The 72,089-nt window shown below is 36.0% G+C and overlaps 6 protein-coding genes across 8 annotated transcripts; 2 read left to right on the top strand and 4 right to left on the bottom strand.

The window, feature by feature from the left end:
• Positions 1-16,019: 16,019 nt before the first annotated feature.
• LOC103957224 (putative oxidoreductase TDA3) lies at positions 16,020-18,670 on the bottom strand. Its single transcript, XM_009369354.3, has 3 exons — positions 17,773-18,670; positions 16,724-17,148; positions 16,020-16,340 (listed from the first exon to the last, which is right to left on the bottom strand). The coding sequence occupies exons 1-2, from the start codon at positions 18,653-18,655 to the stop codon at positions 16,766-16,768; spliced, it is 1,266 nt and encodes a 421-aa protein (XP_009367629.2). The 5' UTR covers positions 18,656-18,670; the 3' UTR covers positions 16,020-16,340; positions 16,724-16,765.
• Positions 18,671-39,102: 20,432 nt separating this feature from the next.
• LOC103957239 (transcription factor MYB44) lies at positions 39,103-40,591 on the top strand. The gene has a single exon (XM_009369374.3). It carries the CDS (start codon positions 39,215-39,217, stop codon positions 40,181-40,183), a length of 969 nt encoding a protein of 322 aa, XP_009367649.2. The 5' UTR covers positions 39,103-39,214; the 3' UTR covers positions 40,184-40,591.
• Positions 40,592-42,374: 1,783 nt separating this feature from the next.
• Positions 42,375-48,707, bottom strand: LOC103957248 (probable cadmium/zinc-transporting ATPase HMA1, chloroplastic). The gene is made up of 13 exons (XM_009369386.3): positions 48,176-48,707; positions 47,928-48,078; positions 47,669-47,853; positions 47,356-47,502; positions 46,790-46,985; positions 46,421-46,533; positions 46,042-46,283; positions 45,654-45,759; positions 44,571-44,735; positions 43,888-44,104; positions 43,098-43,285; positions 42,935-43,021; positions 42,375-42,778 (listed from the first exon to the last, which is right to left on the bottom strand). The coding sequence occupies exons 1-13, from the start codon at positions 48,689-48,691 to the stop codon at positions 42,599-42,601; spliced, it is 2,493 nt and encodes an 830-aa protein (XP_009367661.2). The 5' UTR covers positions 48,692-48,707; the 3' UTR covers positions 42,375-42,598.
• A 3,855-nt stretch (positions 48,708-52,562) lies between these two features.
• On the bottom strand, positions 52,563-58,621 carry LOC103957257 (protein MRG1-like). 3 transcript variants are annotated; one of them, XM_009369398.3, is made up of 11 exons: positions 58,453-58,621; positions 57,700-57,753; positions 57,558-57,571; positions 56,711-56,856; positions 56,005-56,040; positions 55,843-55,883; positions 55,277-55,378; positions 54,992-55,071; positions 54,437-54,606; positions 53,395-53,479; positions 52,563-52,973 (listed from the first exon to the last, which is right to left on the bottom strand). In XM_009369398.3, exons 1-11 carry the CDS (start codon positions 58,588-58,590, stop codon positions 52,883-52,885), a joined length of 957 nt encoding a protein of 318 aa, XP_009367673.1. In that variant the 5' UTR covers positions 58,591-58,621; the 3' UTR covers positions 52,563-52,882. The 3 variants fall into 3 exon arrangements, with proteins under 3 accessions (XP_009367673.1, XP_009367682.1, XP_009367690.1); XM_009369407.3 differs by having other exon boundaries at positions 55,277-55,375; XM_009369415.3 differs by having other exon boundaries at positions 56,711-56,899; positions 58,453-58,587.
• Positions 58,622-62,956: 4,335 nt separating this feature from the next.
• LOC103957277 (hyphally-regulated protein-like) lies at positions 62,957-63,801 on the bottom strand. The gene has a single exon (XM_009369424.2). It carries the CDS (start codon positions 63,781-63,783, stop codon positions 63,172-63,174), a length of 612 nt encoding a protein of 203 aa, XP_009367699.2. The 5' UTR covers positions 63,784-63,801; the 3' UTR covers positions 62,957-63,171.
• A 6,135-nt stretch (positions 63,802-69,936) lies between these two features.
• Positions 69,937-71,710, top strand: LOC103957284 (UDP-glycosyltransferase 84B2-like). The gene has a single exon (XM_009369432.3). It carries the CDS (start codon positions 70,075-70,077, stop codon positions 71,500-71,502), a length of 1,428 nt encoding a protein of 475 aa, XP_009367707.3. The 5' UTR covers positions 69,937-70,074; the 3' UTR covers positions 71,503-71,710.
• The last annotated feature ends 379 nt before the right edge of the window (positions 71,711-72,089 follow it).

Raw genomic sequence — 72,089 nt, 5'->3', positions numbered from 1 at the left:
ACACTTATCCTCCATATGAAGTCTCTCTTTGAACTACTGATCATTTGAGAATTTTTGGGTGCTTGTGTTATCTTTTGTTGCATGAAATGTAGGTGGGGTTTGGGAGTTGCCGAAGTTTTTCCCCTTTTAGATTGACTTTGCAAAACCATTTGTATTTATTTTAAGGGTTTTTGGATTATTATATTGCTGCTGCCAGTTTAACGCTCGAGTAAAATAAGCTAGAGACCTAAATCTCCCAAATGACAGGTGTCCAATGACACTAATCCTTAGGCAAAGGGTCGAGAAACTCAACGCCAAGATTCTTGAACAACTTGGAGGCGAGCCTTTTTTTGCATTATTACGGACACAAAAATAATGAGAAAAATCGGTGTCATGCCCCAATCCCGACATACGTCCAGAATTGACACGTGACGTCACCAAAAAATCCGTATCTATCGTACCCCGCCTCTGGGATATAGGCAAAGCACAACCCAATAATCGAATCGCATAGTAATTTTTCGTATGCTTTATGGCTGCATCTAACCTACCCGTTAGACTGCCTACGTACCCTAAACAGGGATCAAGCCATTCGTAGTTCGTCATGCACAATAATTGACATATATCACAGTCCGATTAAGTCCAAAGGCATAACATTTCTCAATCAATCAATAGAACTTGACAAGCATGAAATTACTAGACTCAGGGTTACATAACAAACCCACCTGAAAATCATGGTTTCCCCTTCATCAATATATAGGTCATTATGTCGCAACATGATATCGCAATTCACAACATATATCATTTCAAAGAACCAACGATGTACAATACCATTCTCTAGCCACATTTATCAACAAGTCTAATCATAACAATAACAATGATATCCAACATAACAATCCCACATGACGATTTACATTTCCACTTCATCCATCGCATGAATCATCACGTTTCCCACATAAAATCACATTTCATAACGTGTAACATATTTAAGAATTAACAAAGTACATATTATTCTCTAGAAATATTAATCAACTAAAATACTTATAATAACCACACTCATATCCAACGTCATTCCATAATCACATCAATCAATAATGCCAACCATCACATCATCAATAAGACATACAACACGTCAGAATGCAAGGCTAGAGTGACACAATTCGGCTGAAGACTACATCTTTGGAAAAGGGGATTTTGGACCACCTAACGGATCAAGGCACCAAAGGGAATTCCGGACCATCACTCAACGGAATCGCAGAGTAGAAAGGATTATGGACTATCACTCAATGGAATCCAAGCAGAACTTAGTTCCAGACCACTCAACCGAATTGAACGGAAGTCCAAGAAGCATAACAACGGCTCGAAGGAACAAGACATGATTCAAGTTACTCAATTCATGAAAACTCAACGAAACGAAGCAATATCGAGCACAAATCCACATCACAATGGGTTATCGGTCAATTACTAGACCTCACATCTCCCAAGCAATTCAATATGCATTTCAATCACATGTCACAACCATTTCCAATACACAAGTCAAATCACATTTCACTTCATCATACCAATCATTAAGCTTCCAACATTATATCTTAATACATAGCTTGTAACATATCAAGGAATCACGAAGCACAATATTAATATTTAATTACGTTAATCAATCAGTGAGATAACATATCATTTCATGAATTTAATTAAAGAACTCTACATAATTCCCTACTTGGGTTATGAATAATAACATGGTAATTCTAATTTATTTTCACAATATCTATTGTGGGTAATTCCCATCTACTCGAATTTAGGATTCTAAGATCACCTTACGGAATGAATAAGAGCAAGGATTCCGGATCACTCAACGAAATCCAACAACATTGGGTTCTGGACCACTCAACGGAACCAAAATATCAAGCGGTTTCTCATAATCTACCCAGACTTGTCATATGTAAAGTCAATGCCAATATTATGGAATTGGTGCACTGGCAAATCAGGCACTCAGATAAGCTGAGAGGCTCGGGTGAGGGACAATAAAATAAGCATGTGATACAATAATAAAACCAGCCATCAATCACAATATATAAACCTTAAATATAAATCTTTCATAAGAAATCAATACCAAACTTTTGAAAACTCTGAAGGAGTCACCTAGACATCCAAAAGTTCATTTGAAACAACCATAACATCTCACACCCATATTCGCATACACACAATGAAAGTTGAATTAGGGTGACACAGTTCATCCAAAGCCTACACCTTTGCAACTATCTCAAACTAAACTCAACGAACTAAGGTGGATACAATCCCGGACCATCACTCAATGGGATCGCGGAGTAAGAGGGATTCCGGACCATCACTCAACGAAACCCAAACTAAGATACGATTCTGGACCATCACTCAACGGAATCCAAACCAGGATACGATTCCAGACCATCACTTAACGGAATCACGGAGTACATTGCATAACCACCAATCAATGAAACAACACATGAATCAAGTTACTCAAGTTATAAAGGCTCAACGAAACAAGAAATGAAATAATGAAACGAGCATTGACACATGTTTTGAAGCAACAAACCCCATGAAAATGGGTTAACGGTCCACCACTAGCCCTCACATTTCATCAAATCAAGCCAATCATACAAAACAAACCATATTTCCAATATGCACGTCAAATCCCACTTCATATAACTACATCATCGGCTAAATATAAAAATTAACAATTTATAGGAAACATGATTATAAAACCATTTCATATTCACATATATTAAAGTCACTCACATTTCATCATATCATACCATCTATGTAAATCAACCACCTTTCGAATATGCACATCAAATCACATATCACGATCATCATCAGTACACAAGCCAAATCATGTTTAATAAACATAGGTCTATGACTAAATATATATATATATATATATATATATAATCACAATTCAATAGAATCACATTATAAAACCAAGTCAAATTCACATATGAAACCAATATAAGAAATCAAGGTAATAAAAATATCACATATGTTCAAGTCACTCTCTAACCAATGTAGGCCCATTAGACTTGACTTAGGTCTCCCATAGTACTAATTTTATTATTTAGAACGTATCGAGACATGTTGACCACCATTCAACTCTCGGTCAACGATAGGGTCCACCACTCTACGTAATTCGATCTTGAAGATCCGCACATCGGATTTATGATCCATAACTTCCCAAAGTCCACATTATGCATCTAGAATAACATACTAAAATTTTTTTATGATCCCACGGTCGGATTGTCGTCAATCACACAAACAAGTGGCGGTCCAAATTGATCACCACACCAAACAATTGAATCTTTGGAAACCGAGCTAGACATAGGTTCACAGGGTCACTAGAAGGTATTTAAAACCTAGACAACACTCGTGAACGATCCCACGCGCTGCCACATGCGGTGGTAGTTAAGATAGAGGGTTTAGAAACCCCGAATTTTCAACATTAACTAGATGAGCTCAAATTTACGTGGTAGCTAGAGCTCAACAAGGGAAACATGTTTCACAACTAGGCCGACGATAAATTCTAACCAGAAACTGTTCAAATTCACCGGGGAAAACCGGATTTCTAGGGTTCTAAACACCCAACTCTAAAATGAATACGAAAGCACAAACTAAGCATACCAACTTGAAGATTATGAAGAGTAGATGAAGTTTCATACCTCACTCGAAGGAAAGGGTTGCCGGAATTGCCGAAAAAATGATAAAATCGCCGGAAAACTCGTGGACTTTGTGACCTCGAACTGAAAAGATGGAAAAGAAATTGGGAAATCTAACATCACAAAGATGTAGGGTTCGTCAAGAGCTTTCCATGGACACTGAGATTACCCAAAACGGAGCTTGGATGAAGAAGATACAAATGGGTCAAGTTTGGTGGGTTTATGGGTCCAAGTCTCCCTAAAACGGGTTAGTGCAGCTCCCCCTTCCCATTTTCAGAAAACCTCCCCCTTTTCTGGAGGTTTCACTCCAATTATAGCATTTTGGTAAAATTACCAAAATGCCACCAACTTCAAACGACTCTAACTTCTTCGTTCGGACTCGAAAATAAGATCCGTTTACGCCTACACGCTCATGGAATCGAACTCTACCTAATCAATTCAAGAGTTGACTGAAAAGGTCGAGAAAATTAGAAATGACTAAAGTATCCCTCACTTCGTTTTTTGTAAATTTGGAGAAATAAAGAACTTATTCCAATCAAATCTTTGAAATACGCCAAAAATAAAATAAAATAATAATTTTAGGGACGGGATATCACAATTGGATTCAATTGTCAACTGTTCCTATTAAAATCAGACTACCCGAGCTAATGATAGAGGCAAGAACACTTTCCGGCAAAGTCCCATTAATTGATCATAACAATATCGTGGAAATGCTGCACGGACCCATATATATATAGGAACGAAAACAGAACCACCTTGATACTAAACCATATAGAGGCAACTAGAATTGTAACCTCCCGATCTATTATAGTCACCTTCACGGTGTACCTGACTGGCGAGTTTATCGTCTCCACGACTTCCATTTTAATGGGATGCTCTTCAAGCCTTCGAGTGTCGATCTTCACGAGATAGCCTAAGCGAAGATGTAAGACGAACTTAGAGGCTGTGCATTGCACTAAGAATCTTAAGTTTGATCTTTCTTACCTCACAATAAGGCCTTTTTTGGAGGGTTGGGTCAGTTTGACTTCCCGGCTCAAGTTAGGTGATTGGCCCATGTAGCTTAAATTAGGGAGGATTAGAGGTCTTTTCTAGCTTTCCTCAAGAGAGCGATGGGGTGGCCAGGCCTCTCATATTAAAAGGATTGTAGAGAGGGAATCCGACCACCTATTTCATTCAACGTTACATGGCAGGGGCCCACACTTTCGGCAATACGAATCATAATCGATATGGTGAGATGTGGAACACCTCTTTTAGACCAACCATAGAGTAAGCTTCTACCACGCCCAATAAGGGCAGCTTATTTCGGTTCTGGTTCCCCCCGTGCGTGTATCCATCCTTTGATCTCATATGTACATCATTTCTAGTACTACTCTACATTCTATCTTGCATTGAGTTGGATTGTAAGATATAAGGTAGGGATTATGGGTAACGATTCTCATACGTACAAACATAGAAATTCGACATATTAAGCTAAATTCTAAAATATAAAGTACAAAATTTACCTTGAGTAATGATGATCTCATATGTACTAATATGAAAACTCTATGTATTGAGTCATGTCCTGAAATATAATTTTACGCAATTTATTGTGAGTAACGATTCTCATACATACTAATATGAAATCACAATGCATCTAAAATATAAAGCACACAATTCATTTTGAGTAGATTCATTCATACGTACTAATATGAAAACTCGATGATCCGAACTCTGAAATATAATATACGAAATCCATTTTGAGTAACAATTCGTACATACTAATATGAAACCTTGACGTATTAAGCCGAACTGTGAAATATAATGTCAAAATTCATTGTGAGTAACGATTCTCATACTCACTAATATAAAACCTCAAAGTATTGAGTCGGGCTCTGAAATATAGGTACTAAATTCATCATGAACAATGATTCTAATATCTACTGACATACTTTCACAAAAATCATTAATTATTGGTTTTGAGAAGTTCCGGTGCAATTTTGACTGGTAGCCAAGTATATACGGTTGGAGGGTACCAAGGTGAATAGGTTTTACTTTCTCACAATTCAATATTATCGAGGGTACCATCCACATTTATTAACATGGTTACAATATATAGGTTATTCTTGGGAGATTTTGTTGTTTAACTTAGAGAATATCCAAGGTTCTAAAAAATGCTAAGTGCTAGTCGAGCAGCGAGTTAGGATCTAGAGCCTAGGTAGCTAGGTGGGGTCTAGGCGGATTTAATTAAATCTATTATATTTTGTGTAAATAAGTATCTGTTTATACTTAAAATATAAATGATTTCATTATAAACTACAAAATAGAATGATATATATATATATATATATATATATTAGATATTGGACCATAATGAAAACATGGAACAAGCATATAATGTGTGTTCCCTTAAGTATTCAACAAGTCTCTTAAAATTTATTGAAAATATAAAATGCAAAATGAAAGTTATTTATTTTCTGTCTAAGTAAGTCTCAACCTAGGCTGGTGTCTAGGCACGTCTGGACGGCCTAGGCAGGCGCCTCAGTAGGTCTAGGTGCCCTTTCTTAATTTTCAAACACCTAGGCATTAATTGGGGCGATGGCCCTAGTCGGGGATTTTTAGAACAGTGAGAATATCTCACCTTATAGCTACAACTTCCATCACATGATAAAATTTTCTTCCCAGTTGTATATAATATTTTTTTTCTGATGATGGTCAAGCATTGAGGCACTTTGAGGAGAGTGAATTGCAATAAAAGGGATATCCATCAGGCTGCATTTTACGTTCAATATGCAAAGTCAAGTTAAGAGAAACTTACACATAATATTGTATTATTAGATCAAAACACCACAATAACATTAAATCGATTCCATAAAATTCAGCTATTGGAGGCATAAACTTTAAAATGAACAATTGATGACAATATTGCAAAAGAAGTCTGCTATCAGCTCCAAGTTGTCCACATTTTGATGATGAACAGGCTCAGCCGGACCACCACATCTCATTTTGGGACTACTTTTCTGAAATATCAAACTAAGGCTGTGAACTTGGCATGGAATCATATATACTAAAACCCGTAGGGGTTGGTACTGTGGATGACCAGTGAGCTGACGTTTTTGCCCCTCGGTTTCTCCTCGCTCTCCCGCTTTGTTGCCTGCTTCGTACAGTGGAAAGACAGTTTTGCCCGTTCTTTCCACGCGTCCGTCATTGTTGATATCTCGGCTTCAAGTTCGAGAGTAGTCTAGCTGTGTTCTTCAGCGATTGTTTGTTCTTCTTAAATATTGTAGTCCCTGCATCGAAAAATATTGGGGGAAAGTTCCTGCTTTTCGTGTTTTAAGGAAACTTATTTTTGGTCTCTGATTTGATGAGGGTTTTGCATCTTTTAAAACTGGAGTTGTGGGTGTTTTGTCCAGCCTCATAAAATTGGTTCTATTTCTAGAGTTGCAATCGGGGAGCAAATATTTCACGGTTTTTGCATTCGTCTTTGTCTGGGATTCGCGAATCTTGGCCGGATCTGTTTCCTGTTTTCTTCTCCGTTTAAGCGTCGATTGTCTTTAGATCGTTGGGAAATAAATTTTATACAACTGAGGTGTGATTCATAACTACTATCTTTCAGTTTTTATTCTGTAGTTTTGTTAGTTTGGATGAAACTGTAATAATTTTGTTTTGGGTTAGTTGTGGTCTTCACGAGCAATGCTCCGTTTGGCGTCGTTTTGAACATCACAAGAGCCGCCTCCCTCCCCGCCGCTTCCAACATCTCCTCTCCTTCTGAGGCCGACTGTGGATGTTCGTCTTTCTTCTCTCCTCTCTTTTTATTTATTTATTTATTTTATAAATTTTTTTGGAAATTAAGATTGCCTGCTTACTTTCTTTTTTTACTATTTGTTGTTTTTTTTAGTATCTGCCACTTCTGCTGGTGCCCCTGATATGTTGTTATTATTATGTTAATGCTTTGTTGTTTTTTTAGTGCATGAGATCGATCTTTGTTTTATTATTATTTTTTTCAGCTGGTGTTTAATCTTTCTTGCTACATCAATTTGAAGAATTGGCTAAGGAAAAAAAAATTAGAATGAGTTGGAAACTGAGTAGAAAAATGTTAGAGAGAGAAACAGAGAATGTGATTTGATAATTGGTAATATGATCAATCCTTGGGGACATATATATTATATCAAGTTAGATTAGAATTTTTTGATTAAATTGATTAAAATTTTATCATATAAAATAAAACAATTGATACATATTGGAAATATGCATTAAAAAGTTTAAGTCTCACATTACATGGATAATAATGACTTTTTTAGATGTTTAAATGTTTTTTACTGAAGAGTGTTTTGAGTTTCTACTGCCGATAACCAAATGTTGTAACGTATACCTTAATATATATTCTATGTTGGTAAGCAAAGAGGTTTTTCGTCAGAAATATTAGTTGCTGTTTTCGAGTTGCTCCATTTCTTTCAAAGTTTATTTCCTTAAGGGAATTAAGGTGTATGAAACAACAAGTTATTATGGTTCTGATGCTTCTAAAATTCATGATTACAGGTTTCATTTGGCTATTTGTTTTGCACGTTTCATTTTTGCAAAGTAAAGGACATAGGCAACACCTTCCACGATTTTAGAACACTTGAAGGTGAGACCTAAGAAATAAAATAGCAGTATGAAAAATTATGATGGCATGTTAATTCCCTTTTTTGTGAACTGATTTTAAAGCATATTTACCCATTTATTTTTTCATATTTTGTTTACATTTGATTTATGATAGATTACGCACATAATTAACGTGTTTGCATAAATTTAATGCCTTAAGCTTACAGCTTAACAAATACCTATGAAATCTGCAGTATTATCTAATTGAATTGGTTAGTTTTGGTTTGCATTTTGTTAATTTATATATATGTAATAGTCGACTGTGTTGAAATTTTAGTGTATCACTTTCTGTCAACACTCTGCTTCTTTTTCTTATTATATTTTCTGTGTTTAAATAGCATGAACATACTAAAAACCTGTTAATTACAAACTATCCATTACAAGTTTGTACTGCCTATTTTCTTCTTTTACATCCAGTAGTTTTAAGACCCGGAACAACGCGCGGGCACTATTGCTAGTTATAACTATATTGGCACCAGGCAATACTTGGGTCTGCGTTTTGGTCCTCCACTGCACTAAGGAAGCTACTTCAATCGAGTATTAATCCAAAAGCTAATTAATCTTTACCACGCAGATGCATTAAGTAATCTCAGTCATCATCATCCAATCTTTTTTAGAATAATCTTGGCTCCTCAAATAATGAGGTGAAATTTCTTCTTAAAGTATTTCGTGGTTGTTTCTTAGAACTTCATGCATATAGATCAGAACAGTTTATAAGATAAATAAGATGTAAAGATCATTTCTGCCAAAAATAAATAAAATATGAGATGATTTAGTTTTTGAATTGTATAAAAGCAGATGGTTGGAATTAGTAAAAGCATTATAAACTCTCTATCTATTTGCTACAGATGATTGATTAAACGACATTGGGTCTAATTGATTTTTTACCGAAATTATTTTTAGATAGTGATTTTTAACATAAACGATTTTAATCATAAACACTAAATTCTATAAATCGACGACAATATATTTTGAAGAAAGTTCCTCCTCATCGTGGAGGAGCCAAGCATTATTCAATTTTTATTACCTGTTTTCTCCTTTCTAAAATTGTTAACTGCGAGGATAGCTTCATTTACTGACTATTTTGGCTTTTTATATATGGAAAAAATTAATCAACAAAGTAGAGTAGGTGATCCATATCATATTTCATTAAAGAGTAATGATATTCATACTATGTTTTTATACTACATTTGTATACCACCTTAGGTGGTATCTGATGTGGACAACCATATTATTTGAAAAATTTGCAAAACCCAAGGAAAGGAAAGAGAAAGACTCCTCGTATACCACAATCAACATTTAATTAACTAGTTTTTCTTAATTATTAGTTTATTAAATAATGAACTAAATTTAAAAATCTAATTAATTCAAATGATGTGGTTGTCCACATCAAATGTCACCTAAGACGGTATGAAAATGTGGTACAAAAACATGGTATGAATATCATATGAGCACTAATTACAATGCTTTGAGGAAAAAAAAAACACTTCTTTTAGAAGTATAGTAGACCATACTTCTGCTTTTCTATGTTTTTTTACTGTCATTGACAACATTTTAAAAATTAAAAAAAAAAACTTTTTTATTTTATTTTAACAAATTCATTTAGTACTGGTTTGGTACTAAGATGCTTTTATAAAAAGTGGGTATAAAAAAAAATAGAGTTCAAAAAAGTGTTTGGTAAACACTTAAAAACAGATTATTTTCATAGTTTTGGGTGAAAAAAAGCTGAAAACGTGAAGTAGCAAAAATGAGTTTATTCTCACAGCAGCAGAAACAGTTTTTTTTTTCAAAGCACAGTAATACCAAACCAACCCTTAATATTCTAGATTTTTTAAGGGGTCTTTTGATATGGGTCCAAAGTAATTAAAAATTGGATCTATTTCAAATGTCAAAAATCACTAAAAATTCGATCTATTTCAAATTTTCCCATTTTTTGTAACAAGCTTTTTTTTTTTTTTTTTTTTTTTTTTAACACCACAATCTGAAACCAGCCTTAAAGTACCTGCTTTCATATTAGGGTTATATATATGGTCCCATTTTCTTACATCTCTCTGTTGTATTAAAAAAAAAAAAAGGCTCCTTTTGCTCCTTGAACTTTAAGATCCATACCTCTTTGTACATACAATGAATAAAATGATTCGAAAAGCTCCAAAGTATTGATCTTTTTCTTTATGATAAAAAGCAAGAAACTTATACTACAGTAGAAAAAACTGTTGAAGATGGAGATATGGTCATGCATGTTTAGAAAGATACCAAACAAGTACCTTTTCAAAAGGACAATCTGCATCCAACCATGCTCATAATACACCGATAAAGGCAATAGATGCTAAACTTAGTATAATTGAGCGTTTTTCGGGAAAAAAAAATTACATGGAATCAAGTGATGAGAAAATTATTCTTACAAAGCTCAATACGTAACAATAATTGTCATCACTCGAGCACAGATAAGTATTTCTCATTCTCAAACCCTTCGATATTGATAATCAAGACAATATATAAATATTCTTAATTATCAATATCAAAGGTTGTTAAGAGCGTTAAGCAATCATAATGCCACAAAACTCTGCAAGACAAAGAAAGATAATCATAATTATAGAAGCGTCCATAAAAGGCTTTTTGGTGCTCAAGTCAATAAAGAGTCTTTGTATGGTATCAAAATATTTTTTTTTTTTTTCAAACGATTGATTTGTTAGATAAAATGTTAGATTAGAAAGTCGATGGGGTTCGAACTCATGCCGTGGTGCAAGTGCAACACTCATTACCATTACTATGGTAAAGGGCCACTTGCTTTCTATGGTATCAATTGAGTTCTATTGTTATTAGAGCTAGCCTTCATCAAGTGGATTAGAACCCATAAATCATTGGTGCATTTTCTCACCACTCTATTTATCATCACTAGATGAATTTAAATTTTAAGATTTGTGTCTATCCTTTACGTAGATCTCAACATTTAAACTCATCTAACGATGATAAATAGGATGATAAACATCACTATCACTTGAGGGTGATAGACAAAAATATTCCTTAAATCATCCTTAATTAAAGTCTAATCTTAAACTTCGACTTTGCACAATAGTACTGTAGAAAGAGGTGGATTTGAGATGCAGATCTCCCCAACACAATGTCTTCTCAGAAGCATGTGACTTGTTTTTACAGAGTTCTTGACAACTTTGATGTTGAGGATGAATAACACAACGCTACATGTAAGTCATATATTTTACAGACCTGGCTTCTCTGCCCTTCCAGTTCCCATACATTCTCATCTTCTTCTATTTGTGCGGTCACGGTTAAGTTACATCAACATTTTATATCAGTATTATTTTTTGTCTTATTATTTCTATAAAAAAAAATCAATATAAAATGTTGACATAATTTAACCGTGATCGCACAAAATAAGAGATAATGAAAATATATGAAGACTGAAAGGGCAGAGAAACCGAGTCCATATTTTACCAGCTAAGAATTTTAAATTGTTCTCAAACTTTGAGAAAAATAAAAGGTTAAATATTTTTTGACATCACCTTCCATAGAGAGACTACGATGCTTGTTCTATCACTTGCCACTGTTTCACCAAAAATGATCTGCAAATCATCAAAAGAGTTAAAAATTTACTTTACCACTTGGTTGAAAAGAAAAAAAAACAGTTAAACATGAGACGATGCATGTGGCAACTGATTGAGAGGGACAGACAGATAAATCGCAAGATTGGACAGCAAAACAGTCCAATGACAATAATTAATAGAGGGCTATTAAAGTATGGCGCTGCGATACTCTCAGATGCATGGTAGGGCAGCTAGCACTGGATTTGCCTTTGTCTTTGCCACGCGTAGCCTTTGTAAACCAGTTCTTAGAAATACTTATAAGCAAATTTGACCAAACACCACTTGAATTTTTTAATTGACTGAACAAATTATTAGAACATAAAAGAGTCGACCCAAAAAAAAATTACATAAAAGAAAATTGCCTTTATTTTCCCGAAACCAACATAAATTTTAAGATGATGCTATTTAAATACTTATTTTTATCTTTTACATACCGTTTTTAATTTTCGATTATCAGATTTAATAAATTGAACAAGATCAATAATAAAATTAATAATGTACGACTCAAATCGACAATTTCCTTGGCATTATAGTTATTATCATCAATTTTGTAATTCCTATGATTCAATTGGAGCTTATCGGTAGAAAATAATCAATTTAGATAGCCCTTTGTGGCGGGATAGAATGCCAAGGAAACAAGCCATCCACGAAGGCATGGCTTGAGATTCTAGAAAGGAAAATGAAAAAGGAAATTGCTGAGAAGAAGCAACCGACCTCGACCTTAGAAAGGGATCGACGGTGAGGTGCTCTTTTTATTCTTCGCACGAGAGAAAAAGAGGGACCGCGCTGCTAGGTTTTTTCAATTTGTACGTTGTAATGAAAAAAAAAAAAAAGGAAAAGGTGAAATGCTAATTGTTTCCTTTTGTACCTTGCTCTTATACATGCTTCTCCTTTTTCTTTTCCATTCTACAACATTGTTTGGTAATCATTCGATTTTGGGGTAATTCCTCAAAGATTATTTACAAAAAAATAACGAAATTAGAAGTTGCTTATAGCTATTTATTAAAAATATAAGAAAAGAAATTGAAGTGTCATCGTAAAATCAATTTGACAATATGAAAAAAAAAATCCAATTTCTTACAAGTACATGGAAAAATTCTCTTAATTCTCTAATCTAGGATTCACATCTCAATGTGCCTCCTTATGTATAGGACCATTTAAGCCCAATATGTGAACAAATATATAGAATGATGTGGCGGCACGTGAGTTAACCTATGTATATCATAAATGAAGCTGAGGTTCCATCATAAAACCAATTGACAATATAAAAAGTAATCTAACTCGATATATATAAATACAGAAATGATCTCTTAACGTGATATTCACTCTCTCAACATATAATAATTCTGTGAAAACATTGAGTTGGACTAAAAGACAAGCAGTTTCGATCATCAAACCAAATTACAAGATAAGACTAAGATGCAAGAATGTACCTGGCAATTTAATAACCAGCCCACTTGAATGTGAATCCAATCGAAATACTAAACTAAGCTGTAACAGCACGTGCATTGTCACTTATAAATTACGCATATATTTTACAATGAAGATTGAACATCAAAGCATCGGAGTGAGTGAGGCAGGAAATGAAGTGGTCAAGCTTCGATAAGTGAAGTAGTCGACCCCGTGAGCACAAAGTCACTACAACTCATCACACCTCGTCCTTAATTTAATTGATTGCTTTAATATTCTAAGAGCATTTTAAATATAGAGGCAAAATGTAGGCTCATTTTACATTTTATGTTGGTCGAAAAGCTTTCCAAATGATGGAATATCAAATCATTACAGTAAAACTCATATTTACATTTTTTTTAAATGTGAATATAAGATGTACATGTAACTTTTACATCTTACATTTACACATCTCCGTTAAAAATGATCTAATAGTAGCAGCGGAGGAGTTATTTAACTTGATAAATCAGCTTTGTGCCATTTGATGAAAAGCAACATGGTTTTGCTTGCTCCTTGTCTCAACCTCTGTCTGCATATTAGGGATTAACAAATATGGTATATGGGGTTTTGGATTATGTCACGCAGTTAATACAGTTTATGTCATTTGTTGTTGGGAATCAAAATTCATATCTGTTAGGGAATAAAGTCATCCTCTGAGGGAGTCTGATCATCTCATGTGAATTTTACCATTAGTTTTGTTTTTCATACTAATTAGATTCTCTTTCCGGTAAATATGTTTGGGAGTCGGATTGCATATATAAAGTACTAAATCTGTTAGTGTACTGTGTCAAGTTGTCAACACGCAACGACTTCTTATGGTTTTTATTTCATTCCTCACCATGTGGGTTCCCTCAAATTATTAAGCCAGAATATTGGCCCAGGTCATTATTGAACCTAAAAACTACATAGTCTGTGGGGGTACGCAAGTTGAGTAATTAATGAGCTAACTACGTTGTTATGGTGAATGTGGGCATGCCACCTCACCACTGAGCTCAGTTGGAAAGTAAAATGAATGTGGTGGTGGTGTCAAACGCACTGCTGACTTCTATATAGAAATGATCAGGGGCGAGGAAGGAACACGCATCGACCTTAGGTCCTAGAACCTGAAGATAAGGTTGCGAGTTTCTACAAAGTTCAATAAAGGTTCGACTTTCAATGTGTTGAACACTGGGTAATCTTGCCGAGAGGCTAATGAGACGACATCTTTCAACAAGAGAATCAAGGACTCGTCTTCGATAGAGACTTAGGTAGGAAATCAGTCGAACTCAAGATAGTGATGTTGCTCCAAACTAAAGATGTCACTAGTTGTCAACGTAGTGTTGTTAATCCAAACTGAATGTGCGTTGACGAAGTTAGGGAAGTTAGTGGTTTTTGAAGGTGCGTTGACAAAGTTAGGGAAGTTAGTGGTTTTGTAATAGTATGAGAGAGGTTCGCGTAGAGCGAGTTTTGTGCAGAGCATTTGTATGTTGAGTTGAAGGCCCTTTTCACGTTGTAGATTCACATCTATTTATACGGGTGAGTTTCATGATGACCAAGTATGCCTAAGTAGAGTCCCATTAGACCTATGCTTCATCGGCGTCTCTATGGATATTATCAACGTTGTCTTATCACTTGCCAAAACCACTCTACACGAGGTTTCGACCACTTCGACTAGAACTAGGACTCTGAACCTAGTCCTTTTATGCTTTACATACATTCTTTATCTTATCACAACGAGTTTTGATTCTTAAAACAATTCAACAAGAACCCAGCCGAATCACCTTTTTACGGTCTTTTAAAAGACTTCCTTGGTAGGACTCGACCAAATCCGTCGTGGATTGAATATTTGAAAACCATCTGGCATAAAAAACATATCACTGACCCGTGAATTAAGCCCTATCTTGAATTATCCACCTTCAGCCCAATCCAATATTTCAGGCCAGAGTCATATACATATCACCCACTTTTCCTCGCCAAATCAAGGGTTTGATGGCATTGCAAGAAAAACTTATATATTTCGAACAAAAAAGAGAAAAACTAGATATCTCGGTTGCATTTGATTCTCTCTACCTCGTATCACAGAAATCAAAACTCAGTCATGACACTTACGTGCGTACAAGGGAACATCACTGTGATTGCGTTTTGAGAAAAGCTAAGGAGACTTCCAAAGTTGCTCTTTTGGACTCTGCCACCTCACGTTTTTAGCACAATTTTTATAATGTTAGCTCGAAAATTGTGTCAAAAACATAAAGTGACAAAAAGTTTACAACGAGTCTCACTTTTAAGACTTTCCTTAGCATTTCTCGAGAGATATATATCTATTTTACGTCAATAATATTTGTAGACACAAAGGTTAATCCTCAGTAATAACAATTAACGCTCTCCTTGTATTGTTGGAAGGACCTCTTGGCCCTAATTTCGAATCATAATCAACTAGGACAAAAATAGAAATAAACCTTGTGATGAGCTCTTCTTTGGTGTTATGTTTACAATTTTTCATGGAGGACAAACTCAGACCAATTTTACAATTTTTTATGGTGGACAAACTCATAAACCACTTCTATTGATTTCAAATCTCAGAGACCAATTTTGAGTTATGCAAATCTCAAAGACCATTTTTGAATTATGCAAATCTCAGAGACCATTTTGGCTAAAAAACCAATATACTTAATATCCAATAACTTTTAATAGTGATAAGGGGTCGACGTTATTTAGGATGCATGATTTTTAGTTTTTTTTTAGTTTATAGTTTATTCGAGCAATGTTGTAATCCCATTACTTTACAATGTTCTCACAGAGTAGGGAATAATTACAGCGAATAACACAACATACAGCAAACTAACTCCTGACACTACTCTCCAACTACTTTTCCAACTACCATGTTGCTTACTGTTGCTTATTTGTCATGCAGACTTCGCCCAGTTGCTTGCTGGCTCACTACTGCTGCTGCTTTCTCGCTGCAATTAATTGTATAGCAAGCTGCACTTCGGGACAGGACACAAAAGACTTGGTTGAAGCCTGAATTTCCAAACTGAAGGATGAACAACAAACACATTGCAAAATTAGAAAGGGTCTCCATCGACATATCGAAATTTCCTAGATTTAAACACTTCACATAACTATATAAACAGCCCCTCCCTAACCAAAAGGATTCAACTACTCCACCATTCATAAACTCTACATCCATGATCCATATGCAGATACTATTTTGAGGCTGATAAAAAATGCAAGCGATGGGTTAAAAATATATGTTCATTTGACACTGATGTAAATCGGTTTTTCAAGCTTTTGTTTTTAATACACTATCATTGAAGTAGGGATACAAAAACAGATAAGCAAAATCGACCTCGAGAGTATGGGGGATGTTGTCTGCTTGACACTTTCAGATAAAAATGAAATTGGAGCTATATTTACCTTACATATAGAAGTACAACTTCCTCACTCTTGTATGGCAGATCAACGTCTTGACCCTTTACGCCCACAAAATCTGGCCGGACTAAACGGACTGAGGTCTACAATGCTAGCTTTCCCATCCAGCACAAGCTCGGCTACAGCAGCTCCAGTGGCAGGACCATTAAGAATCCCCCAACAATTATGTCCAGTAGCCACATAACAACCCTTAACCCCAGGCACCTCCCCAATCACAGGCACACCATCATCAGTACATGGCAGAAAGCATGCTTGCTCTGCCTTCACCTGTGCCTGTCCACCCCTCAAATGGCTTGACACAGTGCCTGCCACCCTCTTCAGCACCTCTATCGATTCCGATTTGCCCACTATTTGCTCCGGATCGTCTGGCACCTCTTCCTCTGCTGTCATTCCACACACATACACCTCACCTGACAATTCATGCAAGCAATCAATCAATTAGTTATACTTAAAATAAGCTCTTATTAAGCTCATGCAAGATTAGCCCTTTTGAAGTTAAAACATTTTCCGGACGCAGAATCGGAGCCACGTATGATGAAAAAGGATGAACCCAAAATGAAACAAATATGGGTTTATATCTACAGTGACCTTTTCTACATTTATTATTTCCTTTGCTCTTACTCTACTTAACTCTGAACAAATAGCACTTCCAATATTTTGGATTGATGATTTAATCTGAGGAAACTTTGTAACCTAGCCAATTTTGTCGGCTATTAAAGTTTTGACTACTCGAGGGAGTTGAAGAATTACTCGTTCGGGTTCGACTTTCGAGCACGGTTCAGAACTGGTAGCCATTGTCTTGTTTGCGAAACCTTAGTTCGCAAGCAAACTACTTGAGCATTACGAAAATTGATCATAATGCAAACTTTTTACTTGCGTTAATCAAATGAATTCAAACAATGGAATACACCCAGATAAGAAAAGTGATCAAAACATGTACTTTCTATTCAAATTTCTCCTAAAATTTCAATCAAATAAACCGAAATTCGGATACTTTGATTAGGAAATTGATGAGAAGGTTTGAACTTTGGTACCTGTGGGGCGGGGGTACACTTCAGGGTCCAATGGCTTCCCTCCCTGAGACGGATAGTAGCTCAAGAAAAGCGCATGAGGCGTTATGGCCTCTGCTTCTTTCGGCTCCAGCACAATGCTGTGCGCTTTGAGGCCGTACACTCTGAACAGTGACGACAACAGCTCAAATTTCCCGCACCACGGCCCCATTGCTAAAACGACGGCGTCCGAGTCAATCACTCGCCCTCCTTCCAAAACCACCGAGCTAACTCGCCCGTTCTCCACTCCCACAGTCTCCAATTTCCCAATGACCACGTCTACGCCGTAATCCTCAACCGCTTTCGAAATTAAGGCTCTGGTGAAGAGCTGGGGATGGACCTGCGCCGTGGTCTCCGCGGTCCCGATGGTTCTGGGGCTCCGAGCCGGCCCGTCGACCCAAGACGGTAAATTGGACTTTCCGGAGGGTTTGGAAGTCTCCGATTCGGAGACGGTGAGGCTGAGAGTGGTGAGGGGTCGGTAGCCGTAGGATTTGGGGCCGTCGAGCTCTTGAGAGAGCGAGAGGTGGAGATGGAAGCTGGCGCGGGCGAGGGAGGCGAGGGGCTTACCGTCGCACCAATCGAGGGCGAGGAATCCGCCCGCTTTTCCGGAGGCGGCGCAGGCGACAGAGGATTTCTCGACTAGGGTGACGGCGGCGCCTCTTTTGGATAAGAAGTAAGCGGCGCAAACGCCGATGACGCCGCCGCCGCATACGACGACTCGTTTTGGAGGGTGAGGGTCCATCGGTGATGATACTGATGAGGAGGACGATGAGCGGATGACGGTTGTTTTGGAGGTTCGAGTTCGTCGGAGGAATGGAGGAAAAGATTGCGGTGGTGAGTTTAAAAGCGGTGAAGTCAGCACCGCCATATCCGTGACCGTGTCACTAGTTTGTTCCTAATGTGCAGACACGTGGGCTTAGTCGGGGAACTTCCCTCCGAAGAGCGGGAGAAGGGAGAAGGAGGAGGAGAGGCCCAGTTGAAGTCCAATGGGCTCGGTATTTTCTCTAATTTCAAGGCCCAAAGTTGTAACTAGATTTGCTAGCCCGTAACCATATGCTTTGAAACCAGGTTAACCGTATTCTCAAATATGAATATGAGAACCCCAATTCAAGAAGGTGGTGGAATTTTAAATATGGATAATACTTGGCTCCTTATAAGAAATGGATTATTGATTCTTAATATGACTACGTGATTTCATTTAACCGTATAAACATTATAAGCTGAATTGTTCTGTCTCTTCTTCATCACCTAAGATTATTTGTGGAAAATTTCATTAGATTTGAAAACTGTTTAGCCATCATATTTGTTGATAAGTCGATGGTTATGTTAATAAGTAATATCCTTATAATTAATTGTTGATGTGTTTGATCACATGGAGACTAAGCGGTCTCTAAATCGAGTATAACTCTCTGGAGAGATGCTTTTAGATGATAATACTTAGCTCCCTATAAGAAAGGGATTATCGTTCCTTAATATGACTACGTGACTTCATTTAATCGTATACACATCATAATCTGAATTGGTTAGCTTCTTCTTCCTCACTTAAGATTATCTGTAGAAAATGTCATTAGATTTGAAAACTGTTTAGCCATCATATTTGTCAATAAGTCGACGGTTATGGTAACACGTAATATTCTCATGATTAATTGTTGATGCGTTTGATCACATGGAGTCTAAGCGGTCTCTAAATCGAGTGTAACTCTCTGAAGAGATGATTTTAGATGATAATAAGAAAATAAATAGTTAGGATTATGAAGTTTATACAAAGAATGACGTCATGTGAGGAGGAATGACTCCTTACATGTAAGGAACTAAGCAATGTTGTTTAAAGATAGTCGCAATCACCACCAATCTTGTAAGTAAGTATTAAGGGGTATGTTTGGAACTACTCTTGTATCATAAGCATTTCTATAAAAGTGTGTTATCACAAGAGCTTCTTCAAGTGCTTTTTTTAGAAAATGATACCTAGAAACATTTCTAAGTTCTTCTAGCAAATGTGATCAAGAGTGTATTTGCTGTCAATCTTTTAATGTTTCTCAATGTTCCCTTTCAGTTTTGTTTTCTTCCACATCACTATCACTACTATTAGAGAGCCTCACTAAATCATTTGCTATCATCCTTCGTGATTAGCTCTTTCAATTTGATAATTAACCACTACGCATATCACGAAACTTAATGATTGGTAAAATCTACTCTGTGATTGGTTGTATATTTCAAAATATCAATTTCTCACATCACATGCATCGCAGTAACAATTTTTCCTTTAATAAATTTCATTTTTGATTTGTTTAGAAATTACTCTAACACCAGTTTGTTTCCTCATATATAGGCATCAATTTGTAGTACCATTATCCGACACAATATTTATTGAACTGCCATTACTAAATAGTGAAGAAATGATAGTGCCCTTAGGAAAAGCACATTAAGTTGTAGTCCAAATGCCTTAGGTTTGTAGCTCAAGTATTTTAGAGCCTTAACCTTTGCGTCCGGGATACTCGTGAACAAGAATAGTACCCTTTGGATTAGCACATTAAGTTGCAGTCTAAATACCTTAGGCTTGTAGCTTAAGTTTTTTTTTTTTTTTTAAGTACAACGATATATTTTACATTAAGGGAACGAGGAGTTCGGCTAAACCACACAATGGGCAATCTAATTTGGTATCAAATTTGTCATCCATGAGATTCAAACCTAAGACCTCTCACTCACAAGTGAAGAGAAATACTAATAGACCGTAGTACTGAGTGACTGTAGCTCAAGTATTTTAGAGCCTTAACCCTTGCATCCGCCATTCTCGTGAAGAAATGATAGTACCCTTAGGAAAAGCACATTAAGTTGCAGCGCAAACGCCTTAGGCTTGTAACTCAAAGTATTTTAGAGCCTTGACCTTTGCATCCGCGATCCTCGGTAAGAGTTGTCCTCTCCTAACCAATATCGCTTGTATCAAAAGACAAAAAGAAGTGGCGGTCCAAATCTATTGGTTTTCTAGTCATTATTTGCAGGTTGAATTCAATCATTTTCACCAGAGAGATGAGTGAGGTCTAGTGATCTACGTCAGATCACGGAAGAGCTTTCGGCCAATGCGGTTGGTTGGTGATCAAAATTTCTACTTCTCTACTTTATGAAAAGTTGATGATTTCATTAAACCCAAATAAAAATTAAAAATTATTAAAATCCCAGCAAGCAGCCACAAACGAAAAAGGAAGAACATCATAGACATTCAGCCCTACATTCCAAACACACAACAAACAATCACATGTTAGTGAAGAATTCTCTTTCTTTTTTGAATTTCCACACAAGTCCCTACCAGACCAAACCCCCACCGTCCAATAACAGACCTTAAAAAATCATTACCCATAAGTTTTGGTGCTGTTAGGCGGCTCTCTCTTCTTTGACTTGTTAATAGTGTTTAACACCAATTGGTTTCCAACTAAGTTCATCACCAGTCAAAAGCAGAAACGGAGAAGAAAGAAGCTTGACGTTGAACTAACTTCTTAATTTCCACTTCTTCAGTTTTTTCCCAGATTAAGTGATACGAGTACGATTTTAACTTAAACCGTATGTGATAAATCCGGACGTGCATGCTATTTGATTTTAAGAAGGGAACTTTAAAGAAAAACATCTGGTACTGTTTATTTTAATGAAAAATCATATTTTTACACTACAAAATCAATCCTGATACTATTCACTTTACCCTTTATTTTGTTTTTATTGTTAAAACTCAAAGTTTTCAAATATTTTTCATTAATTTTCCTTTTTAAGAATGCGTGAATACATAGGCATGCCCTACGAATTAAAGCTCGAATGTAAGCTCAAGAGACCAAAACTAACTTTATGTGTATAAATGTGATTCGGATTAATAATTTGGTAACATAATATGAAGTTATCGGAGTGGTCCAAAATCCAAATAGTTACATTGAAATTGCAATGTGAAAAGTTGGAGCCGGAAAACATTTTGTTTTGACACATTGACTCTAACTGAAAGCATGAGTGGAAAAAGGGGAGGGTCTGCTTCCAAAAGATAGGCCACACTAATCAACTTGTGTATCTGGAGCATCTTGTTCTCAACTGTAATAATTGCATTCGATCGATGGATGAGTTTTTGTATTTTCCAGATGCTTAATTGGATGTGGGTAACCGGCCATTGATCCTGCAGGAGCCTCTCTAAATACACTGACCTCCAACCTAACCAGAGGCCCCAAAAAAGGGGGACAGAGAGGGCTCCATGCCTTTGACAAATACCAAAAATCATTGGGTGATTAGGGCCCTCTAATTCTGTTATAGCACCTTCTTTAACATCATAATCTTTTTAAGGTATATTTTTTTTATATATTCACCTCCCTTAAATTAGTTAAGATATATTGTTGGGTCAAGAAACAAGCATATACAGCTTTAGCAGACCCCACGAGTCTGTTGTTTAGAAAAATTATACATGTTACTAGCAATCACTCATGTGCGTAGTAGACCAAGTCTACTGCTTAGATTGGAATTACTAAGAAGTATGCTATGCATGTGTGGTGGACTGTCTCTAACTAAGAAGTTAACTATATCAAGCCACCACTATATCCACCATATAGCTAAAATGGAAAAGTTAAGAGCATTACTCATGCACTTTTCAGGTTCGATTCCCCCATCTGTAGCTAATTCAGTTTACTAAAGAATTTTGCAGTCATCAGTGAGCCAAATTGACTAAGGAGCGTGCTTCCTTCTCTACATCTATGTTTCCCTCGTAATTTCGAGTAATTCAGGCTAGACTATCGCTTGCATAAACAAAAGAAAATTGCATCCCTACGAAGGGAGGCGTGAATAACGTTTCCATTAAATACCTTATATTTAATTGAATAATCTTATTGATGGTACAATGCTTCATCAAGAAGAACAATATTAAAGAATAAATACAATATGGCATAAATTAAAGGGGGGCTAATGTTGCTTTAGATTCCATCAATGTCTCTTAATTGCTTTGGTTGTCGATTTGTAGTAGGAAGGGAAAGACCACTAAGTTTTCATTTGGAAATAATAAAGGTGAAAAAAGAAGAAGATGATGATATTAAAAGAAAAGTAATCCGCATATCTTTCATTAATCATAAGCTTCAACTTAGTGTGTGCTTTCAGTAATTAATCATTTATATAGAATTATTTAACATTCAACTATATAGTAATTTAGTATGAAAAAAGCATAAAAACTTAATGACAAACCCACTCGCAAATCTTCTTTCGTATTAAATAATTAAATTATAAAATATTATCATTATTTCTCAATGTCATACATAATGTCATACAACTGTAAATTTTATCCTTAAAGTATGGGGTGATGATCATAATTCATAAGTAGCTAGGCTCAATCAATCGTACAATTAGCTTGTTAGAGTGGAGCATAGGTTCAATGTAGTCATGTCATTCGACCATGCTCAAAATATATCGAATATTGATCAAATGTCTTCGAACAGAGTCAGAAATATTCTTAGTTGAGGCTTGATGAAATTAAATTAAAATTTTGATACACTCTATTAACTTATTGTCCAACAACATAATTTTAGATATCTAGTGTTTAAAACGATAAAATTATAAACATTAGTTAATGGAAAAAATTATATGACTCAGAATGGTGGGTGGGTAGGAAAATTATAGAACATGAGAATGTATTTTGAGTTGAGTGTTTTGACTAAGATTTCATTTCTGAATACATATATATATATATATATACACGTACGTAATTTATAGTTACTTAGAGCATTTTTCATGGCAAAAAGAGTTAAGTGGGAGTAGCTACACTCAGTGAGCATATGTTAGCTCCATCCATAACACTATTTTCAATTACATTGAAGAAAATTGAACCTACAACTACTTTGCCTAATTCTGTTGACAAACTAATGAAACTTGCATATATATATATATATATATATATATATATATATATATATATATATATATTTAGTAACAAGTGGTGCTAGCTGTCGATTAGTTTTCAAAAAGATGAACATGATTTTTTTTGGTACTCAAAACCTGGTTAGGCCAAGCTTAATTAATATAAGAAACAAAATGGTTTGGCAAACAGTAGAAATAATTGAAAAAGGTTGGACTACTTTATCAATGGATATATAGAGAAAAGTGGAAGTAATTTTCAACGGGAAATGTTCAGTCATCTGTATGCATGATAAAAAATGAATATCTTACATATATTTCCCCTTCATGCTTGAATGCGTTTGACCATCTTTGTCATATGTACATGTCAATTAACTAGTTTCTATTTTTTATATATATATAATTAGCAGTCGTTAATTAGATCTACATGAAAAGCAATATGATAATCCCATATTGGATTACACCTGTGACTCGAAGCACATTACGTAAATTCTCATATTTTTATTTTATTTGTCGATGTGTTTGAAAATACTTTTAAACTGACTAAAACTGCATCGGATAATAAAAACTGTTTCAATAATGTTTGCAAGCAAATTCTCAATATTGCGTATGAGTTGCACAAGCAATTTAGATTGCTCTTTGGAGAAGTACGTACACATATGCTTTTCTAAAACGCACGTAGATATTTTATATTTTTTTTATACTTATGCTAATTAAACAAAAGCACTTTGGAATTAACTCTAATGGTAGATATTAGCTCACTTCCAGTCTCCTTTGACGGTGGAAGGAATGTGTGGCTCAAGAGTTGTTATAAGTTTCAAACTATTCTGGAAAGCAAAAACAAAAAGAAGCTTCACTAGAACAAAATTGCAGTTTTTTCCTGCATGGCTTACCGCTATAATTAGAGAACCAGAATTATTGGAAGCAATTGTCAATTGTATATATGTACATGGAAAACAAAAGGAGAGCATAAAGATGGAGACCCCTCTCTCGATCTATATATACATTAGCATGCAGGAACATACTTTTGACATATATTTTGACATTATTTTATATGACTTCGTAGTATATTTTAGCAATTCAAACCATCTATATTTTAGTAAATAATTCATAGATCATCTTTGCAAACATTTAGAAAAATTCAAAACTATTAAGATATTCATTTGTAGTTAAAAATATAGACGAATAAGGTTCTATAAGAAGCACTAAATTTAATCCAACGGTCGCGTAATTTTGGGTATTTTTTGTTCACATGATCTTTGAGAAAAGGTATAAAAGATAGATTGTTTGAATCATTGAAATACATTATAAAGTAAATCTAAAAAAATATTAGTCAAAATGTGTATAAAAAACATGTATCCTGAATCCAAACCCTATATATATATATATATATATATATATATATATGTGTGTGTGTATGTGCATGAACATTTCTCTGTCAAATAGGCCAAGCAACATAATTTATACGGATAAGGGAGCCGGTAATTGGTTGAGCAGTCAATTATCAGGGTCCCTCGTCCCAGAAGTGCAATTAAACAGTTTGAAGATGTCTTTGTTTTTGGTGCTACTCAATTTGTTTGGAGATGGAAGTATATATAACATATATAATTATAAACTCGTCCTATCTCACACCTAACATATTTACAATAAAAATAAAAATATTAGCAATCTTCATACTCGAACTTTATCGTTTTATTTTTTTCGGTTCTCCCTTTCATCTGTCGCTATTTATTGACGGTTTTAATTGTCTACTTTCCAAATTAGCTTTAAAGATCAACCATATATAAAAACAACCAACTAAAAGTTATTAGACACTCAATTAACATCGTAATAGTTTTAGTTAATACATGATTTGATTTTATCTGGATAAGACTTAAATGATTAAACGAGTACAAATTTAGATAATTAAGGAAATATTTGCACAAATGATCATTAAAATTTGGCCCAGAAAATAAAACAATTGAATCATTGTGTGTGACATTTTAGGATGAAAATAGAAACTAAAAGGTGAGGTCCAAAGAGAAAGTTGCAAAACATTTGCCAAAACGACATCGTTGGGGTGAGGTGAACATAAGTGTGGTGGGTGGTTGTGCAATGTACGATGAAGTAGTGGTCGTCATCTGTCGTTCTCCCACTTTGCCCAAATCCCCAGGCGACCTAAAAAACTGAAACACTCCAAACCGAAAAGAGATGCTGTCTTTCTCGATAACCTCGCCCACCCAAAACGCGTTATAGCTGGCATTCCAACCCCCCTCCTGACGTGGCCTCCCTTCCGTCTCTTCTTATCCTTAACGGAAGCTTCCTATACAAACAGCAACACATATCCCCCATTCGTCAACGGCAGATTCTTGGCGTAACGTAATCTATATCCCTTCCCTGTCTCCCTCCTCCTATCAGTTCATTACGAAAAAAACACGGACAAAATGATAGGATGACCAGGAAATTCCGTGTTTTATTGTAAAATTAATTGACAATATTTAAAGAAATTTAATTTCTTATAAGTTCTTGTAATTTTGATCTTTCTTTAACGTATGATTTTACCTTTCATGTCATTTTAGTCTTGTAAGGTTAAACGTACCATTGGTTGTATTTTAGAAAATGTACGATATTCATTAATAACAAATGTAATACTTACATCAATGAGAATATGGTGCAAATAGAGAGCCTTGATAAAAATCTTGCCGGGGTTTTCAACCCGGTCAAGGAAAAAAGAGTGTCATGCACCAACATAATTAATTAGGAATTGCTATCCTCAAAGAGAAGATCAAGAATCACATTAAGGGTTCCTCAAACCAAGTCACAGTGTTACCATAACTCAAGCTCATATGTGCTAACCTGTGTACCACATTGTTCGTCTCCCTTCCACTTAGGCAATGAATGAATAATTGAACTTGTGTCATTAGAATGTTTCAAATTCATATTAGGGCATCGTACAATTCTAATTCATATTTACTATTTTATAAGGACAAACTTAACCTACTTTAGGGTTACATTTTGTCCGTCTTAAGATCAAACTTAATCCGATTCTTTTAGCTTAAATTTTTTAGCCCCGATATCCTTTAGCCCTTTGGGTGAGACTTTAGAGGTAGATATGGCCTATATGGCCATTGGCCGAAGGTGACTTCACATTCGCACAGATGCTAAGGGCATTATCTATCATATTGGTTCAAATGTTAACTATAGTTGTCTTAATCATGGTTAAAAGTCTGTTATCCATTAATTGTGTTCACTCGTTATGGTTATAGTTGTTAGGAAGTTAGACGTTGTACGAGGAACGGAATTTAAAGAGCTACTCTATGTAACAAATCTCATCGTGAAATTCATTGTGATTAGTACAGAGTTTTAGACAATAATATTCTGTATTCTTGTGTATTTAGAGAAGGATTGGCGGGGTCTAACAAAAATGCGTGTAATATTATCAACGTACTCTTATTCACACACTCTTTTTTACTTTCCACGCATTCTTGTTAAATTTTATCAATTGATTTTCTTCAATTCATTCAACTCGACGGTCAAAAATTAAGAGGAATATGTGAGAGGTACAATGGGCGTATAACACCACCCTATTGATAACATATATCACAATTCCCTCTTCGCCTAAAAGCTCTTCAATAAGTAATTTTCAATGGATATAAAATACCATTTTTGGCTAGAAGATGTAGTATTTATGTAAATTTTTCAATTTTTTTTACATTTCCAAGAGGGAAAAGAAAGCAATAAGCCTATGAGTCTTGGAGGAGTTGGGCAGAAATACAAATTTATAAGTCTGCTTTGGAGCAAAAAACTACATTTTCTATCTCTTATAATCGGGGCGTATTCATGATTTGAAAATACAGTGGGCCATATCCTAAGCTGATTTTTAACTTAACAAACATTTGTTTTGTTTTTTTTTTTCTTTTAAAACAACAAAATTTCAAAGACATTAATAAAAATTCAACGTTACAAGTGAATTGTGTCAAAAACCAAAAAAATTGAAGGGAGCAGACCGGGTGGTGCCGTGGGGTCAGGTTCAACAACTTGAAGATGCGGACAAATATAAGGACGGAAATGGTAGGGTGAGTTCGGTTTCAATCGGTTCGGTTTTTTGTCGAAATTGAAAACTGAACAGAGATTACTATTCGATTTGGATCAGTTGTTTCTCTTTTTTCAATTCAATTTAGGTTTGGTTTAATTCGGTTTTTTATTTATAAAAGTTAGAAAGAAATTTGAGTTTACTAATTAGTTTTTTTCTTACTGTTTCGAAATTATAGTTCGATATTCTCAATGTTTGTTTCTATAAATCATATATTCATGGCACTTTATTGATTTGCAAAGTTTTTTTTTGAGGTTTTTGGTCAGAGATTTGCAAAGTTATATGCAATAAAATGAATACAACGACTAGTCAGCTAACCGTTGTATTCATTTTTTTTTGGGTTTTTTGGGCCAATTTTTTTTTTAAATTCTTAAAAATTCAAAAAAAATTTCCTATAAATACCTAAACCATTCATTAAATTTAAGTTCTAATTTTTTTGGTTTTTTGGGCCAGTTATCGTTGTAGTTTTTAAATTTAAGTTGTTGGGTTTGAATTTAAGTTGTTGTACTTTTTAAATTTAAATAATAAATTATGTTTGGCCCTATGACCCTCGGTTGGAGACGGTTTTTCATGACAGGGCTAAAACGAGCCCTATGGCCCTCAGTTGGAGACGGAGGCAAATATGGTCATGTACTGTTCATTAAAATATTAATATCTTGGAGGATCAGAGGGCTAAAACGAATCCTCTAGCTAGCCATCGGTTGGAGATGGCCTGAGGATCCTCTCCGAATCCTCTTTGTTAAGATCGTAAGGATTTTTAATCATTTACGTTCATCATACATCATGAGATTAATTTTCTTTAGGTACTGTTTGTGTTCAATCTTGAATAAAATAATTTATAACTACACGATATAAAATAAACGAATACAATTGATTGATTCTTTGAATCTAGAAAACAAATCCGGATAAGATATTATTCCGAGCATAGGGCGGGAGACTTGTCGGAGCTCGAGCTTGAGCAATCAATTTCGTGCACACGCGTGGCCTGGAAACAGAAGAACACGTGTGTCGTCCATATTTTCCGTAACAACTGTCATATTTGTCCTTTTTTTCCCACGTTGCCTACTTTTTCCCTAAAGAAATCTCGTTTTCCACGTGACCCGAGAAATGAGGATAATAATTCAGGAGAGAGAGCTCTCTGCATGGATTCTGTTTTTGGCGATTTCTTTTTTCTTTTTATTCCCAATTTTTTGGCAGTTCCGAATCTTAAAGAAGGTAAAATGTCGCTATTGATATACAGAGCCTTTAATTAAATTTTTTTAGGGCCCACATCATATCTACTTCGACAATTCGAACTATCTATTTTTAAATTGTATTTCATAAATCATCCTGCAAAATATTAATCGCATCTATTTTTTTTAATTGAATACATCGATATTTTTACACTAAGAGAGGAGGATTTGGCTAAGTCACACAATGGACAATCTAATTTGACATCGAATTCGCCATTCACGAAATTGAACCTAAAACCTCTCACTTCCAAGTGAAGAGGAATACTATCAAACCGTAGTACTGTGTGGCTGAGGCATCTATTTGACTTCAAAGAAATTTACGAATATTTCGTTCTAAGAAACCATGAAATTGCATCATGACAATTAAATAAGTAATACATGTTCAACTTAGGTGGAAGGCGAAGAAGGCCCCTCAGGATTAAGGCTGGCGACATGCTTAACATATGCAAGTCGGATAAGAAGTGGATGATCTATGAATCGAGACTTACAAAATAGCACGTTCAAATCCTTGAAGTTCAATATGGAGTGAATCTCAAAATTATTATTTTTTGAAAAATAAAAATAAAAAATCTTTTTTCTTAAAGGCCTATATATGTATGTATGTATGTGTGTGTATATATATAAATCATTTAACAAGATAGATCCCTATTTTTCTAATGGGAACACCCTCTCAAAACTTTTTACAATTATAAAAGACATGTGTATAAAATATTAATACTTATTTTTTATGGGCGGTTGAAATATGGTAATAAATAGGTATATTAGCCTTTCTATTAATTTTTATTAAAAAATAATAATAATAATAATTCAGGGCCCCATGACTCACCCTTGTAAAACTAGCTAGACCAAGAAAACATTATCTTTCGCTTTTATTTTATAATTGAGCAACCAACTTGCAGATCCTCAAATCAAATATACTTATATATTATTAGAATTATGGACCGACCATGTCAATTATAAATTAAATATAAGTATTTATATTAATCTAAACGTGATGAGTTGTAAATGTCATTAAGTTTTATACGCTTAGGTAAAGTGAGGATATAATTTGTACGATTGGTACCGTGCATGTGTACCATTTGATTTTTCCAGCAATCCCTATATATTTAAACCTAATGATTATCCATAACACTTCTTGGCTTGGGAACGTCGTAAGATTTTCTTGTTGCCTCTGAGGATGCAAAGCCACACGTGTGTTCCCTCTACCCAGGTACCAGCACGTGATAAAGTTACAGATATGCACATGTTGGCACATGTCCTCATGGTTTAAAGATAAAACTACGGATTCTTTTCTTTATCTCCTCGTTTTTCACTATCTTTCTTTTTTATTTTTATTTTTTTCACTTGAAAACGAAGAAGATCAGAAGCATAACTAAAAAAGAACTAAAAAGTCAAATAATCGAATGCAAATTGATTTAAAATTTAAGGATAAAATCCAATGGCCTCGTGTGTTATGCAGGGCTGGATCCAAAATTCTAACAGCGAGTTAGGAGCTAGACGAATTTAAGTAAATAATATAATGCAAAATGATTAAAAGTTAAGAATAAGTGGTAGGTGAGAATGTTCTAAAATACGCTAGGCACTAGTCGAGCAATAGACGCTTAGGCGGATTTAAGTAAATTTATTATATTTCGTGTAAATAAGTGTCTATTTATACTTAAAATATATATAATTTCATCATAAACTAGAAAATAGAATGACATATATATATATATATATATTATGAAGTATTGGAACATAATGAGAACATGGGGAGCAAACATATCATGTGTGTTTATTTAAGTGTTGAATAAGTCTCTTACAATTTATTTGCAATCTAGGTAGGTGTCTAGGTGGATCTGGTCGAGTTAGGCGGGTGCCTAAGCAGAGATTTTTAGAATAGTGGGTGGGAGAAAAGTTAAGTTAAAACCCAATGGCTCTGTGTGTTACGTGTTAAATGCAATTATTTTAATCACGTTGGACTACATTTTTTTTGTTTGGTGTGGATATGGACTAACAAAAATGAGATTAGCTCGAACTTGCTTGGACAACAAGCAACACTAACACAATATTGCTTCAGCATGAGATTGTTAAGAACCCATCAAATTCCATTTGCAAGACCTGGATCCTCTGCTACTGCAACGCCCCACCCACATCCTAGATCTAAAATCTTTGGCCTTGAATTCTTGTTTATTGAATTTTGACCGGACATCCAACTATTCATCGCTCCAGTACATACTATACCGCAACATGTTTTTGGCTGCGATTGGATATGTCCAAATTAGAATTATGAGGATTTAAATTCGATTAGTGACTTCCCCAATTAAGTTCTGCTAACATTCATGCATGTGTACTTAGGTTAGGTGATTATCGAATTTTCAATTGTCAACTCATAGATTACATTCATTAATCAATGACAAGATTTTCAACTATTAATTCATTAAGATCACGCATTAATCAGTATTTTGAGTTAGATATATATTTTCCCTTCGCACATGTAGCTCACCCCATTAATTTGTCACACATCCATTAAACTAGCCAAGCTAAGCTGAATAAAATATCGTTAAAACCATCTTCAATGAAATATGTATAATGTCTTGGGATGGGAATTTCTATTTTCTTTTCTAATCTAGAAAAGTTTTCCAATGGACTAGAGTAGACCTCATATTTACATTTCGGGAAATGTAAGTTGAGATGTAAATGTGGTCTTTTACTTCTTGAACTTGCATCTCAAAGTCTTGCTTTGTTTAAAACTGACTTTCAACAGAACTTACTTCTTTAACGAGTCAAAACAAACAAGGTGATAAAAAAAAAAAAAAAGGGTTGAGCACCTCCCTTAATTGCTTTGATGTGAGATTCACAATCTCAAAACGTTCCATCACGTAGAGGCATGTGGGCCATATTAGGTAACATGGGAGCACGTGATTTATTGGGCCTAACATATAGGATAACCTGATGTTGCAATCATGAAGTAAGTTGAAGTTTCATCATAAAATTAATTGACAACATAGATAGTAACTCAACTTCTTGTAAAAACATCCAAAGTCCCTTAATTCTCCGATACGTGAAAACGTAAAGAAAAGTAAACGAACACAATGGTTTGAACTTTTGTTTTTGGATTGAATTGCTTTCAACGTACCAAAGTGCAAACTTTGCTTATTTTTTGAATGAGTCAAGTTTGAAAGAAGTCATGTTTTTTTAATAAAGCAATAAGTATCCAAAGTAGCTTTACTTACTCCAAAACACTGCCAAATTAACATTCTTTAGTTTACTTCACTCATGAGGTGGATGCTATTAATTACGTTGTGCTACAAAATGTTAAGCAGTAACTGCAATACCAGCTGCTTCCCACCAACTGTAACGTCAGGTCGAACTATAATATATATTCAACTATTTTAATAATATGAATAGATAGACACCCATATCGTCCCCCATGGATTTGGATCCCATCCGGATCTAAATTGTAGAAATTCTAGGAATTCTCACATCTTAGCCATTTGTGACATCCCACATCGTCTAGGGGAGTGATCCTTATATGTATATTCTCATCCCTACCTAGCATGAGACATTTTGGGAACTCACTGACTTCGGGTTTCGTAGGAACTCTAAAGTTAAGCGAGTAGCACGCAAGAGCATTCCCAGGATGGGTGACCCATCGGGAAGTTCTCGTGTGAGTTCCCAAAAACAAAATCGTGAGGTCGTGGTCGGGGCCCAAAGCGGACAATATCGTGCTACGGTGGTGGAATGGGCCCGGAAAGTGGTTCGCCTAGGTCGGGATGTGACAATTGGTATCAGAGCCTAACCCTGGTCGTGGTGTGACGAAGAGGACGTCGGGCCCCTAAGGGGGGTGGATTGTGACATCCCACATCGCCTAGGGGAGTGATCCTTATATGTGTATTCCCATCCCTACCTAGTACGAGGCCTTTTAAGAGCTCACTGGCTTCGGGTTTCGTAGGAACTCCGAAGTTAAGCAAGTAGCGCACGAGAGCATTCTCAGGATGGGTGACCCATCAGGAAGTTCTCGTATGAGTTCCCAAAAACAAAGTCGTGAGGGCGTGATCGGGGCCCAAAGCAGACAATATCGTGCTACGGTGGTGGAACGGGCTCTGGAAGTGGTCCCCTCGGGCCCCATCCCTACCTATCACGAGGCATTTTGGGAGCTCACTGACTTCGGGGTTTCGTAAGAACTCCGAAGTTAAGCGAGTAGCGCGTGAGAGCATTCCCAAGATGGGTGACCCATCGGGAAGTTCTAGTGTGAGTTCCCAAAAACAAAACCGTGAGGGCGTGGTCGGGGCCCAAAGTGGACAATATCGTGCTACGGTGGTGGAGCGGGCCCAGGAAGTGGTCCCCCCGGGCCGGGATGTGACAATTTGGTATCAGAGCCTAATCCTGGTCGTGGTGTGCCGACAAGGACGTCTAGCCCCTAAGGGGGGTGGATTGTGACATCCCACATCGCCCAGGGGAGTGATCCTTATATGTATATTCTCATCCCTACCTAACACAAGGTCTTTTGGGAGCTCACTGGCTTCGGGTTTCGTAGGAACTCTGAAGTTAAGCGAGTAGCGCGCGAGAGCATTCCCAAGATGGGTGGCCTATCTGGAAGTTCTCGTGTAAGTTCCCAAAAACAAAACCGTGAGGGCATGGTCAGGGCCCAAAACGGACAATATTGTGTTACGGTGCTGGAGCGGGCCCGGGAAGTGGTCCCCCCGGGCCGGGATGTGATACATTCATCGTACATCGTGTGGTTAAAAATTATTTAAATTTTATTATTTAAAATTAAACACAAATAGGATTTAATGAAAACTAGTTGCATAATATACCATGAACGATTAAGATATGAGGATCCTAGGATCCCCACAAAGAAGATCCAAAGAGGATCCTTATTCGTCCCCCATATCCGTACAAAATAAAATAGTGCATTAGGTACTAGTACTATATACAAGTGTACGAGTAGTACAAATAGATAGGCTTACATTTGGAGGACGTTTTTCTCTCCTTCTAATCTCTCGTTCCTTCTCTCTCTTCCTATTTGAAAAGTCACACGATTAAATCACGTCAATATCTTATATTGATTTTTCGATAGAAACAAAAAGACAAAAAACAAAATGTGATTGGGGGGAGGGAAGGTAAAGGAAATAGGAGAGGAAAGAATCTTACTCCCTTATTTTTAGCTTGACACTAGTACTCTTCGTTAATTTTCACTTTAGTTTCTCCATTTTATATTGACTCATATTATTAACTATACTTTTTGAACTGGTACTCTTCGTTAAATTTCACTTTAGTCTCTCCGTTTTATATTGACTCATATTATTATATGTACTTTTTTTCGTGTCACACTTTATTCCGTACATTATGCATTGTCTCACTTTTATACATGCACTTTTCCTTAATGTCTCACTTTACCATAGTTCGTCAAATATGTTAAAATAATCGTTAATTGTGCTAATGTGGCATGAGCAATTTGGTATTTGCAACTATGTTAAAATGACCCATGAGTGCAGAGACATGATTTAAACTCAAACTAGGATTTGATTTCTCCATATTACTAAAAATAAAGAACAAGAAATCAGGAGATCAAGATTCTCATGATAGAATCCTAAGAATTTTGCAAAAGGATCCAAAACCATTGAAATTGTTTTGCGAATTTTGAAATTCAACCTTTTCTTTTTATATTAATTTTCAACCTTCTTTTCTCATATTTTTATCTTAATAGAAGAAATCAAACCTTAGTTTCAGTTTAACCCACTTCCATTAGTTTGGAGATAACATCTTAAGATGATTAAGTGAAAGAATATTCTGAAGATATTAGTTAGGAGATAACATCTTGAGATGGTTAAGTGAAAAAAAAAAAGGAAAAAAAAAACATCTTGAGATGATGATGGAAGTATTCCTTGATTGATTGTGATGAGGATTCCTTGTTTGAGTTGATCTTTAATTAAGAGTGTAGTAAAGACATGGTTTGGCAATTTTGTTTTTTGATCACAAAGACAACTTTCATTAAAATAAAAACTAGTACAAGGCCCAAAAAGGACTAGGTAAACAACTATAGGGAAGGTAAAAGGACTAAGCAAAATGAGAGCGGCAACCCAAGATACAATGAGAGGTCCACACAAGCTTAGGCTCGAAGGCAACATAAAATAGACAATAAAAAACCCTAATCTCTAGTAGCAAAGACCACATCGCCGCCGTTGTCACATCCTCGAAGGAAGCTAAACTCCGAACTGAGAAAGTAAACACCATATCCAAGTCCCCTTCACGAACCACTGTAAATATATACAAACAAAGTAACATATGAGAGGGTGAGGCTAAGGGGGTATGTAAAATACCCAACACTTAAGCCTCGATGGTGATCCGACATGTCGGTTGGGGAGGGGAGGTGAACCTGATATCCAATTTCTGATCAGAGTCCGCTGATCCAAGCACATGGTGGGATGAGGATGAAGTATCACAACTAAGGAGGATGGAGGAAGGGAAATAAAAAACAAAAGCATTAAAAGTAGGCTAAAAATGCTGGATAAGAGGCACGAAGTCCCGGATAGTTGAGACTTGGCTCAAGGAAAACTGAGATTAAACTTAGGGGAGAACTAAGAATTAAAAATGAAGGGAGAAAACTGGAAAAGATGAAGGAAGCGGAGGAAGGAAGCAGGGATGGGGGAAGAGCAAAGGAGAAGTGGGAGGAAGGAAAATAGGAAAAGTGCAAATGAAGGAAAACCCGAGAAAACTCAGGAGAGATGGAGTAAAATGAGGAAAATAAGAAAGGAAGGAAGGAAGGGAGGATGCCTCCGGCACCCAAGCCAAAGGCCAGGGTCGACATCAAAGTTGCTAGGAGGTTTTCACAGAGAGAAATTTAGAGAGAGAAAAGGGGAGACTTTTTTAGAGAGAGAGTCGGCCTGAGCTTTTAGGGTTTGGCAATTAATCATAGTTTTAATGCCTTTGACTATTCTTTCTTGCTACGAGAAGGGAGCTTGGTGGTGTCATAGTTTGTTGCTCAAGCCTCCAAGAATGTTGGACTAGGCATGGAAATATTTTTGGGCCTCACCCATTTTAATGTGGGCATTATTGTCTTCTTTAGAAAAGAGTCCACGTATCGTCTCTAAGATTTTTGGAATTATTTTTGGCTCCATGATTAACAATTCTTTTAACTTATTAGATGGAACAAGGTAAAGATTGAGGAATAATGCATGTGTTAAAGTGAGACATTAAGAATGTAGAGGTAAAGTAGGACACGAAGGAAGAACTTATGTGGTAAAGTGAGACAATATAAAGTGTAGCAATTAAAATAAGATTTGGTAAAAAGTACGCGTGTCATAGCTAAAAATAAATCAAATTGATATGAAGAAAGATTTGTCTCTTTCTCTACATTAATCTCCATTCTTTATAGTAAGATTATATTTTAGCGGCTAACATACAATCTCAAACCTAAAATTTATAAATGTTTTTTGAATGGCTTAAAGCACTGTCAGTTAAATTAATTTTGAGTTCCAAAAACGTTTTAAGTATTTTTTGAAACAAGTATCAGATATGCTTCTTGCAATAAGCAGATTAAGTGCTTTTCCATAACCTACTTGAATTTTTACTAAAGATTGGTTTAAAAAACATTTTCAATAAAAACACTTTTAATCATTTAAAAAACACGTCAAAACGAGCTGTATACTCTAAAAGTTCTAAGCGTTATACTATTAGTTATATATGTAACAACCAACATTTAACAATTAAAAACTTCAAAATTACTATGACTATTTTTCCGTTAAAACACCATCTCCTCATGTAATAATATGAGTTAAACAATAAGTTAATATCCCAACATATCAAATCCGAATTATAACACATCCACACGTGATCGCATCAAAGAACGACAGGATAATCTCTATTTGAATCCTCCCTCCTTCCTGTCGGCCTAATTTTATTAATTACTCACAAATCCTTCCTTAATTTAATCAATCAATCCACAATGAATGATGAATCTATCAAAACTGGAATAAAGTAATCGTCTTTCCCCCTGTAATCTGTGCTCTATCAAATCTACCTGCGTGTGAATGATGATTCGATTCAGCAGCTATTAAACTTAAAAATTAGCGAGAATAAACCCCAGTTAATTAAGGTAATTAATTAACCATGCTTAACAGGAAGAGGAAGGTGAAAAGAAAGTGCATCCGTACACTTATGGCAAATATCTGTATTCTACTTTTTAACCAAAATGGTTCTTGAATTTTGTATAACACATTATTTTGGTCCTTGAAATTTGTAATTAATAGGAGTGGTCCTTAAGATTGGATTGTTTATCATCAATCATTTTGGTCATTCTATGCAAAATTGTGTTAAATAAATATCAAAATGACAAATATACCGGCAATTTAATAAAAAGTATTTTGATAATTTTATTCTTATTTAATAGAGATTTTTCAAGGAAATATCAAAATGATTAATGGTGAATAAACTTATGAATTAAGTCTATTGATTTCAAATCTTAGAGATCAAAATGAGGAGTTATACAAATATAAAAACTATTTTAACTAAAGGGAATTGTTATTGGCACTCAAAATTTCTCATTTTACACTTCAAACTTTCTATATTTAAAAATAAAAATACATTTATAAGAAATGTAGAATAAAATTTTTAAAATATCATTAATACTTCTCTAACTAAAAAGCCTTCTATATATTTATAGTTGAGAGTGTGTCGGTGGTTGAGAGGAAGATCAACAGATCAGATTGGCCGTTAAGAAGGAAGGAGACGGAGAGAAAGATGGGATGGATCGGACGGTGGAGGTGGGTGGTGGTGGCAGGTTTACAGGCTGGACTCGATTGGATGGTCTGTAATGATTGGCTCCCGGATTCGTTCGTTGTCGCTTTCCGCCACCTCACCCTCACATTTCTATTTTTTAAATATTTTAATTTTTAATATTTAAATGTTTGAAAAGGAAATCAAAAAAATCCACACGAAAATGCTGGACAGCCTGGCTTCCTCAGTCAAACTCACACCCAACCGTTATCAACTTATCATTCATCGTTATCCCCTCAACGATATTACTTTATTCATTTTTTTAATATTTCCAAATAATTCTTTATTTTCCTAACAACCAACCTCTTAAATTTTTCGACTAATACGATTAATTGTAAATAAAAGTATTAATATAAAAATTAAATTTAACAGTTAAAATAATTTATCGTATTAAAGTCCGGACTATATAGCATAAATAAAATGAAGTGTTAAAATCGGTTTTCCCAACTTGAAGCCAGATTTAATCTTAACAACTCTGTTAATTTATCGTTTACATTGCGTAATCGTAATAGTCGTAGCTAACTTGATGCCTAAATCCTCTGATTATTATCTACAGGTTTTTAAGATTTTTATTTATTTTTTGATCTAAACAAATAATATTATTTACATTAGAAATGAGGAGTTAAATTTAGCCTCACAATGAATTAGTAATAATGTAATTCAAATTCGTTTTTAGCAAGAATCAAATCTAAAATTTCTCACTTATAAATAAATAAATATCAGTAGATCGTAATACTAAATGATCTATTTCAAAAATATTTAAAATTAAAAATAAATTAAAAAAACAAGAGAAACGAACACTCGAGAGTCCACCAACTGTGACAGAGTAAAGTAGACGCTCCTGCTGCTGCAGTGGGCATAAGAAAAAAGAAGCAAATAAATAAAATCAAAATAATATTTTACTACTAAAAAAATGAGTCAAAATTCTTACTAAAAAGTGAATTGTTGATTTATAGAGCTTTAGATTTACGATCACAACTTCTTAGTTTATAAATTATTCTATAAAAATTATATCTAAAATAATTAAGTAAAATTAAAATAGTTTAATTATTTAACTGTATAAAAAGGGATCAACCAAATCGATAAAGTTACAAACGGATTTCTTCTTATTCATCTTTAAAAAACCAAACATCGTTGAACAAAAAATAAAATAAAAAGGCAAAGAGTGATGTTATGCAATTCAGTTCACTTTCCAAATGACGCGTGTCCCTTCCAGCTGTATCCCAAACCTCCCAAACTCTTAACCGACTGCTTCGAACAAGCGGTGCCGCTGAAACCCACATTACCAACTATTTAACAATCAAACCTCCACCGGCCCAAGCGGTCACCATTCACCCCCTCCCCTTCCTCGTATAAAAACCCCCACCCTACGCCTCACCACTCTGTTTTATCTTCTCTGCCCAAACCCGAGGCTCTCAAACTTTCAAAATTCAAATATTTATAGAGATTAAAATCGAAAAAAAAAAAAAATTAAAGAGAGAGATTGTGTGAGTTAATTGCGATGGCGGTGATCAGGAAAGATATGGATCGAATCAAGGGTCCATGGAGCCCCGAGGAGGACGACTCGCTCCAGAAGCTGGTGCAGAAGCACGGCCCCAGGAACTGGTCGCTGATCAGCAAGTCGATTCCGGGTCGGTCCGGGAAGTCGTGCCGGCTGCGGTGGTGCAACCAGCTGTCGCCGCAGGTGGAGCACCGCGCTTTCACTCTCGAGGAGGACGACACGATTATCCGGGCCCATGCCCGGTTCGGGAACAAGTGGGCCACCATCGCCCGCCTCCTCAACGGCCGGACCGACAACGCCATCAAGAACCACTGGAACTCCACCCTCAAGCGAAAATGCTCTGACGGCGGTGGCGTCGTTTTGAATGGAGGGTACGATGGTCAATTTCTCCTTGACCACGAGCAGCCGCCTCTGAAGAGGTCCGTTAGTGCCGGGTCGGGCGTGCCTGTTTCCACCGGGCTTTACATGAGCCCGGGTAGCCCGTCCGGGTCGGATGTGAGCGATTCCAGCGTGCAAGTCATGTCTCTTCCCGACTGCCACGTGTACAGACCCGTGGCAAGATCTGGCGGGGTTTTGCCTCCAGTAGAAACGACGTCGTCTTCCAACAACAGCAGTAACAGCGAGAAGGAGAACGACCCTCCGACTTCACTGTCTCTGTCACTTCCCGGGGTCGACGCCGGGGAGGTGTCGAACCGTGTTGCGGCGGCGACCGAGTCGATCCCGGCTCCGGCTCCGATTCCGGCTGCTCCGGTGTTGAATATGCCCTCGGAGTTGCTGGGAGTGATGCAGGGGATGATAAGGAAGGAGGTGAGGAGCTACATGGCGAGGTTGGAGCAGGGCGGGGTTTGTTTTCAGCAGGCTGCGGCTGCTGACAATGACGGGTTTAGGAATGTTGGGGTGAATCGAATTGGGTTTATAGCAGGATTGAGTGAGGGAGAAAGGTGCGGAGTATTCCGGACATTTTCCTAATTACGATGATGGAATGGAGCTCAATGCAAAAGGTTTTGAGCTTTATGGACAGAAGTAGCAGCTAGGCAGTGAAAACCCTGATCATAAAATCTATGGAGGGGTCTGTGGAGGGGGACGGAAGGAAGAAGAGGGGTGGTGGTGTTGTCTTTTTTTTTTTTATTATTAATTTTTGCTTTTTTTTTTTTTTTAATAAGTAAGGGAAAATAATAATTTTGGTCAGTGTACAGAGAGAGAGAGAGAGAGAGAGAGAGAGAGGTAGAAGAAAGGTCAGAGTGGAATCCAGTTCAAAGAGGGAAGGGAACTTTGGGCCTTGTTCATCGATAACCATGCAACCTTTAAGGGAAGAAAAATGGAAAGAAAAAAAAATGGGAGGAGAAAAAAGAAAATGAATCCTTGAAATTTCACTTATTTTTCGTCCTCTTAATATTTAATTTCCAGTTTGTTTTTGTTGCTCATATTATTGATCTCTGCTGTGCAATGGTAAAACTGAAAATGGGTATCGTTGCTCTACATTCGAGGGATTTTGGGATATGGAGAAACGGTGAAATGAAAACTTCATCCTATATCGGTAAGGTTTACGAAGTTGATGACGATATCTACCGATTACTACATGAAATTTGTCCAAATTACTTTAGATTTTAAATTTACGAATTTTTTTAGATATTTTTTTTTCGATTAAATTTAAACGAGTTCTTATACTTAACGTCAATTTTTCGTCAAAAATAACCTCATTGTAATTTTTTATATTTTTCTTGAAAACAACTCACACCAAACAATGTTTTTTTTTTAAGACTATAGTTTTTACACTAAGGAAAAAATTGGGTTTAGTCTTATAGGTTAGTAATAATATTGTTCAAATTTACTTTTAGTAATAATTGAATTTGAAATTTTATTTATGAGAAATACTAATAAATCGTAGTATTAAATAATTACATATATCAAACGTTAATATCGATATATTAAACGAGACCACAGCATTCACAAGACGAGACGACAAAAGGTAGTGTTTGAACAATTGAAACGGTTGTTGGCGTATAATTAGAAGAAAAAAGAAGGTAAGTAGGATACGTTTCTGGGTTTGTGGCCGTAAGATCTATAAAGGCAAATATTTAAATACCCAAACAGTGAAAGGCTTTCTGGTATTTCTGGTTAATTTGTTCAAACTTAAAATATAGGGATGGAGGTGGGGCTGATGCGACAGCAAATGGCCTAATACCTAACAATATAAGACGGGATTTGTCAAAAAAATAAAAGGAAAAGTGGGAGGTGGAACTCCGTTTACTTGTTGGGTAAGAAAAATATCTCAATATCTTTGCCTTCCACCCAACAATCAATTACGCAAAAAGGTGACTTTGCACTTGATAGGGTAGATATTTTGAGATGTTGAGTTGAAGGTGTGAACAAATGCTCACACCTTCAACTCATCAATCGAAACTCATAAAAAATATTTGGTTTCATTACGTTGAATACCTGGAGTTTATCGTGACTCCCAATATTCTATAGCGGTTAACTAATAACTATGAACAAATTCAATCGTTAGTAGCTGAAGCTCTTCAATACATAAAACATGCTCTATTGCTTTCCAGCAAATACAAGTTTAGCAGCTAGCGCCATTGCTTTCTCCATCGTCATCTTTCATAGTTAGAGATTTTACGTGTTTGAGGAGTTCACGAGCTGAGTTGAGATTGGTGTGTTCGGAGGCTTAATCCATCTTATAAGTTACGACAATAAAGAATAATTACTGATGACATTTTACGTAATTTGTACACATTTTTTTAGCCAACGGATGAATATAAAAGTATGTAGAGGCGTTATCAACAAGATGGTGTCTTTAATAAATTGGGGACATCATCCATGGTAAAATATAGGTGGAAAGTTGAAAAGATGGACGGTTGGGAAAGTCGAATGTGGGCGTGGAATTTGTTGGTAAGGAAGCACTTTGCAGTTGAAAAAAAAAAAAGGAGATAGGCATGCAAATATCGTTATCGTTAGGTGGTTGACCCATGTCAGCAAGGGAGGGAGGCATAAAACACATGACAGCTCCATGCACTGTCTTCCAAGCACGGATTAGGTAATTACTGAAAAAGGTAGCTTGGTGAGCAAGATATGGAAAACAACTATGACTCCTTCCGGCCGCCGCCCAAGTCCTCTACGAAAGGAATATAAGCTTGTAAAATCCTCCCCAAGTCTATTTTTCTGTAAATTAAAGGGCTATTTTATTGCTTCCTAGGGTTTGAATTATACATACGAACTCCATTGTTGCAAGTTTTACAGAAGAAATTGTGATGCTCAACGAACTTCGGACTGAAAATCCAGATTTTTTACAGGTTAAATAACGGACTCTTGACCAAATGATACTTACAGAAGATTTTGACGGTTTAACCAACGAGTTACAAGGGGAAAAGGTGTCTTAAGTTACTCAGCTGCAGCTTGGATGGTGTTTCCGCTGGATTTAAGTGTCCTCGGTGATACGAGTTTAGATTTCAGTTCGTTCACCAAATGCAATAAATCCTGCCTCCAGGACCACGTTGGGTGGTTTAGAGCGCGGATGGAATTGAGGCAAACAAGAAGCGTACCACCTTCGTGTAATAGAACCTACATGTCAACCAAACAAGAGCAATAATGAAACCTGAAGCTGAAGTTAGAGAGCAGCCAATAGTTTGTGGCACTGCTTCTAATGGCGTACTCTAAAAGACATGGAAAAGAAGGTAGCAAAAGGTTTCAGAAATAAAAAGACGAATCGATTCATACCGTTAACCAGAGGGGAAGAAATCCTAATACGGATGGAAGAGAAGCCAAAATTATACAGGATAACGCAAGGGCTACACTCTGCTTCACCTGCATTTGCATGAAGAAAATAACGTCAGTAACAGAAAATAACAAACAAGTGATGGGATAGATGTTCAGCAAGTACCAAGGCAGTTGTTTGGCGAGACTTGGCGATACAGAATGGTACAGCAGATATATTGTCTCGCAGCAACAGAACATCTGCAACAGCTGTGGCAGTTGCACTAGCACGTTGGGCAAGGACAATCCCTACAGTGGCTGCTGCTAGCGCTGGAGCATCATTTATACCCTCACCGACCATTATCAGACCCCCACCTGTAGTAAATCCCAGAATGTGCTGAGCTAAACAAAGTAGCTTCAGAAAATAGGTGAGGGAAAGACTGGCATACCTTCGATAAATTGCCCACCACCATAGACATGATTAATTCAACACTTGATATAATGCACAGGACATTATGGAAATTAGAATGAAAAGGATATGGACACGGGGGAAACAAGAAGAAAAGACATTCTCAGTCAAAATACATAATGCAAATGCAATTTCCATTCCTGGTACTCATATTAATAATAGTTAACAAACATGCAGGACATGCATAGACAAGTTGTTAAAATATAACACGTTTAGGAATGAATTTAACAAAGTAGAAAGGTAAACAAATTCCTGAACCTTTTAATTATGCTAAGACAATCGACAGAAGACCCAAATGAGGGCGTACATAGTACTTAATGTTACCTAGTCATCAACTGTGCATCTGCTGAACCTCAGATATACATGAAGAGTGAAAAGATTAAAAGAACTGAATGAAGTGCTACTTTGTCATTGGGGAAACAGAAAACCTACATATCATTTATATTGAGAGATACAAGGAGCACTAATCAAATGGCATGTTACTAGGCGTAAAGATCATAAAACTCACCCGTATCCCTTGAGACATCCTTAACATGACTGAGCTTATCCTCAGGCTTCAGGCTGCAATAAACTTCATTGATACCAACAGAATTTGCAACTCTCCAAGCACTTGAATCATGGTCACCAGTCAACATCATTACACGGAGCTTTGCTTGATCTTGTAACTCTTCTATGACATCCGAAACCCCAGGTCGAGGCCTATCCTCAAGGTGAATCAAGGTTACCTGCATAGGTTCATCCAGATTTAGAAAACGCTAAACAAAGACACACCATAGGAATATGGGTGTTTATATCGATAAACAAACAAAAGTTTCGGGAAGCGTCCATCCTATATAGCTTGCTAATATACTCTCCTAAATATGTACGTAGGTTGGGTAGTTTTGAACACCAGTATGCAAGTAAACCTTTTTGCAATAAGGTTAATTATGCACATTTAAAAAAGAATTAAGTTTAGTTACGCACATTTAGGCTAAGAACTAACCTATTTGTGTTCACTCTGCAGTTCAGTTATATCTCATACCCTCATAATTTCAACCAAACCCAATTACTATACCCTTATTTCACACTTCTTTTAACACCCAAACAAAATGAATATACTCTCATAATTTCAAATCCCACAAATTTCAGTCGTCACACCCACTTCAAACCAAAAGTTCCCCTTATTTGCACACTCTTAAAATGAAACCTCACCTTTTCATTGACGGAAAGAGCAGCACGAACAAATTCTGTTCCATACGAAGATGCACTAACAGCCTCCTTGATCTTTTCTGATGCATCTTTTGATCTACAAAGTGAGGTGATGAAATCTACTGAACCAAGAGATGCTTTCAACAGTTGACCCCCTTCAGTTCCTAACTATAACGAGATCGAAATCAATGTAAATCATTCTACCTCTCACTGGCCAAAAACACTTAAAAACGTAGGGTAAAACCATGAAAGACAATTGATGCCCTATGATCCATTCATTACATTTGTATTGATATGCCATCAGAAAAGAAAATAATCATGCACATAGAGCACCGCTGGAATCAAGGTATGTAATGTTGTGATTTGGCTCGTCAAAATACCAAGGCCAAACAGGTTGAGGTGTCCAATTGGTGTTGGGAAAGGAGAAAAGGAATGTGCACAGGTTATTTCCCATAAGATTAGGAAATAGGTTTTTCTTTGTAATCCCAATCAGTTTAGGATTAGGAAGTAAGTTTTCCCTATTCTAAAAGGATTTAGGAATCCTATACTTGTAAGGCATGTAACCATTGGTCTATGTACTATAAATAGGCTTGTTGGGGGCTGTTTATTCACATGAACAGCCGAGAGAATACTAGGGTAGAGAGCCAAGAGTGATAGAGAGATCTAAAGCAAGGTTTTGGGGTTAGCATAAGGGTTTTCATTAAGTTCTTAATCGAGTTGTTATTCTCCAAAGTGCAGGTCATTTCTCAATAGAGATCACACAAGGAGTAGGCAAAGTTCGCTGAACCTCGATAAATTCATGTTTACTTAATTGTTCATATATTCGCGTAGCACCATCTTATAAGTTTGCACAACAAAACTTAAGACCATCGATAAAAAAGATCAACTAAGGGGGATTAAAATCTACACATAACCGATAGATACCGGTATGGATTAAAAAATAGCTAAGACATGGAAACGTGGCAGCAAATATAGATTACAAAACAGAATGGGGTCATATTGGATAAGAAAATGAGTGAAGCACTTCATTTTTAAAGCTGGAAATTTATAAAAGAAAAGGTATATACTAGTTAGAAAGAAGCATACCTCGATGCCATTGAGAGTAGCAATTAGACCTCTGCCTGGAAAATACTCAAAACTCTCAATAGAAACAGAAGGAAGGTCTTTACCTTCGCTATGGTCAACCACAGCTCTGAAAGAAAAATAGAATGACCGATAAGTATTGATATTATCATCTTCAACATGTTTCATCTGTTAAATAGTATATTAGATTCGAACATATCTCATTACTAGATAGAGGGCATTAAGATTAAAATAAACGTTGTCAGCAAGGAGTAAAGTTGTTCATTACCCTTTTTGAGTGGGAAACAATGTGTGTACAAGTTGAATCAGAAAGGATGTTTTACAGATTACAATTGCCAGGGATAGTAAGTTGAGCAGAAAATTAAATAGGACTGCTGTCCAAAAACAGTACCTTCCAATAGGGTGAGTGGTACCCTTCTCCATTGCAGCGGCAACAGCAAGAGCCTGCTTTTCACAGCTGGGGAAACAACAGGAAGAAAAATCTGATATACTTTTTCTCATCCGATGCCCGTAAATTGGTTCAATTGCTTTGAACGCCAAACCCCCGGTTGTCAAGGTTCCAGTTTTATCAAATGCAATAGTGTGACAAGAAGCTAGAGCATCTAGCACATGGCCACCTTTCAGCAATATCCCCTGTAACAAATATAAAAGGTGGCATGTCAAACCCAAATAGCACATGCCATATTACTGCACAGAATTTAAAATTGTAAACACGTAAATGCATGAAAAGCAAACTAGTTCTTGATTATAGCATTGGTTAAAATGCCTACCTTCTTCGCACAGGAACTAATTGCAGTAGCATATGCCAATGGAGCTACAGCCAAAGCACATGGTGAAGCTGCCACCATGAGGCCCAATGCTCTATAAACTGATCCTCTGCAAGCTAAAGGATTAAGCAAATATCAACTAGATGGACGATGAGCATGCCCTCTATTATGAATACATCTAGTGCAAAGCGGTATTCAACTAGTTCTTTTAGAAGCAGGAAATAAGGTAGTTCTTTCAGGTTTTGGTATCGCAAACCCATCTAGCATTCATTTTGTCTCAAATTTTTCATTTCCCAGGCTTATCCGTGGGATCCAGTAAAGCTAAAAAATAAATAAAATAAAAAAAATAAAACTCTTCTTAGGGAAGATTACCTGATGTTCCAATAAATGGCCACTTGAATAGGAATGGGCCAAGAAGAGCAATGGCAGCTGACAAAACTACCACCACCTTGCTGTATTGCTCTCCAAATTGATCCAACCACCTCTGAAGCTTTGGTTTGTTCAATTGTGCTTCTTCAGTCAATTGCACAATTCTACTAAGGGTTGATTCTTTCCAAGTTTTAGTTGCCTGCATAACCAATCGGATTTAGCACCTAATCAACGCGCATTACAACAATCTTACTAGCATGAGAACTCTAGAAACCCATCCTTGACAACTTTCAAGATCATCCCGTCAATGACTGTGGCATGAATTATATTTCCAAGGTAAATTGGGAATCTAGTGAATTACATGCGAAGTTTAAGGGTTATAAAAATATCTAAAAACTGGGTCAGAAAAGACTCATTCATGAGAAACATCAAAGGTGTTACATGTAACTTTCAGTGTGGCTTCTATCATTTACATAGGGAGAAAAATTAAATATGAAAAACAAGTTCTTTTTCTTTCAGTTATGTATCCCATTCTGAAAAACTCGAAAACAAAATATTCAAGAATGTACCTTCAATATTATCCTGCCATCCAAGTTCCTTGCACCACCAGGAACCCTGTCTCCAACTTTTGTCTCCAGCGGTTTGATCTCTCCAGTCAAGTGCTCGATAGTAATGGTGGCAGTACCTTGGAAAACTTCACAATCTACAGGCACAGACTAATCACAACACCAGCCCCCATTACAATGCTTCCATATTGTAATGGATCATTTAGTGAGAGATATAATGATATATCATTGTAGTGAGGACAAGACCTATTGAAGACCCTACCAAATCATTCCACTAGTGATACAAACATCAAGGTCGTAAATTTGGTTCCCGTACCTCACCAGCTCCGACGAAAATGTACGACCCCACTTGTAAGTCGTGCACAGGAACCTGCTTGTACTCCAACTCGGATGTATTAGGAAGTTGTCCGTCATTGATATCCAGCACAAGAGCGAAATCCGGATAATTTTCCTTCAACTCTTTGACGTCGATCATAGACCGACTTGTGAAATACTCCTCAGCTGCATTGACAACACATAATGATCAATACAAATTGCTAGCTGCCACCAAATAGTAGCGAAACTGAAATGCTTACCGATATGAGCAAGGTTGAACATGGCCAAAAGTAACCCTCCTTCTAATGCATTCCCCATAAACACAGACGCAAATGCTGCTAAAGCCATCAATACATGAATGTTCACCTTCCCGCCACTTAAATCAGTAAGGGCGTCGAGTGCCGCCGAGACCTACAGTTAAATCCAAGTCAAATTCAATCAATTGCATATCAAATTATAGGGTTTTAGCCAATAAAAAAAAGGAGGATGCTAGTTCTTTAGTTCTTACCCCCACTAGAGGAAAAGCGACGAGTATGAAGGCGTTCTGCATAGGCTTCGCGGCCAGCTTGGGCATCAAATAAGGGCAAGCGGCGGCGGCGAGAAGCAGAGCGGCGGAGCAGAAGCACAATTGCAAGTGTTCCCTGAGGAAGTCGGCGAGATCGGTCCATCGCACGGCCTTGGCGAAGCGGACGAACTGTTTCTGCGATCCAGTGAGCTCCGCAGAGTCGTGGTGATGGTGGTGGTGGTGGTCGTGATTATGGTGGTGGTGGTGATCATGATCGTGATCGTGATCGCATGTACCGGAGGTGCATCGGGGAGTGTTGGAATTGCGGAGACGAGGAGGGGGAAGAGGAGGGAGGGATTTGAAGCGGAAGATGGGAGGACGGAGGAGGGGGTGGTGGAAGATGGGTTTAAGGGAGGGCGAGTTGAGTCGAGTTGTAGTGGGGAGATGACTCAGTAGGAGGGAGTGGTGGTGGTTGGTAGTCACTTTAATTGGGAATGGATAAGGGAGGAGGGATTCCATTTGGGTTTTGGTAGAGAGAGAGAGGGTGTTCAAAACATGTTCGTCGGTGAGACCTTGAGAAGTGGAAGAGGAAGTTGTGTTCCCGTCGGTCTTTTATTTGTTGCGAGGGTTCAGAGTTTTGGAGTTCGGAATGGTCGGTCTGCAGATTGGGTGGTGACATTGTCTCCACAGCATGTCCTCATGTGGAAACCCTGAAGTGACAACTGGGATTTTGGGGCCGTTGATTTTAATTTATTTACACTTTCTATTAAATTAAATTGATTGTTTGGTCAACTATTAATTGTTAGTGTGACAATAAATGACTCAACTCTTAAGACTATAATCATAGTAGAAATAACACATTAATGTCGTCTCGTGCACTATCACGTAAACAAATCAAACAATCAACTTAACGGAAGATATAAATTGATATGTGATGTGATAAAAATCGGAGCATACCCTATTTGAATAACTTCAATGGTGTAAAATATGCAATCATTTTATGAACATACTTGTTTGGTTAATTACAAATTTTTCGCCTTCATGTTTCGGTTTTTTTTTTTTTCTCACTTCAATCACATAAATTTACCTCATTTCAAGATGGTCTCTAAATTTGTGAAGATGTATTGAATGAGGTCTTTAAATTTGTGAAAAATGTGTTTAATGAGGACATGTAGAAATTTTCATTACAAAAATTGATACAACGATATGTGAACACTTTTGTCTAGGGTTTAATACTCCTAAGATAAATTGCACTAATCATCCATTTGGTTGTGATCACATGTCAATTACTACCTTAGTTAAAAGACTTACCAATACCTTTGTGGTTAAGCCCGTTACCAATCTAAGACCAATTCCAAGTTTTCATCCATATTACCTCTAATTCGAACCATTATGCACATCACATTCTTTGGTATATTCATAATTTAAATATCGAACAAGCACTAGTACTATGATCTAACGACATTCATCTTTTCTTGTAAGTTAGAAATTTTGTATTTGACTTACATATATAAAAAATATTGGAGCTGAGCTTAAAGCCTAATTACATTAGCCCAAATGTCACCCTCTTTTATGTAATGATGGACTCCCATGCCCTCCTTAACCACCCCCAACCCCCCCCCTAAGGTAGTGTGAGTGGTGACGTTTTTAGCATTAGACGTGGCGTCTTAGGCTCTTGGACCCCTCACACTACAAGTTGTTATTCTGCATTTCGGCTGTTTGTCTCTCTGTAGGCTTTCTGTGTATCTTTCTAGCATTTTTGCCTTGGTTTTATGGAATCCAATTTACCAAAAAAAAAAAAAGAATGATCACACTCCCTCCAGTGCCTTAAAATGAGCTTTTGCGTGGGCAAAATTAGGCATAATTTAAATAAAAATATTGCTACACGTATAATGTTGATATATGACGTTTGAGCATCAATTTCATTCATCCATCAAGGGTTCAAAACTCCCTATTCTCTAAAATATTGTAATATTTTGAATTCTTTACATTTTTATTTGCACATTGAAAAGAACAATGTATATGACGCTTGAGCATGTGGTTCAATTTCACTCATCCATCAAAAATTCGAAACTCCTCATCCTCTAAATTATTGTAATAGTTTCGAATCCTTACATTTTTATTTGCACATTGAAAAGACAATGTATATGACACTTGAGCATGTGGTTCAATTTCTCGTCCATCAAGGATTCGAAATTCCTCATCCTTTAAATTATTATAATAGTTTCGAACCCTTTACATGTATATGGTGAATTCCAAAATGAGGTCTAGAAGTCATCGGTAACGGTGGGCAACGGTCGTAACAACAACAATGATGATAGTTTTTCGTCTTTTTATTTCTTAATCTCATTTTGGTGATTTGAAGTTGTAAATTTTGATGGGTATTTTGTCCAATGAAAATTTCTTTGGCAATAAAGGGGAAATACAAGGGAGAAAAAAGAGATGGGAATGTAATGAAAACTCGAAACTGATAGCAGCTTTTAGTAAGTTTTATTTTCTAGTTTTTGTTTCGTAAATTGCCCTTCATTTTTCGGTCATTCGTCCCTTTACTCTTCATCCACCTAATTTTTTTTTTATCATTCTTCTATATTTACTCTTCTATATTTATCAGAGAAGATGAAAACTAAAAATGAAATAGTCACCTAACAGACCGTGAATATTAAATGCATACCAACATTCTAAATATCTAATTCAATGACGTGTTCTTGGTCATGTGAGAAGAACATATGTCTTGCTCATGTCTCCACATATCACCCAAAGGCCAAAAGCATGCCTTTTCTCTCGTCTCAACCAATACGATAGATTAAGGCATGGTTTGATACTGAGGTGATTCTGAAAAAAACTGATATAAAAAAAAAGCTGGGAGCTATTTTTGTGTTTGGTAAACATTCAGCTTCAGCTTTTTTTCACAGTTTTGGATGAAAAAAAGCCAAAAACAAGAAGCTGCAAAACCTAGCTTTGAAAAACTGGCTTTTTTTCACATCTGTTTTACATAAAAGTCTACCAAACACTATAATATTGTTTTTTTTAATTCAAAAGCACTTTTACAAAAAAGTTTACCAAACACTCTGTTGCTTTATTTTACAGCTACTTATTCTCACAGCACAGCAGAAGCAGTTTTTTTTTCAAAGCACAACAATACCAAACCAGCCCTAAGAAAAGAATTTCATGTATCGAACATTTATTTTTGTCCTAATATCTACTTTATATATATATACACACACGCGCGCACACATAATGAAGAAAAAGGTTTTCATATCTCAAACATTTATTTTTGTCCTAATACATACATACTTACTTACATACATACATATATATAGACACACACACCTACCTCGAAGATTGGCAATCCCACAAAAACTTCAACAATAAGGGCACCGAGGCGGCCTGTTGTAAGAAAACCAAACACATGTCAAGTTGTGCATGTAGTTAAGTTGGAATAGTATTGGTGTGTGATTAGCAATGGATTATTGGTCAGAATCTGAAACCTTAACTAAATGTCCCCACGAACAGGAAAACAGGTGCAGAAAGATGTATAGCTCGTTTGGATGTGGTTTTAAAATGACTAAAAACGCCTTTGGTGAAAATGTTTTTTGAACCAATTCTTAGTAAAAATGCAAGTAAATTTTGGAAAAGCACTTCAAGTGCTTTCTGAAAGAAGCACATAAATGGTGCTTCTAGCAGAAATCACTTTAAGTGTTTTTGGAACCAAAAAACATTTTCTCTAAAAGAGCTTTCAGTCATTTTAAAAACACATCCAAACGAGCTCATAATGTTGAAGGTTTTGTACCGAAGAATGAGATTCACTCTACTAATTACCCTTTGGTTCCTGGGTAAGTAAGACCATATATTTTGACATTCTTCATGCATGCATGCATGTAGCATTTTATCAAATAATTAACCTTCACGTTTGGGGAGGCTTCTCCTCTGCCTCGGTTGTTCATCCAAGGTAATCAACAAGTTTTTAATTAGTTAGGAACCGTGAACCGCACCGAATTTAACCAGTCTAGTTCAGTTTTGACTTTTGACTGTCAACCACCGAACCAAACTGGTCAGTTCGGACCAGACTACCATTCCGGTTCACCACCTTTTCGGTTTAAACGTCCACCCCTAGCAAAAACATGAAATCTAAGATCTATCCTTGTAGCCTTTCATTTTGAGTTACCCTGCAAATAATTAGAGTAAAATGGACGTTTGTGGCTCTGATACCCGAAATTTAGCGCCGGTTCAAAATAAACACGAACCAGTAAAACAAAGCATTGCGATGTTTCTTCTTTAGCCTGAAATCGCTTAAATTTGATCAAACTTTTCGTAGTTCAACAAATGTGATGCTCTACTCAAGAGAAATATTATGACAGATTCCTACTCGATGCCTATATTAAGAATCCAAACCAATGCACGTCATAAACACAACTATTACTTCCAAGGTTACAGAACGATTACAGTATTCAAGAAGCAATTGTCTGTAACTGTCGTTGAAATAAAATTCCCGACAGAATACACTAAAGAAAACTAAGTAGAAACCGAAAAGAAAAGGAAAAGAATGAATTAATGCTGATGTTACAACAACAATTGGATGTTCCACGTTTCTGGATTGCCTAGGTGGATGTATCGATAATATGCCATGGTCATTAATCTCTACAGTCTCTGCCATCCGTCCAACGGTGGCAAATATGTGGCAACAGAAGTTAGAGCAGTTCATGTGGCAATTCAATCATGTTTTCCCTTACCTTTCCCTTCAATGCTTTTCGAGCCATCATAAGCGGAAAGGAAGAACGTACTCTGATTTTTCTGCATAAACCTGCATGACAATGAAAAAAATTACTTGGAAGTGTACAAGAGGCTATAATTGAAGTGAGCTGCACCGAATTTGAAGAACATCATCAAAATAAAAGTGGCAGTGCACATGAAATACATCATTACTACTTGGAAGGTAAACTGGAGTTCCCATCAACTTCTTCAGGTTTTCTAATTAAATGACGTTGACTCATCTTTTCCTCTAGTTTTAATTGATTACACAACTGAATCTGAAATAACTTGCAAATAACCGGGCACAACTCATTTTTGCAATTTGAAACTTGAAAGAATAGTGAGAAAGTAGCAAAATGTGACAACGGTGATGATGCTTAAGTTTTCATCTATTCTTACATCAGCTAAAATTGAGAAAACAGATATATGTCCAAAAGGGTCATTTATGCAATGTATAAAGTTTGAGAGGATACTTGAGAAAATCAAGTAATTTCTGCTGCAAGTGGCTTTGTGTTTCCTCCTCAATGTTGACATATGCCAACAGCTCCGGCAACTTAACTGCAAACACCAGAAATCTGTCACTTCTGCACAAAACTTAATTGACCACTTTCATGACAAAACATTTTTACTTTCAAATTTCACAAATCATCTATTGTTATGGTTGTCAGATCAGAAGAGACCTTTTATGCAAACCACAAATTCGTAATGCAAAAGGAAAACATTAGAATTTCAAAATCAACAGCTTGGATTAGGTCTATGTTTCTCCAGAAAGTTGTTGCCAGGGTCAAGGTCTAAGTTATGAATGAGATATTCATTAATTTACAGCACAAAGCCCAAACAAGACGTGGGAGACAGAAACACAGGTAGAATAATATTAGGAGAAGTGTCTTTAAGCATTGCAGGAAAACGATTCTGTTGAAAAATAAAATTCACATTAACAGTAGAACAAAGTTTTGAAGTTAATGTCCTTTGTGGAGAGAAGTAGTGGATTTTCGAAGAAAGTGATTACAAAAATTGCAAGGACTGTACATGCACAGAGAGCGAACCTTTTTTTTTTCTCCATTGCATGTGGCCCAATATTCTAGTAGATAGAGTGTTGCGTTTCTACCCGGAGTCCTGGGTTCAAAACTCCCCCCTCCCCTAAAATATTGGAATAGTTTCGGACTCCCCCACCCCCCAAACCCACCTAAAATAGTAAAATTTGCAGGAAAAAAAAAAAAAAAGGAACCTTCTTTTCTCCCCCTCAAACCCCAACCCTTTCCAAATCCCAGCTTCTCCTTTACCCCCTAAACAAGACCCAAGGGACCTATAATATGTATATGGATACCTATGCTTTCTCCAAGCTTGCAATGTTTTAATTCAATGCAAGAGACATCAAAGCCACACATTCACCAGAGTCAACTAGTGGCATCAGTTGCCACCACACATAGAACGCCAAAAACAACATACGGACCAGACAAGATAAAGAATAATAACATATAAATTTCAAAGAATCAACACTTAGGGTGATCATACCAAAGAGTCGTAGTAAATGTTCAGCACCATATATTGTTGACGGAGAGATATCACCTACAACTGCTTCAAGATACTGTTTGCGTTCCTTTTTGTATAAGAGCATCACTGGCAATGCCTTGTCAAAGTAACATCGTATTCCTTTCAGGATTTCACCAACTGGATCAGTCACCCTGTATAGATCATATAATGATCAATATGCATACTGCAACTCAAAACTACATCTTACATTATACACAGAAGCCGCAAGATTAGATTAGAGTACCATAATATTTATATGAGACATAATCATGTAGATTCAACTCATCACAAATTGTACCATAATATTTATATGAGACATAATCATGTAGATTCAACTCATCACAAATTATAAGTTATAGACACTAATTGATCCATGGGGCAACATATTTGATATAAAAGTTTCAGCAAGAACTAAGCAACAGGAACAAACTGGCATATAACAAGAACAGGAAAGATAACAAAAAAAAAAAAAAAAAAACTAGTAGAAGAATAGAAAATAAACTATACACAACCTTAACAAGACTTGGCTAAACTTACTTTCCATCCTTCTTTGTCCTGTAGTCGAGGTATTTCTGTAAAATGTCATCTACAGTTGGAGAACGTGGAAGTTTTACAAGCTGCAGCGAAAAAATAAATTTCAGAAATCAATATAACTATGAAACACTGAAAAGGGTCATTGAAAGCCGGGATAAAATTTCCATCAAGAGATGCAATGTGAAGAACCAAAAATATTTTTGATAGACATTTAACTTCAAAACCATCATGCTACATATTTGTCAAATGACAGTCACAAGAAGTTGTTTTCTAACAGTTCATACGTACCTTATCCTGCTGAGAAACAAATTCCCAGTCATCAACAAGTTGCTTCCTTAGTGTTGATGGAATTTGAATCTTGACAAGCTTTTCCAGTGCAGCAGTGTCCTTCTAACAATTAAAGGAACCCACAATCAGCCCAGCATCTTAAAAAATGTTAATAAGAAGACTTAACTAAGATCTGATGCGAATATTAAACAGTTCCGGAAGGAAGCATGAATCATATGTGAGTACAAGTATGCAGTATTGCATTGACAAAGAATAACTGAATATAAAAAACAAAATAATCATCCATATTAGCAAAGCAATATCAATATTTGGCAGGGAAAACTTATATCCCTGCATTTCCTATTTTCATCTTCTTTCAAATGGAAAAGCTCAACGGACCACCACTACAATACGTGCACCTTAAAGCACAACAAAAGAAACACTGCAAAACTTTTTTATACATACAGCCTTATCACACACAAAAAATGAAACCTAGGGGTATGGCAAGTGAGAACAATGCATCTGACAGTTATCTGGAAAATGGAAAGGAAAAAAAAATTGCATAGTGTATTTAATACATGCCGCACCTCAGTGCCTGAATCATTCTTCCGCTTCTTCCCTTTAGCCACTGCAATAAAATTCAATATCAGTTTACTAAGAAATCCTTTATTTCTTTTTTATGGTTTGTCATATGTTTTTCAAGAAAAAAATCAAAGTAGAAGAAAAAGAAATCAAAAAGTAAAATCTACCGTTGTTCTTGTGGTCCTCTTTCTCTGCTTTTACATCTACAAAATGCAACAGACAGAAACTGGTATCAATGAAAAACACAACAAAAATAAGGCACTCATAACGAATATCACATTGCCAAACATATCAAGATAGTAAACTTTCAATTGTTTTGGTCTATTTTTGGATAATATGTGTTCTACTGAATTCTCTAAACTGGTCAAGTGAAGAGAAATCTTTCAGTATTAAACTTTTTAGTGAATACCCTTAAAAAGAAATGATTGAATATCATCAGTTTCCAACAATTACATTCAGTTTAAGTGTTCTCTGGTTCTTGGAGCCTTGGACCATTGCCAAGCACATCTGTCATAGGGCTAGGACCATTCTAGTAAGGACGAACAACCATGAAACACAGTACAATTGTATACCTACTAAATGCAAATGAAAATGAAAGATTACAATAGTTAAGAAAGAGAAAACGCTTCAAGATGAGAGAGAGACAGAGAGAGAGATTATGTGAGCGTGTCTTTCCCTCAACCAAATAATCCATTAGCTAATTCCCTTTTGCCAAAAGTATGTTTCCGGAGAAAATAAGTTTATAGAAATATGAATAAAGGTGCTAATACGCACATATGCCAACCAAGGAGGTATAAAGAACGAAAGGCAGTTGATATTCTGTTAATAAAGCCTTTAGGCACTAAAACAAAAGTAAAAAGGAGCGCAGCTAACCAGTTGAACTTTTTGGCTTTGTTTGAGCTGAGCGTCCTGATTTTGTATTCTTGTCCACGCCCTGTTTCTTGTCAAGAGCTTGCTGCTTCAATATATTATCTTCAGTATGTTTCAACAAGCGATCTCCACCTACCCATTCGTCCCAACTGTTGGCAAGATGTCCAAGCCACAGTAATGATTTCTGTATCCCTTTTTGAAAAGGGCAATTATTAACGAAAGAACATTTCTAGTAAAGACTGTAAAACTTTATGGTAGTCTCTTAGACAACACATATCATATGTTAACCATTTGAGGATCACTTTGTGAATTATTGAGAAGTATTTGATCTTTATAACTAGAGAATACAAGCCTTGCTTCTTGTTACAAATTGTGATGAAGGTGCAAGCATGGAGTATGCTGCAACGCATGATGCAGGAATGATTACATAGCTCAGAAAGTTAAAACAAAACATCATTTTTCAGAAGATACTAGAAAATATGTTTCATATGAAATTTCACATCAGAAACAAGATACTAGACTTTACATACAACAAAAAAAAAACTTAAACTTAGCCGTACTATGGGAGTCAAAACTTGAAATTTGTTATGCATCAATATGCGGCCTTCCTAAAAGGGGATGCATGGGAAGCAATATAGAGGAATGTTTCAAAATATTAAATACAAGCGTTTTAGAGTCTTCAAAGAAACTACATCCAAAGATTTCAACTGCCCCAAATTCCACATAGCTGTTATCCAAATTGTAGATTTCTGGAGTTTTGCATCCTTTGCCTCATTATTCCGAAGTCTAAACTTTGGAAAACTTAATGTGGTAGACAGAAGTAGAATAGAAGTTACAGAAACATACTCACTTTTTATTCCAACCCTGCAAAACACCAAGTTGTGCACCGGTTAGTATAATGTCCAGAAATTAGTTTGGTTACCCACATCTTGTAACCATAATATGCATTCTTGTTCAAGAATGATTATGCAGAGAGAAGTTATTCAACTTACAAGGTAGTGAACAAAGTATCTCCATTCATTTTTCCTCAGCTCTGCCTTTTGAACCTAAAATGCGAAAGCTCAAAGTTGTTTAGATTGGAGCAACGCAACGAGAAGTCACTCAATCAAGGAATAGAGTAGAATTTGGAGCAGTTTAAGTATTGGCGCATAGCATATGTGAATTATGTTAGTTTTGCCGAATAGAGGGTACAAAAATATCTAAAAGCACATTTCAAAAATATATATATCTAAAAGCATATGTGAATTTTGTCCTTCCACAAAGAATTAGATCATATGTGTAAATGCATCAGCTAGATTGGAATTACAATTTATTTTGCATTTTTCATTAAGTAGACTGAGAGCCTGAAGTTGACGTAATCGACGAAAAAATCGCTGGAAAATCCTAGAACAAGGTTTAAACCATTTCTTGGTGAGTTATTTCATGATTGCAGGTAGGAATTCCAAATTAAAATTGAACTAACCAATCAAATCAAAAACTGCCCAGAAAAATCAATAGCTATATAAACCTTTCCTTCTTCCTTTGTTTCTTGTTTGGTAAAAAATAAACACCTAAAAGAAGTCAAATGTGAACAAAGACTAAAGATTACAAACCCCTAAAACCCTAAAATCCAAATTCCAACCCATTCCAACAAAGCTTAACAAAATTCAAGAACTAAAAGAAAAGCACCATAATTTGGAAAGCTAGGACAAAAAAATAGAGAAATAGAGGTCGGGGGAAGAGAAATGGAAGGTCCTTGTGCTTGCCTTGGCTTCGTAGATGCGAGGGCCATGGTAGGCGAGGATCTTCTCGCCCTCGGAGTAGAGGCTGGAATTGGAGGGAGGAGCGTCGCCGTTGGAGGTGTCGCCGTCGGTGACGGAGTCGTCTCTCGATGAATTTCCCATTTTTGGCAGAGCAACGGTGGCCGGAGGGGTTCAGCTCCTTCTATCAGTTGAGAAGTTGAGAGCAGGGAGGGAGAGAGAGGAGCGGTCACACTGTTGAGCTTTGAGAGTGACCGGTTGCAGCGGGTGTTCAAATTAAAGTGCAAGATGCGATCCGATTTGTCACTATATTAAACTTGAGCCTCTACTTCGGCCCAGAGAGGCCCATGAAAACTACTGCAATATAAATGGTTCTTCAAATTAATAAATTGTCCGGCGATATATTTATTTGAGCTCATCAAATAAGATAGAGTTAAATATTATTCTTAAAGTGAAATATAAAATTTAAAGAGTTAGATGATTTTTTAGAAATCCTCTTAAGATGGAAGTGGTTTGGATTGATAGCCGTAAGCAATAAAAAAAAAAAATTACTTTGTCGTAATTAATGAGAAAAAAAGTTTAATCACATGATGTCAAACAACATGGAAAACTATGATTATACTAAATTTAACTATAATTTTTTTTTAATAGAACTGTCAACACTCAAAATTAGTAAGGTTAACAAAGACCAAAGTGGTTGTGTGTTGGTATTTGATGGGCTTGGGGTTTAGAGTAACAAGAATTGAACAACAATATTTAAGTGGTTCACCTTTGAAAAATGGGATGTCCGTTGAGTCTCCCTTATATATTGAATAAGAGGTTACAAATAGTGGTTAGCTTAATACAATCTCTTTTTTCTCTCAATTTGTCCTTTGAGTCTCCTTAATCCCCAGCGGCGGCGTCAATTTCGTGATAGAATTTTTAATACCTACGCAAAGAAGGTTAAAATCACACCAAATACTTGCAAGAGTACAAGGTAGTTGTAGTATATATGCTCATGCAATGTCGTTTTCCACAAGAATTATTCAAATAATTTATGTAAAACCAATTCCTAATTAATTACTTAAAAAGGGAATTTGAGAGAGGTGATTATGAACTTTTGTAATATTAAAAATGAACTTTAATTAAAAACTAAATAAGAAATTAGTCCAAAATTTAAAAGATAAAAGAAAAGAGTTTTTGAAAACCAATTTATAAAAGCACTAGGGTTCCAACTCACTCTAACAATCATATGTATTTTTATCAATAACTTATGATTTACACATGCAACTTTGAAGGTTAGGTTTTCCTAAAATAAGTCCTACTTAGAACCTCCAATATAGAACGTATATCTAACATGCAATATGTCTGGACTTTCGAATCGAATATGAAAATGAAAGACTTATTCAGATTTGTAAAAGCCCTTGGAAAAACCATGCAACGCTTAAGATGTGGTGTTCATCCTAAGTGAAATTATAATTATTAATCACAAGAAGCCATTGCCAATTTCAAAGAACATTTCGACCAAAATTGCATCAAATTACTTTTCTAAAGATCCTAATGGTGAATAGGCATTAAGACAATTAGATAGTTTAAGCACAGTAATTAATAATTCAAGGCATGCATGCATGCATAAAATACAAGCAATTAAATAATAAAAAAAAACATATTCATGCTAAGGCTCAAGGCTTCACACTAGCAAAACATATTAGTTAGGCATATTCATAATAAACTCAAAGTAAATATTATTATGAAGGAGAAGATTGAAAACACCTTAAAGTAAAAGTCTGAAATTCTTCAAGACCCTAGCCATGTTTCAATCTCCCCAAATTGCATAGTCAAAGAGAGAAAGCTAGGGCCGGCCAAAGACCTTATTTATACTACATAAGTTATCCAGTCATTCCTAATACAAGTCTTAAAATCCAACCAGGAAACCAAATAAAGATAAAATATACTAGAAAACAAAATCCCAATTTAACTAGGAGAATCTGCAATGAATCTGTCTAGCCACATTTTAGACCTAAATCTCCTCCAAATCCAGCCCATGATAACTTGTTTTAAAGATTAGAATAATCTGAATACATCTCCAAAATGGGCCGAATCCAAAATAGACCATCTTGGGCTCCAAAATTTCGAAATCAAGCCCAAAACGTCACTTTTCCTGCACTGTGCACTGCTTCTTTATTTTATCGCCAGAAAACAACCGCTTGGTTGAAATCACAACTGGAATTAATCACTTCATATTGCAAATATAATCATAGCTTCGAATTCACCTCTAACTAAAAAGAAGTTAGTTCCACATGTTCGCAAAACAAAGATAACTAAACTTAAACATTAAAAACAAAGATAGAATACACCTAGAAACACTCCAGGTGGCTCCTCCTTCCTTCCTTGCTGCCAACAATGGGGATTTGTGTGAATTTAGGCTCTTGAGGTGTGGTGGATGGTGTGATGTGAATTTGTGGTAGAAGGTGGTGGTTTTTGAGTGTTGTGGCATCAAGTATTTATAGGGTGAAGGGGAGGCACAAATTTGGGCTGAAAAGGAGAGGAATTAAGACTCCAAATCACCAAAGAACAAGGATACTTTCAATTAGATTCCAAGGAGGACAAGGAATGGTCATTGTGGCAGATTCTAGAGCTTCTAGAAGGGTTAGATGTGGCATAAACTTAATGCACGAAAATAGGGCTTCTAGAACTTGATATTTAGGTGATTTAATGTGAAAAGGAGTCCTCTTTGAAGTTGGAATTAAGGTAGGAAAAGATTAGGATAGGATAAGATAAGATAAGGTTGGATAAGGTTTGGATAAGATAAGGAAATTTGGATAAGGTTCCTTATTTCTTTCTATTTCCTTATCTTCTTTGCATTTGGACTTCTTTCTCCAGATTTTTAGTCTTTCCTAGCATCTCTTGACTTCAATTTCGTCCATCCACATTGCTCCATAGTTAAGCTATCCAATCCGTGCCCAAAACTGCTCCAAATAGCCTCAAAATGCACTTTCTTGCTCCTTTTGCCATTAGGACCTAAAAACATACGAAAATAGCTTAAAAGACTAAAATAGATAGTAATTAAGTAACTAAATGCAAGGAAACAACATAACTAGGTAGCATAAATATGCTCCTACCATTGAACCAACCCAATTATATTTTACAGTTCATTTTTTTCTTAATTAAAAAATAATATTATAAAGCATAAAAAAATGGATAAAATACAAATAACTAAAGGGAAATTTTATTTAAACTCGTATAACCCTTTTTTACACCTAATTTACTCTCCACACCCATAGTATTTTTAATTAAACTATTAATATCTTTTTAAACCCAATTCAATATGTAAATTTATCTTTACATCCATACTATTAACTCGTTGAATTTGTCTTCTTTCTTGTGAATTTGTGATAACTTTTTCTTTTACAGAATAACCAAATCAATATGATTTAGATTCTGATTTAGGGGTGTACTATCCACACAACTCATTTTACTTCTCATACGCTCCTTGATAATTTTTGTCCGTTGATCTTCTTCAGTTCATCCAATCTGATGGTCGAAAATTAAAAAGGTGTGTAAGAAGTAAAATGGGGTGTGTGGATATCACACCTCCCGATTTATGCATTCCCTAATTTTGGTTTTTATTGAGTTTGATTTCGAGACTTAAAAGGTCAGAGGCTACTTGTAGTTCTTCTTTAATCTTGTTATATTTTGCATTTGTTAGAAAAGCATTAGTTGCAATTTTGTTTGACAGGTTTATATATACAAGTTTAGGTATGGGATAGATGTCTGCCCCAGCACCCTTTGCGGTCATATTGTTGCCAATTCCATCAACAATTTTACTCTCTTCATTGTGTCCTTTTGGGCAATTACAGCTTTTATATTAACATTCGGCTTCAAATCTTTGTTACAATGTTCAAAAAAAACTTGGCCGGTGATTTTCACACTCGATTGAATCTCTTGCACTCCTCCCTTTGAGTGCAAAACACTTAAAGATGATTGTCAAAATTGCTATCCAAAAGTTTCTGTTTTTTTTTTTCCTTTAACTTTTTACCACCTTTTAGCAATAACCCATAATTTTTCTATAGGTGCCTATGCTTTTTTGCCATTTGAATTTAGTTTTATGAATATTTACATAAATATCATTAATCTGGTTTGTGCTTGACCAATTTTAACTAGTACATAATCTACATCTTTTATCTCATTGCCTTGACGTTGGAGTGATCGCCTCAATTTTCTATAGGATGGACTGGGAAGTCGTATGCCTTCGTGGACTTGTGATTTTTATGTGCCCCACATTCAGTCACGAATCTTATTTTTTCTTCACTTTCTAAGTTTCGTAGAAGAAAAATTAGATTGGTGATAGTAAGAATTTGATTATTAGATATGGGTTTATTGATAAAATTTAGTTTTATTGTTAATTACATCTTATACTGTATAGTAATTAGTAATTTGTAAAAAAAGACACTTCATAATTAAAATTTAAATTGAGTGTAAAAAGAATTTATATGAGTTCAAATAAAATTTCTCATAACTAAAATACAAGTGCGAAAATCATTACTCTTATTTATATTAAATTATAATATTCGACAATGCACACTTGGAGATTCTTTACATGGTAATGAAAATTGGAGACAAATAAATGAAATGAAAATAATATGAATGGTCTTATCTTTAAGATACATATTAATCAACCAAAAAATATAAATGAGAAAATAAGTAGAGAATATTCCTAGTTTCTATTTTTATGATCACTCATGCTTATTGATGGGTGTTGTCTGTAAATTTGTTTCCAGTACCAGGGCTTGGGCCCGAGTCCTTAATTCCGCCAAGAGTCCCAACATTTGTGAATTTGTTTCCTGTACCAGGGCTTGGGCCAGAGTCCTTAATCCCTCCGAGAGTCTCAACATTTGTGAATTTGTTTCCTGTACCAGGGCTTGGACCCGAGTTCTTAATTCCACCAAGAGTCTCAACATTTGTGAATTTGTTTCCCGTACCAGGGCTTGGACCTGAGTCCTTAATTCCACCAAGAGTCTCAACATTCGTGAATTTGTTTCCAGTCCCAGGGCTTGGGCCAGAGTCCTTAATCACTCCTAGAGTCTCAACATTTGTAAATGCGTTTCCTGTACCAGGACTTGGACCCGAGTTTTTAATCCCTCCGAGAGTTTGTTTGTTCGTAAACTTGTGCCCCTCACCGGGACTAGGTCCCGATTGCTTGATGGCTCCAAGTGATAACCCGTCAAAGAAACCTTCAGTTGCTCCAAAACCAGAGCTTCTATACTTCATGATATTCAAGGGCCGAGCACATACTGCAATGAATGTAGAGTTGATCAAAAGCAGCAACAAAATGAAACTGAAGAACTTGGTAGTCATGTTGGAACTGGAGAGAGAGATAGTGAGAGAGAGAGAGAGAGAGAGAGAGAGGCTCTGCAATTGTTGGTATGGAGTATTTGATGGTGTTTCCTATTTATAGTGAAGTAAAATAGACTGGGATGATGAGGCTTCTTTGACTGAGATTCTTGGCATGCAAATAACATCAAATAAATTTCAATCAAACGTGACATTTCCAATCCTCATAGTCATGTGTTGGAATTAAGAAGCAACAAGGATGGTTCTTAATCTAAAGTCAAATGGAGAAAAAAGAATTTATAAAGTTGAACATTGTGAGTCCAAGTTAGAATAGAAAAATGATAGTATATGATGGAGTTAGTTAACGGTTTTGATCATGGGAGGCAGATTGTTTGCCCTCCTATTTGGGTGCCCTTCCCATCCATTTCTATTTATGCGGTCACGGTTAAATCACGTCAATATTTTATATTCCTATTACTTTTTGTCTTATTATCTCTATAAAAAAAGGAGGGGATGAAAAGGACACCCAAACAGGAGGGTAGACAATTTGCCTCCTTGGTTATGTGTATATTGGAGCACTGCCACATAATATTATTAGTTTATCAATTCTCATATAAAAAAGAAATACACGTATTATAATTTAAGTAAAGCAATAACAGACTCGTTTGGAACTATTTTTAAAATAGCTAAAAACGGTTATTGTGAAATGTTTTTGAAACCAATATTCGTAAAAATACCAGTGAATTTTGGAAAAGCACTTGAAGTGCTTTCTACAAGAAGCGCATAATTGGAGCTTCTTATAGGAAGCAGTTAAGTGTTTTTAGAACCCAGAAACATTTCTGTGAGCATTTTAAATGCTTTTGGAATACATAAACATTTTCTCCAAAACGCTTTCAATCGTTTTAAAAACATTTTTAATCGTTATAAAAACACTTTTAATCGTTTTAGAAACACTTTCAAACGAGTTCAAAATCATACCATTGTTTTCCGAGTCCACCAAAAAATTAGACGAATCTTATTTGAGTCCAGCCGGCCGCCCAAAAGCCACCAGAATTTCTTGCAGCTCGGGGAGTCAAAGACCGTGCATTGTTTGAACTCCTTTTTAGGGAAAATATTTTGTTTGAATTCCACGGCTGCATAGTGTAACGTGACTTGAATGGATTATTAGGTAGAGAAAAAAATTGATTTGTTAGGATTTTCATGGCCAGTCAATTTCACTAGTTGTAGTATATCAATTGGCACCATGGTACACTAGCAGTATATCAATTGGCACCATGGTACACTTGCTGCATTTTAAATTTAATTTTATCAAAATAAGCAACATGGTAGCTGCGTGATACGATACATATGTATATATTCAAATACATATAGTGATACACGTACATTGATTTAGACACCATTTAATTCATATTTTACAATTGGAAATTTTAAGAGAACTTTGTTTTTCAACGACCATGCGTACATATATTGAAAAAGAGAAATTTGGCTTCGAAATTTATTATAATTGTTCTAATCAATTTACTTATGGATTAGATCCGTTTGGTATCCTACTAAAAAAATTTATCGTTTTCAAAAATATTTTTTAAAATCATTTCTTAAGAACTGTTTTTCAGAAGACTCAAAAACTTATTCGATATGAAGGTCAAAATTGCTTTTCAACCTTAAACAAATTAAAAAAATAAGAAAAGAGAGAGAGAAGAGGGAGGATAAAAAAAAAAAAGGAAGAGAGATAATCGAGAGTGAGGGACACAAAGAAAGCTTAGGCCTCAGGGAAATGATCAAAAGAGAGAGGAGAGAAATGAAGAAGATGGAGGAAAGAGGAAAACCATTATAGACAGGAAGAGAGAGGAGAGAGAGGGAGGGAGGAGAGAAAATAAGAAGAGACTAGATAGAAAAAGAAGAGGAGAGGAGAAAAATAGAGAGCAGTTTAAAATTTGACATTTTGTGTTTTTCATAAGTATGCTAATTTTTTTTTAAATTGGTTCTGAGTTCATTTTTTTGAAAAATAGTCCAACCAAACAAGGATTATTAACTGAAGACTCAAAAACTATTTTTGAGTTAAAAATAAAAATAGATTCAAGTTGAATGTCAAACAAACCCTTAATTTCTTACATTTTCAGAAAAATATTTGATAATGACATATTTTGAATCGATAAATACATACTTCAATCTAAAAATCATCCCAGCAACCTAGCTTGAGTTTAATAAAAGGGTAATGCTAGAAGACCAAATTTTTTAAGAAGACCAAAATTTTAATCAAAATTTGCATACCAAATAATGTGTCACCAATAAAAAAATAAGCACGTTAATCGACATTTAATTAATAATTCAATCATTTCCAACAACATCATTCAATTTGTAAATTCAATTTAAATATTTGATCCCTACCGTTTATAAAAACCTAGCTCAGAGAGCTTAAACGTAAGCATTAGAAAAGTGAGATTGTCATGCTACGTGGAAGCTTCCAAATTTATGTCCAAATGCGTAACCATTCTTATGTTACAAACTTTAATTATCATATCTTACCTTGCCCACCATTATTGACAAACCAAACGGAAGCATGCATCCTCATAATTGTCACTAGAAACTAATGTTATTCGAATGAGCAGTGCAATATTTACTATCTATTTATACTATTTTTCTAATAGACGTAGGTCTCACAAATACATGTGGACTCATATATATTAGAAAAATGGTACAAATAGATAGTAAAAATAGTATTTTTATATTTGAAGCCTTCTGGTTTAACTCAAGTAGCGAGAGAAAAAAAGTTGTTAAAATACAAGCGACATTTCGAATTTAAGAAGGGGATGGTTTGGGTCCGTGACAGGTGAGTTGAATAAAAAGACTTTAATCACCAAATTAAACCTATCACCTACACATATTTTTCTTGTTTCTTTAAGCATTGTAGAAAGGGAATAGACGAAATTAGGTAGTTGACGACAATGACTCATGCAAGACACCCTATCACTACCAGTATAATAAGCCTTATCTTTATATAGCCCACCCATGCGGACCCATTTTAGTTTTTCAAATTGAAAGCTCAATCCATGGCAGCCCAGTCCGGCCCACCGAATAATGTGGCCGAAATGGATGGACCACACGATGAATGAAGCATTCAAATATTAAAAAAGAATTATCACTTAGTACTACAGTTTAATGATATTCTTCTTTACTTCTAAATGAACAATTTTAGATTTAATTTTTACTAAAGATGAATTTGAATCACATTCTTATTAATCTATTATGAAGTTAAAACCTATCATTTTTATCTTAATATAAATAATATCGTTTTCTCGAAAAAATTAATACAAACAGAGAATAAAGATCAGCCGACATAAAAATGCTCCACCCTTCCAAAAGAAGAAAGATTTCTCGGTTAATCAGTTGACAGACATTACATCTCTTCATTGTCTAATCAATCAATATTCCTCACTGCCCTTCTTTATGTAAAATATTATTAATGAGGGAGATTCAAAACTATTACAATAATTTAAAAGATGAGAGAATTTCGAATCGGTACGCATGAATAGAATCTCAACATCATATCCATTACAATATTGGACCACATACATTCTTCACTGCCACGACCATTATATTCTTATAGTTCTAGCTGGACTTCTTCTTTTTTTTACTGTTTTTTTTTTTTTCACTTTATCAGTTGTCCCAAAGCCGCTCTAGCTCTGCAATTTGAAATTTGAAGAGATTTTTGTGCGTATCAAAAATATTAGTCATGTGGCATTCCCACCACGGTAGACGAGTATGTTGCATGGTAACTTCAACAAATGACTCGCGAAATAACTTTTGTCTTATTAAAGGAAGTGTTATTGGTATTCTAAAAATTTTATTCTACACTCTTCACGAGTATATTTTTCTTTCTAAATATAGAAAGTTTGGAGTGTAGAGTGAGAATTTTGGAATGCTAATAACAATTCCCCTTATTAATTAAAAGAGACCAATTTTGCTCACTGCTATAATTATAGTGTATGTTTATCATATACCTAATTAGTGTCACGTGTCATTTTACTTAATTTTAGTTAACTTTCACATTAAATATTATTTTTTTAATTTTTAAAAAGAATTAACTAAGGTTAAGTAAAAAAATATGGGACTTGGATCCTCTTCTGAGCCCAAGGAGAGGATCCTCCTGACCAAATAACTTGGGCCGTTGGATGAAAATCTAATGGCTACAAACAGAGAGGTCATTTTAAAGTTATAACAATTATAACCGTTAAATTTTCATCCAAAGGCCCAATTCCTTTGGTCAGGAGGATCCTCTCCTTGGACTCAGGAGAGGATCCAAATCCAAAAATACGTGATTGATGATTATTTGCATGATGAGCATACATCATAGCTTAGCTTACAGTGGTGGGCAAAAATGCTCTCCAATTAAAATATAGTTGGAGAAGCTATAAATAACTTTTGATCTTGGAACGAATCCTCTGTCCCTCCTCGTTTTGAAGGGAACAGAATTATCGTAGTTCAAGTTCATAGCGTTAATTATCCTCAAAACTCAACCCAATTTCTTGGAGTATAATTCCTCTGATCTTTTTTTTTTTTTTACAGCAGACCAGAGCAGCAATGGAGTGGGACTTCAAGGACAGCGACCTTGCTGCTTTGGTGGGGTCTAGCATCTCACAAACCCAGATGAAGAATAAACCAGCTGAATCTCTAGGATTTGATATCAAGAAATTGGAGGAGGACCCAATGAAGGTCTCATCATCCAGAAGGATTAATGGTGATAACAATGGAAGTGATCATCTGAAAGTTCTATGCTTGGTCAACGGTTGTAGGCCGGACCTCAGCCGTTGTCGGGAATATCATCGGTGGCACAGAGTCTGCAAGCTCCATTCCAAGACCTCCGTTGTCGTTGTCAGGGACGAACATATTTAAATAAAACAATTAGACTGTAATTTTTTACCAAAAACAATTGATTAAGCATGTTGAACTGTTCATCACCTGCTGCACTGCTGGCACAATCATTTGTTTTGTTTTTCCTTTTCCTTTTTTTTTTTTTTCAAGGTTTTAATAATTTTTAATCTTATAAGATTTTGATAAAATTACGACGGAAGAACTACATTCATTTTTAGAGAATATAATGATTCATTTTCAATTGTAGAGATTATCTTGATAAAACAAGTCAATTTTAAAAATTGTTTGTTTAAAAACTCTATAAAAACAATGTGCATAAATATGAGACAAATACACGGTAACCATAATAACTATATCCTTTTACAAGGGCACGAGGACAAAAACTTACGTTTATCTTCTTGATCTTGAAACAGAAAATAGGGGACCACAAGATGATGTAGGCTGTAAGTATCTAGGTGCCAAAATGGCAGAGCAAATAATTAGAACAAAGATTACACTATTAGTAATGTTAGCAAGATTAAATATAATGATAAAATTTGTAAATTAAATAATGTATCATTAATAAGAATGAGTATAGTGATTAATTATTAATTAATAAATTAATCATCTTCTTCCATGTCCTTTGATTGGAGATTAAATTTATAGACAAAATTTGTAAACGAAATAATTTGTTCACAAATTTATGATGGTGTATTCAATTGAGTTTTTGAGTAATTTTAATTCTTTTTAATGAATCAAGGTGTATTTAATTAGAATTTTAAGTGATTATCTGAAATTCAAAGTGTATTCGATTATTTAAAATCCTAATTGAATACACCTAAATTTATGATAATTTTAATAAACTATCTTTAAATTCTAATTAAATACACTTTATATCACATCCCGACTAGGGTTCCACCACATCACGAGCTTGACTTAGCCGTAGCACGATATTGTCCGCTTTGGGTCCCGACCACGTTCTCACGGTTTTGTTTCTGGGAACTCACACGAGAACTTCCTAGTAAGTCACCCATCATGGGATTGCTCTCGCGCGAACTCGCTTAACTTTGGAGTTTCAATGAACTCCAAAGCCAGTGAGCCTCAAAAAGCCTCGTGCTAGGTAGAGATGAAAATCTACATATAAGGCTTACATGATCCACTCATCTGAACGATGTAGGATGTTACACTTTAATCACTTAAAATTCTGACTAATTATTCTAGATTCAATAAAAAAATTAAAATCCCTAAAATCTCAATTATACCTTGCCAACCCATCACCCCTTAAACTAATCACAACTGGGCAATATAATATGGGTAATAATAATATTATCAATTTTAGCATAAACAAACACTTCTGCTGCATCTATCAAGCCATTATTCTTTTCTTTCTTTCGTCGTCTACCGCTCTTTCACTACCACCGTTCCACACCAAAAGTTAGAGAATTTACAGAAAAGTTATTATCCATGGCGGCTGCTGCTGCCACCGCTGATGAAGAACAGCAAGTCCATGTTCTACTGGTGGTGGTGCTGCAAGCCCACATGAATCCCATGCTCAAATTCGCCACGTGCCTCGCCTCAAAGGGTGTCTATATCACTCTCGCCACCACCGAAACCGCTCGAGACACCCTTCTCAACTTCGACACCACCTTCACAATCCTACACCCCAAAATCCACCTCGAGTTCTTCTCCGACGGCCTCGCCGCCGAGTTCAACCGCGAGAAGGGCGCCGACGTCCTCACCACCCTCCAAGTTTCCGGCTCCAAAAACCTGTCCAACCTTATAAAAAACCTCACTTCCGACAATAAACTCGCAATCTCGTGCATAATCTTCAACCCCTTTGGACCTTGGGTTGCTGACGTGGCGGCCGATCACGGCATCCCCTGCGCCCTGCTCTGGAACCAATCTTGCGCGACGTTTTCACTTCTCTACAGATACGCCAAAAAAATCGAACCTTTCGATCCAAACTTGGAATTGAACGCAAAAAACATTCTGGATTGTCCGGGAATTCCGAATATAGAAGTTGGCGATCTTCCCACCACTGTTCTCCCGTCAACCCCTTTCCATTTTAAGAAACTGATATCGGATTCCGTCGGAAGCTCGGAGAAAGCCAAATGGGTTCTGGGGAATTCGTTTTACGAGCTCGAAAAAGGCATCGTAGACTCCATGGAATCGCTCATTCCGATTCGTCCAATCGGTCCGTTGGTCTCGCCATTCATACTGGGCAGAGCAGGGGAAGATGACGAAACCCTCCACATCGACATGTATGAGGCCGAAGATTCCTGCATAGAGTGGCTCAACCGGCAGCCAATCTCCTCCGTCGTCTACGTCTCGTTCGGCAGAGTTACCGTTCTGTCCCAGACCCAGATTGACAATATTGCCCTCGCATTGAAAACCAGCAAACGGCCGTTCCTTTGGGTGCTAAAGCCGCCAGCGGAGGGTTCCAAGATGGAAGTGGGAGAACTGCCATTAGGGTTTTTGGTGGAGACGAGGGAGATGGGCATGGTGGTAAACTGGTGCTCTCAGGAAAAAGTGCTTATGCACAAAGCAGTTGCCTGCTTTATGACTCACGGCGGTTGGAACTCGACGCTTGAGACGGTAGTGTCTGGTGTGCCGGTGGTGGTTTATCCTGAGTGGACCGATCAGCCCACCAATGCCAAGCTTTTGGCTGATGTGTTTGGTGTTGGTGTGAGGATTAGGGTTGGTGAGGATGGGGTTGCTAGCAGTGAAGAAATGAGGAGATGCATTGCGGAGGTTGTGGAGGGGCCAAGGGCGGAGGGCATGAAGAAGAGAGCGAAGGAGTTTAAGGCGGCGGCAAAAAAATCAGTGGAAGGTGGTGGTTCTTCTGACCGGAATATTGATCAATTTATCAGTGAAATTTCTGGGAAATCTTGATGGGAATTAGTTTCTTTTAGGAAGTGTAATAATTTGATTCCTCATTGGTCATGAATATGAAGAATGTACGACTGCAGATCCAAATCCAAACCATGATCTAGATATGCTCTGTTTTTTTTTTCCCTTATTTTAGTAGGGTTCAATTTTAAATGTTTTTTTTTTAAATGTATTTTTCTTGTTGAATAATATTTTCCTATCACTTACATTAGTTACATAGTATTATTATATGCCTATACACTTTGTTTGTGAGAACATTTTTTATTTTTTAGTATTATTATATGCCTATACAATTTGGTTTTGTGAAATTTCTTTGTTTCCCATCATTTGTTTTTGTGATAGAAGACTAAATAATCTTTTCATTTTTTTTAATTGATAAATAATATTTTATTAATAGATAATTTAGATAACCATGGACAAATATATTAAGGGTTTTGGTGGCTCCTAGACGATCCGGAAACACGGATAAGTGGTTGTGAGGACCTCCGAGGACCATCAAGTTTGAGCATGTGGTTGAGGCGAAGAGTGCATCGGCGGGCCGGCAGTTGCAAATTCTGCAAATAAGCAAAAAATAAAATAAAAGCAAGCCC

The sequence above is a fragment of a genome, unplaced genomic scaffold, assembly GCF_019419815.1.
Source record: "Pyrus x bretschneideri cultivar Hongxiangsu unplaced genomic scaffold, Pyrus_bretschneideri_v1 Contig8, whole genome shotgun sequence".
Classification (NCBI taxonomy): Eukaryota; Viridiplantae; Streptophyta; class Magnoliopsida; order Rosales; family Rosaceae; genus Pyrus; species Pyrus x bretschneideri.
This window is presented reverse-complemented; position numbering and strand designations above follow the sequence as displayed.

Bases quoted from the DNA above. Each gene is read 5' to 3' on its own strand.
- LOC103957224 (XM_009369354.3), bottom strand. From the start codon at position 18,655: ATGGCGGTGCTGACTTCACCGCTTTTAAACTCACCACCGCAATCTTTT. The intron at 17,149-17,772 runs GTACCAAAGTTC...ATGAATTGTCAG, and splicing joins AGTGTACCCCCGCCCCACAG to GTGAGGTGTATGTGTGTGGA.
- LOC103957239 (XM_009369374.3), top strand. From the start codon at position 39,215: ATGGCGGTGATCAGGAAAGATATGGATCGAATCAAGGGTCCATGGAGC.
- LOC103957248 (XM_009369386.3), bottom strand. From the start codon at position 48,691: ATGGAATCCCTCCTCCCTTATCCATTCCCAATTAAAGTGACTACCAAC. The intron at 45,760-46,041 runs GTACTGTTTTTG...TTTTTCTTTCAG, and splicing joins ACCACTCACCCTATTGGAAG to AGCTGTGGTTGACCATAGCG. The intron at 43,022-43,097 runs GTACTTGCTGAA...ATGCAAATGCAG, and splicing joins CTCGCCAAACAACTGCCTTG to GTGAAGCAGAGTGTAGCCCT.
- LOC103957257 (XM_009369398.3), bottom strand. From the start codon at position 58,590: ATGGGAAATTCATCGAGAGACGACTCCGTCACCGACGGCGACACCTCC. The intron at 55,379-55,842 runs GTGCGGCATGTA...TTTAATTGTTAG, and splicing joins AGAATGATTCAGGCACTGAG to AAGGACACTGCTGCACTGGA. The intron at 55,072-55,276 runs GTACGTATGAAC...TTTTCGCTGCAG, and splicing joins TTGTTTCTCAGCAGGATAAG to CTTGTAAAACTTCCACGTTC.
- LOC103957277 (XM_009369424.2), bottom strand. From the start codon at position 63,783: ATGACTACCAAGTTCTTCAGTTTCATTTTGTTGCTGCTTTTGATCAAC.
- LOC103957284 (XM_009369432.3), top strand. From the start codon at position 70,075: ATGGCGGCTGCTGCTGCCACCGCTGATGAAGAACAGCAAGTCCATGTT.